This window comes from Momordica charantia, assembly GCF_013281855.1.
Source record: "Momordica charantia cultivar OHB3-1 chromosome 4 unlocalized genomic scaffold, Mcharantia_2.0 BLBB01000004.1, whole genome shotgun sequence".
Classification (NCBI taxonomy): domain Eukaryota; kingdom Viridiplantae; phylum Streptophyta; class Magnoliopsida; order Cucurbitales; family Cucurbitaceae; genus Momordica; species Momordica charantia.
In genome coordinates, this window is record NW_028275162.1 from 10,979,900 (window position 1) to 11,040,847 (window position 60,948).

At 37.9% G+C, this 60,948-nt stretch overlaps 1 protein-coding gene, 2 long non-coding RNA genes and 1 pseudogene across 4 annotated transcripts; 3 read left to right on the plus strand and 1 right to left on the minus strand.

Annotated features, from left to right (window-relative positions):
* Positions 1 to 9,797: 9,797 nt before the first annotated feature.
* Positions 9,798 to 17,166, plus strand: LOC148211788 (uncharacterized). Its single transcript, XR_015790151.1, has 3 exons — positions 9,798 to 13,396; positions 13,741 to 16,066; positions 16,347 to 17,166. It is a non-coding gene; the product is annotated as an uncharacterized LOC148211788 (long non-coding RNA).
* A 3,813-nt stretch (positions 17,167 to 20,979) lies between these two features.
* On the plus strand, positions 20,980 to 52,934 carry TRM11 (tRNA modification 11 protein). Its single transcript, XM_022293341.2, has 6 exons — positions 20,980 to 21,386; positions 21,490 to 21,701; positions 35,131 to 35,448; positions 35,819 to 35,893; positions 36,196 to 36,270; positions 51,984 to 52,934. Exons 1-6 carry the CDS (start codon positions 21,173 to 21,175, stop codon positions 52,536 to 52,538), a joined length of 1,449 nt encoding a protein of 482 aa, XP_022149033.2. The 5' UTR covers positions 20,980 to 21,172; the 3' UTR covers positions 52,539 to 52,934.
* Positions 45,901 to 49,960, minus strand: LOC148211789 (uncharacterized; annotated as a pseudogene).
* Positions 52,935 to 56,247: 3,313 nt separating the features above from the next.
* LOC148211790 (uncharacterized) lies at positions 56,248 to 58,162 on the plus strand. Of its 2 annotated transcripts, XR_015790459.1 has the most exons (6): positions 56,252 to 56,423; positions 56,840 to 56,882; positions 57,089 to 57,170; positions 57,249 to 57,382; positions 57,468 to 57,682; positions 57,766 to 58,162. It is a non-coding gene; the product is annotated as an uncharacterized LOC148211790 (long non-coding RNA). The 2 variants fall into 2 exon arrangements; XR_015790458.1 differs by having other exon boundaries at positions 56,248 to 56,423; positions 57,468 to 58,162.
* Positions 58,163 to 60,948: the final 2,786 nt, after the last annotated feature.

Here is a 60,948-nt window from a genome sequence, read left to right on the forward strand (position 1 = left end):
TAATTATTAGCATAATTAAACAAGTGAAAATTTTTAAAGCCATTTTCTATCAAATAAAAATATATTAAAAGAACAAGAATAATTTCAAATATATTTTAGAGCAAATTTCATTATTTAAACTCTAAAAAAAACTTAAAAAAAAACAATCTTAAAACAAACTCTAAGTAAACAAATGACTCTAAAATAACTTAACACAACTATCTTAAACCTAATTCCAAGCAAATTATAAGTAAAATTAAAAGTGAATATCAAGTATATTTTAAACAAATTGTATTATTGAACACTACACAAAAATATAATAATATTGTAAACTAATTATAAGCAACAAAAATAATTCCAAACAAATTCTAAAGCAAATTTCATTATTTAAACTCTAAAAAAAAAACTTAAACAGAACAATATTAAAACAAACTCTAAGCAAACCAATTCCATTAATAATTGAACTCTAAAATAATTTAAGAAGAACAATCTTAAACCTAATTCCGAGCAAATTACAAGCAAAATTTAAAGTGAATATCAAGCATATTTTAAACAAATTTTATTATTGAATACTACACAAAAGATACTAATATTTTTAACCAATTCAAACCATTGACCTACTTCAAATAAAATAAAAAAGATAAAAAAATTGTACCAAATAGGAATCCTTCAATGCACAAGAACAATCAAATAAATAACTCCGACGAAAGAAAACCCCAAAATCATGAATAAATCTACCCAAAAAATAGATCATATAAATATAAATCAGGTAAATTAAAGTTTAAAAATCAAATAAACTTACCTAGAAATTAAACTCGACCAACACCCGACATATAGCAAAGAGAAAGGTGGTAATTTCGGTTGGAGGGGGGGTAGCGAAAGAAAACTAAAACTACAAAAAAAAGGATGCATATAAGCATAAATGAAGTAAACTAACTTTTTAAAAGCAAATAAACTTACTTGGAACTCAAATCCGACCAACTTCCGGCGAAATGGCGAAGAAAACGACGACAATAGAGTGGCAGCGGCGAAGAAATTTGAGAGGCGAAGGAATGATGAAGGAATCAAAATGGGAGAGACATAATGGGAGAGGGGATTCTCGGGGGGTTTAAAGGGGCTCGACAAACCATGAGAAATTGGGATTTATGACCCTTAAATAATTCAAATTGGAGTTAGGACCCTTTTTGCAAAAAACTTAGTTTGTGACCCTACCCACCCTTATTTATGACCCCTTCAAAAAAATTTAAAGTGAAATTAATGTATTACCCTCAAGTTTCAAATTCCACATCCTTCCCTCCCTATTCGGCCTCTCATCTCCCTCCATTCCCAAACGTAAAACCCTAAACCCATATTCTCATACCTTTCGTCCCCCTCCATTCTCAACCTATTATCAGACGTTCGCATCCACAGTCCACGTTGTTTTTTACTTATTTATTATTTTAAATATAAAAAAAATTCTTAAACAGAATCTAAACCAAACCAATTTTATTTTCTTATTAATAAAATCAAAACATTTAAATAAATCTAACCTTTTTTAGTTTAAATTAATTTAAACTTTATCTTAAAACTAATAATAAAGTAAAATGATCTTATTTTTAACCAAAACCATTAAAATCAAACTTAATTAAATAATAATAATAACAAAAAATTATAAAATATAAAATAAAATAAGCCGGACTAAATACGGTGTCTACAGACTCTTTACAGATGTCTCTAGAACAACGACTAATCTATGGGATGACGTCAAGACAGCTGCCTCTTCTTGGTCCACAAAATCATCTTTCTTTTGTAATTACGATATTTCCACCATCTCTTTGAACTGGAGCGAGTTTATTTAGTCTCCTCCTCTGATATGTTTCTCACATACTTTTTTATTGAATGGTGTGTCATTTTTTCAAAAAAAAAAAAGAAAAAAAAAACTCAACTTCCGAAAAACTTATCCAAAAGTCAGAAACGTACCATTCAAATTTCTCAAGTTTTGGAGCACAAATAGTAGCGAGCTCAACATCATTGTCAACAAAGACCAAAGATTTCCAAATTTGGACAGCCCGAGAACATCTTCATTCCTTCCCCATATTTAGCATTAGTCAGTTGCAATCTCATGCACATTCAATCTCTACAATTTTCAACGACTGCAACATCAAGGATCCCCAGTGGTCTTCACTTAACTGGAGTTCTTTTATCTAAGCCTCCTCCTTTTGTGTATATTCCTCACATACGTAATGAAGTGATATTTTTCAAAAACAAAAAAAAATCTCGAGTCGTCCACAAACAAACCACATGACATTTTCAGCACCACGAGCGATGAATATGCCAATAAACAATGTTTCGAGAATTGAAGGGGTTTTGCCATTTAAATATTGCTGATATTGCCATTTAAGTTTTAGAATTGTAAGTTTATAATTTTTTTAAAGGTTTAATTTTTACTGTTTGGAGTTCAGAGGTCTAACTTTTTTCATTTACAAAAATTTGAAAATTTTTTTAAAGGTTTAATTGAAAATTTAAAGGTGAAATTGTAACAACTACGATACTCAAGGAGTGGTTTGTGCAATTTACCCAAAAAGTAATTCGTCCTCAAGTTTGAGTGCATGGTCAAAACTATGTTAACATCTCAACACCCAAGTTTCAAATGTCAATCTCGATTGAAATATCGAGGTCTCAATTGAAAATATCATGATTAAAATATTTATAAAATGTCGATATCAATAGATTTCTTTAAAAAAATTATATAAATATTTAAAATAATAAATAAGTTAAAATTTATTATGTATAATAGTGGGTGGCAAGAAACCAATTTTGGCACCAGGGGCACCCATGATGGCTTGCGGAATCAAAGCGGCGCGCACATGGGGGCGAGCTTGCAACATTGTGGGTGCGCACTGGGCAGACGCTGGTAGGGGCAGGTGGCGTAAAGGCAGACGATGTGCGCATTGGCAGGGGCACTAGCCTCTTGCGAGTTAGCATAGCAGGGGCGTGCGGGCGCTAGCGAGGTAAAGGTGCGCGTGGGTGCTAGCGGTGGGGGGCGGGGATGGTGTGCGCTGGGTGACGGGTCTACTGGCAGGGGCATGTGGGAGTGCATGGATGCGAGCAAGGTAGGGGCGCGCGCGGGCACTAGCACGATGGGGGCACGCGTTATGGCGCTAGATGAAGCAGCGAGCGAGAGCACTGGCAATGTAGGCGCTTAGCGAGGTGAGGCTTGCAAGCGGGCACGCAGGCGTGTGTGGATGTGCGACACGAGGCACGCATGTGTGCAAGTGGATGAGGCGCACGGTTGAGGTAGCATGCGTGTATGGGGCATTGGCGTACGCAAAGATAAACAATGGAACGAAGGCGTGCACGCGGAGGGCGAGCTTTTGTGCGATCAACGCGGTGGTGAGGCCATATGCATGCGTGCTTGGGACCTTGACCATGCGATGGTGTTATCCTCATGTCATGACTTGGTTCAAAGAATTTGTTGACAAATATGATTGTATCATTGCACCAGGCACAATCTAGGCAATTCTCTAGCATGTTTGAAATCAAATCATTTTGGCTAACGAATTCCAGATAGAGGTTGATAATAAATTAGTGCATAATTAAAGGAAAGAAAATGTATGAAAACATAAAAGAAGTAATTTCCATTGAATTTAAACAAATCATAATGACGTACAAGGAGTTCTAGCTTCAGCTTCTTCTCCTTCAAGCGTAAAGGGAGTGTAAACTCGCTTAAGAACTTTAAAAGAATATAGTAGATGAAGAATGAAAGTAAGAACTTGAATTAAAAGAGAAACAACAAGTAGAACTTTGAAAATACAAAGAAAACATAACTCCTGCGAACTCCAAAGCTGGAACATGAAAACTAAAGCTATATGGGACTAAATTTGAGATGGAAAAGAGATGATGAAGTGCTTAGGGAGAAGCTCCCTTGTATAGGCGTTCAAAGAGGTTGAACTTCCCACCATTTTAGAAGGAAATGTGTTAAGATTCTCCTAACAACCTCTCCTTGACTTGGACTCACGATTTTGCTTCATTTAAACACATTTGAAATGATTCCCTTGTCCTTCATTAAGTGAAACGCACGTTTTAAAAGATTGACCATGCCAAGTTGTGCTAGGCGCAATCCCTGCAAAACAGAAAACTGTGATTTTCTTCCAAATTTCACCACATGTTTCTAAAGTACCATATATTGCAAATTATCCAGAAATGTTCTATGCATGTTCTAGTTTAAGAATATGTAAGCCTTTTCAGCTAATAATGATGGAAAAGAGTTCGTTTTATGGTCAAACAGGCCTATCGAGTCATATTTCTACAGTAAAAAGTCAACCTTAACAAACATTCTATTCCATCTCTTCTAACCTTTCGCATCCACCATTGCCAACATCATCGTCGTCTCGGATCTCAGAGGAAGCGAGGTTAGTGGGCCATCATCGTCATCTTGAATTTCGTCTTGGATTTTGTTACTTGTTGTTAGGTTTTCATTTTCGACACTATCTGAAGCAGCCATTTAGTTTTACCTTAGATTTCAGGTTTCCAAATATTGAAAATCGAATCATTATCCGGATTCAATCCCAATATATATTGTATCCAAGATAGTTGCTTTGTTCCGAGATCACTATATTCTTCTGCCTTTCATCTCTGGCCTTGTCCTGGTCTGTGTCGAACCATTATGAAAGGCAGAAGAACAAATTTCCTCCTATCTTTCATCCTAGCCCCTATCCCGGTCGGCTCAGACCGAGATGAAGGGCAGAAGGTTAGCATACCCTTCTGCCAATCATCTCAGTCTGTATTTCGGTCTGTCTCGGATCAAGATGCTTGGCAAAAGGTCATTAGGACACCCACAAAACCTTTTTTTATTTTATTTGCTTAATTGGTAGTTTTTATTTAATTTTCTTATTTTAACTTTGTCTAGGAGATACGATAGATTTGAGACTTAAGCTATACTGCAATGACTGGTTTCTAGCCACATTAACAAACTTTGCCCATATAGATAAAACCACTTCTAGGCTTAAAGCTAGGTTAACCCCAACCCAATTAGACATGTTTAAGCAAACATGTTTTGGTCCTATTTTGGGCATGGATGTTGTATTTAACAGTCCATTGATCAGTCACCTGTTGTTGAGAGAGGTTGAGTAGCCTAGGAAGGATGTCATTCGAAAATAGTACTTGGGTTCATGATTTTTAATGTTTCACCATAAGTTGGTAGTAAACCGTATGATGATGTCGGATCTCTTCTAATAAGTCGTAGTGCTTCTTCACTAGACCACCATGCTTTATCATAATTTAAATTGACACCATACTCCTTCCTCATGTCTTGTATAATGTCATTCGGTCTATACATGTAGGAGACGTCTCTGAACATCGCTTGGACAAGATGTCCGACCACCCAACTCTTGGCTTGCCTATGATCCTATTTCAAAACTCCACCATTGCACCTATGGATGGCACAATATTTTTTAATCTAGAACAGATTGCATTCTCTCAGCTTTGTAGCTCGAAGTCTCAACGTGCAACTAGTATCAATGCACCGCATTATTTATAGTTCCGGCATCAACTTTTTTACTTTAAACTGAAAATTCCTCCACATTGCAACTAAATGCATTTTCAAAATCAACTCTTTCTTCGTATCAAATACTTCACCTTCCTTAACATCATTTGTCCTAGAAGACTGTACCATAAGTTGCAATTTCTCATTGTTAGGCTGTCTGGTAAGACCATTACGTATCATTTTTCGGACCACTTCTATTTACTTGTTTTACATCGGGATCTTCATCATTGTCATCATTCCCATACTCTACTTCAGAGTCTCCTTCTTTTGACTCTCCCAACGGGTCATATGATTCATCACTTCCATCCTCGTTATCATTCCACACTCCCGACGCATCCCAATCACATACCCTGTCATCTCCCATATTACATGGAACAGCATCTGAATCCAATAGTGTCAAACCCACTATATCATGACCTATATGCATGTAGGAAGGATGTGGCTATTGAAAAGAAGAGGGGTTCGATGATGAAGAAGGAAATGGGGGTATAGGATATGTGGATCTCTGGAATGGAAGAATACAAGTTGTGGGCAAAGTAATGGAGGACACGTGTTGGCCTAATAATATGGGAAATAAGGCATGCTTGTTTCATTCTTATGTACCTGTTTTGGCACGGTAGATATGTATACAGACAATTCAGATACATTGTCACCACTAAAAAAAACTCAGGTCATTGTCATTAGTTATCTCCATTATACAAACTTCAGTTTTAAAATGATATACACATCTAATTATAATGTCAAACTGTAGGGGGTTTATATTACTCAATCTATACACATGACCTAGAAATTCATCGTACGTGGTTGTAGTATCCACTTTCAATCCTCTCGTACGACCACCGACATAATCTTTTTCACTATCGTTCCATTCTTCATAAAATAGTATGAAAACACGAGGCATCCTACAAATAAAATAAAACTAGGTGAGATAAGAAAATCGATCGTTAAAAAAAAGCATTTACAAAATAATTAAAAAGGGAAAAAAATTGTCATCCCGGATTGTCTCAGACCAATATGTTCTAGACTAATCTTGGTACGGGATTACTTCAGGACATGTCTCAGACCAATCCTGGTTCGAGAATAGTCCGGGATGTTTCCCGGTTCATGTCCTGAACCTTGATGCACTAGGATTGAATGTTTATTCAATTCTGGTGTAATTTAACTTCAACCCCAGACCAGGTATTGGTTTGGGACAACGATCTAAACTACATTTTTTTTTATTCAAGAAGCTCATTCCAGCAAAATATATGAATGAGGAAATATTTCAAATAATTTTGTATGTGTAACATACCTAACTTTTCAAACGTGAAAATGTGGGGACAATGATTTTGGATAGTGTGGGAACAATGATCAAACATGTGGACAACAATGTTTCTTTGAGAGGATTTTAAAAACGTAAACTATGTTTCTTTGTTTTCAAATCCAAAGTATATATAAAACATGAGTTTAGAGTTTGGTGGAATAGTAGTATGTATTGTAGTACCAAATGTTGTAGGGTCAGGTAGTTGCCCTGTGATATTAGTTGAAGATCCGTGTAAGCTGGTCTAGACACTCACGGATATTAAAAAAAATGCTCGACGACGAAAACCATTTTCGTCGCTTGGTGGCAAAACGACATCGTTTTTTATTCCAAAACAATTTGGAATGGGTGCAATGCGACAAAAATATGTTTCGTTGCTAGGCACCAAAACGCTATTGTTTTGTTTACACAATAAGGGCGCGGGCAACCATGCAAAGCAATGAAAAGCATCTTGTCACTTTCTAAGTGAGACATTATTTTTCCGTCGCAAAGTGAATGACGAAATCCCATTGTCGTTGCTCGAGAAGGGCGATGCATCACTTTTTCGTCGCAAGTGTTTTTTGTCGCTTTTGTAGCAACGTTTTTTGTTTTCGTCTCTAAAATTCATCGTTGAACAACAATTTTCTTGTAGTGATAGTTTATCTACATCTAAGAATGATTTAACATCTTCAAAGAGTCAAATGAGTAGATCTACTTTTGCTATTACAAGTGATAATGTTGCAAATTCTTTTTACTATCAAAGTACTGATCTGAAAGATGAAGAAGATGATATGAATGTGGAAACAGAAGTGGATATTTAATTATTGGAGCGTCGTACGAAACTGAATGATGATTTTGACACCTTAGATTGGTGGAAAGTTAACTGTTCTAGGTACAAGGTTCGTAGCAATGTTGCACAAGATGTTTTAGCAATTCCTCTACTATCGCTGCTGAGTCTGCATTTCAGTACTAGTGGGAGAGTAATTGATCATTTCTACTCTACACTAGGTATTTATTTATGTACAAAATTGACTACGCTCAAATGCTATTAGTATTAACCTTAGATCACATTTGGAGGAAGTTTCTCGAGTTGAAAAAGGAGAAACTTCATTAAAGAATTACATATATCCTTATATTTTATAATGTTAATAAGCTAACTATAACTTTATTTTATTTTTACAGATTTTAAAAATTGTATAGGCATAGAGGAAGCAACAAATAATAACATAAATATGATTAAATGAGGGGAGGGGAATGTTTCACGAATTCTGAATTTTAATTATTAAATATTTAAGTTTTTTTTTTCAATTAACTTTTGTTGTTTAGGTCTGTAATTTGACTATTTAATTTTTACTTTTTGTGAGATTGAACAATTGTTATTTAATGTTTTGGTTTACAATTTAAAATTGTATGGTGTCTTTTATGTTGGGTTTTATGTCCTAAAACTCATAGTTTGAAAATGACAGATATACTTTTATCATTCAATAAAGTTGTTATTGAAGGTTTTAATCAATAAGTAGTTATTCATCCAATAAAATGTTCTTACTATATCTAAATCCAATAAAATAAAGGATCCTAGACTGTTACCTGAGACTCAAACTCTATGTAAGAGACATAAATATGGATCAAGTTTGAGTTAACAGTCTAAATGGTCTATAGTATAGGAATAAGGTTGGGCGCCTTATTCTGGGGACACTATGGATGCGGCCCACTTTGTAGCTAGTACAAACGATGTGATCCTAATTCGTTCATGTGAAGACATGCGAGTGGGGGTGTCCGGTGCAAAGAGTTTGCATAAGACCGGACCATGAGATAGTCAGTTTTACTTTATAACACCGTTTACTGTTTGAAACTGACTATCTCAACTTTGATGGCCTAGGTAACTCGATCTTAATCCTGAGCTAACTATGAACTTCTGTTTACTCGGGATTATCCTTAGATCTGCATGGGTGAGAGCAGCTCAACAGCGCTGGCTCAATAAGCCTCCCATTTCAGGGGTAAGACCCGGTAGATAGCTAGGGACATAGGGTGCAAGAAGGAATTCACTTCTACCCAATTTTGGGATAGTAGAGAGGTTGTTCTCTTAAGGGCTGAATCCAGGTCTTGAACAATTGGCGCCACCCTCATCAAAAGGTTTGAGAGGATTTTTTTATTTGATAGTTGGACTACAAATCATTGTTCATCAGAGGATTAGTGGGACTTAAGGAACAAGAGGTAATTACAGGGGTAAAGCGGTATTTTGACCCAGCTGTAATTACGAACAACCTGTGAAGGGTCGACTTACCGATCATGGTTATATCAAATGGACATAATATATCTACAGTGAGGAGAGTGCAGCTACGGGCTTTAGTGGAGTGACCGCGTAGTTAACGATTGTTGGTTAACTAGGTTAAAGAGTTTAACCGGTTAATCTCGGATCGTTGGAGCTCATGATCTGTAGGTCCATAAGGTCCCCTGGCTAGCTCGTATAGGAATAAACTTGGAATAATTTGAAGGAATAATTCAAATCGTACGAATTAGGTTAATCATATGAGATATGATTAAGTAATTGATATATGATATCAATTTGAGAAATTTGGACAAAATATTTAAATAGGATTTAAATATTAAAATTATGAATGCGGATTCATAATCGGAGGCATGGATTTCATCAAACATCGGATTTTGGAAAAAGTCAAATAGTTGACTTTGACCAGAGAAAGTCAAAGGTTGACTAAAGTAGATTAAAATAATGTTTTTAACCAAGTTGGTGGAAAATTCCACTAACTTGTTGAGTGGAACATTTAAATAATCTCAAAAATTCACTTTTTGACACTTAGCCATGCCATGCATGAGTGGAATGTGTGTTGTAAGCTCTTAGTGAACTTAGACATGCATTTTGACACTTAGTCATGTCATGCATGAGTGGAATATGTGTTGTAAGCTGTTGGTGAACTTTGACATGCAAGAGTTGCATGTAATTTGCCTATTTAAGAAGGCTTTTGTTCAAACATCAAGATCTCTTGGAACCTTTGGCCATTTGATGTGTTTTCAAAAAGCTTACGTAACTCCTTTTAGCTCCACTTTTCTCTAATTTTTTCCTTCTCTAAAAAGAGTCTCACCACTCTATTCCAAGCCTTGAGAATAGCTAGGAAGATCTCTTGGTGGTCCTTCATTGGAGCTATTTGAAGATTTTTGAAAAGCTACAAAGGTTTGTATTTTTCTCTACTTATCTTTAAGCATCATAATGTATGATCATGCATGTTTAATCCTAGGTTGTATTATGCATCTAGATTGTTATTTCGATTCTTGCTCACTTCCGCTGCGCATGTATGTATTTTCTCCATCATTTTAGATTTTTGTTGTGGAGATTTATTGACTTATGATTTTGTTCTAAATGTATTATAGTATTATTATTGGATTATTATTCGTCTAAATAAATAGTTAATGATCTCATTCTTTGCACCCATATTTAGAATTCTTTTTATCTATTTTGTTTTTGTTTCATGGAAGTTAGCTTGTTCCCATTTCTTAATCAAGAGGATTCAGTACCCATTTGTGATTTGTTATTTGAGATGGATAATTTCACTTGATTGGATTGGATGATTCCAATTTTATGATTAAATATTTTATTTTAAACAAGTCAACATTGATAGTTGAAATTTGAAAAACGCAAAAGATAAGTAAGGAATGAGGGTAGGGTGAAATAGAAAAAAAAAGTTTCATCATCATAATATAATTATAAAAATAAGGAGACAAAAAAGATGAGAAAAATATAATAACACACCCAAACCAATAAAAAAACCGCTAGAACCGAAGTTATACCGCCAAGAACCGAAACCGAAAATAAGTGAATCGACAAAAATCATTATAAACCGCCCTATTCGGTCAATCCGCCAAATCGAACTAACAATTCGACGGTTTATTGGTTCGGCACGGTTCTCCAGCACTTCGATTTGGTTCCATATAAATTTGCATTCTTTAATCGGTATGGCTTCGGTTTTGCTCCAAAACCTATCCGAACCGACCCAATTACACCCCTACTTTATCATATGAGACTGGCTCTGCTGACCCAATTACACCCAAGTTATTTTATGAAAGTCTAATTTACTATTTATTATTTTTTAAGAGGGTTTGGAACGTTGAACTCATGCATGTAGTAATGCCGCCTTAAACAGTTTAAGTTACGAAAAAGTTGGGTCGTTGCAGTCATCCACTTGACGTGATCACTTGCTTCCAAGAACTTGGTGTCAAATATGATCATATCATATCCTCATTATATAAATTGATTTGTCATCAAATAAAAAATATCACCTACCAATAAAAATAACCTAATTAGTAACAAGAATAAACATATCATACAATACTCACCATAAAGGTAGAATTTTGTAGTCAGTATCATGCATGGTTGCTAACATAGAAATGAATTCTTCTCTTTGGACCAAAGGTAGAATTCTTGAGCATATGTTAGAGATCTCATTTTCTTTGAATTCGGTCTAAAATTTCCATACTTGGAAAACTTTGACTTTTGCTCCACAGCTTCCACCATTTGGCTCCATCTAAAATCAACACAAAAAGATATCAGGTTAGTAACAACTTTAAGATTTAATTCATACTTGTAAGGCGATCTCAAAGTCACTAGATGACAGTATGATGGGTCTCTTAAGCTCCATTTTACCAAAAAAAAATAGTGTTCACTAAAACAACGATAACTTTCAGATCACTGCTGAAATTTTGCGATTCTAGTCTTGTTGGACAGCTAACTCAAATATATTTAATACAACACTGGTTTAGCTGGATTTTGAGCTATGAGTAAAATGATATGGATTATTAAGTTTAGGCTTTGGTTTTGCAAATTTGCTGGATTCTCTCAAATTTTATGGTTAAAAAAATGTAACTTTGGCTAGCAAGCTCGGTATAAAGTGACATTTTACTTGTTGGAAGACTTTTTAAATGTTGAACAAAATAAGCAAAGTTTGAACACTTCAAATAAATTTTCGAAATCCTCACAGTCATGCAAAAATGATAGATGAAAAAGCACGTGGAAGACAAGGAACAATATAATAGAATTTTATAGTTTTTTGAACAAGAAAAGTAAAGACAAAGCCGGGAAAGTAAAGATAATCCAATATAGAGCCTAGGATCTAATTCCAAATTATATGTGACAACCCAAGAGTATGGACTAAACAAGCCTCCAGAAACTTGAATCCAATCATATAGATGCTTCAACTCGAAAGGGAAGAGTTTGACAAATTACCTCACGAGTAGACATCTTACTCACTATACTTGAGGCCGAAACACTTCACAAGTTTGGTGATCAACCAAGCTTGAATGTTTCTCAACAATGCATCATAAGTTCTATCACACAAAGGAATACACTAAGAGGTTTGCCTAAAAACAATAAGGTGAAGAGAAACCTCTCACTCTATTTAAAATTCAATGTCTAAGACTTGTCTCAAAGACTACAAAGAACGCCTACTTACAGGCCAAGACCAATGACCTTTACAATGAATTTCCAAAATAAAAATAATCCTAAAATCTAAGGAAAGTAAAAATGAAAAAGATCCTTCTCTAATTTTGAAAATATAATCCTTACCTAAAATAATAAAGAAAATAATTCTCTTAGCAAAAATATAAGAATACAAATTAAAACAAATAATTTAAGGCAAAATAAAATGTCTTCAATCAAATAAGAAAACAACATTCCTTAAATAATATTTTTATGGATGAGAAAATACCTATTTTATACAATTCAAATTCTCTTCAAAAGGGGAAGATATATTGATGACCTTAAGATTCAGGAGAAGATATCATATATTCAAAAGGAGAAGATATCCTGATAGTATCAGGATTCTCCCTAGATTCAGATAAGATATCCTAATGATACTAGGCTTTTCCCTCTATAAATAGAAGGAAAATACTCATAGTTGAGGTAGGTTTCAAGTCCCTATTATTTGTTACGCTGAAATACTCTATTTTTCATACTCGACTACTCCAATTCTAACTTAAGCATCAGAGCTTGTGTGGCAAGAGCCACATCGATCTTTAGTGCTATTCTGTTTTGCAGGTCTCGCCGATCCCTTTTATTCTAGAAGATTGGTGCGAATTTGGCGTGGTCCACGGAAGCCAAATTTCTGCATCAATAACTGGCGCCGTCTGTGGGGAACAATTGAAGCAACGTTCAACCTGATCTACATGCCGACCATTATTCAAGAATATAGATGATCCTCATCAAGTTCGTCAAGAATAGGTTGGCTAGGTGAGATGGTGAAGTGGCTGAGCACGACTTCGACATTCTTAACATGAAGAATTGGACCCCACAATAAAAACTCTACAATACATGACGCTGCATTTTTTATAACCTGAATTGATAGGGCGGAGCCCTCCTGAGAAGCACCATGATATGCGACAACTCAAGCATATTGGATAACTCGAGCCACAAGTCAACTAGAAAGGCTAAGAGTTAAAGGGATTACCTTTGTGGTCGTTACCTTGAGCAGACAGAATACTCACTATGCTCGAGGTCGGAAACACTCCACGAGTTTGGTGACCAATCAAACAAGCATGCTTTGAGGGATAAAATATGAACTCCTAAGTTCAACCACACAAAGGAAAATGATATTTCATGTTAAGGGGTGAGAAAACTCTCAATTTTCTATTCAATGATAATTCCAAGATGTCTAAAACATGAGAGGTACACCCCTATTTATAGGTTAAGGCCCATGACCTTGACAAGGAAAATAACAATATTAAAAATGATATATTCCTAAAGTTTTAAAATCTTGCCTAAAATGTGCCAACTTACTAAGCAATCAAAATAAAATCTAAGGAAAAATAAACTCTATCAAAATACTTGCCTAAAAGAAAAAAGATATTTGCTAGAAAATAAAATAAAAGCAAATAAAAATCTAAAGCAAAAATATTTCCCACAAAGTGCTTGACAAAATAAGAAAATAAAATATTTTCCTAATTTGTCAAGGAGTGGGCGGCAAGGCACTCTAATTTTGGCGCCAAAAGGGGTGCGCCCATGGGGCTGGCAGTGGGTGTGCGCGTGCAGGCATAGTCGGGTGCTTGAGATGCCAAGCGACACGCTAGAAGGCTGGCATGGTAGTTGGCGCGCGGGCGTGCGGGTGGCACGACATGGGCTAGCGGCAGGGGGCGCAAGTCTTCGCGGTAGAGGCGTGTGGGCGCGCGGTTGAGGGCGCTGCCAGGTTGGCGAGGTAAGGGCGCGCTTGCAGCGGGAGGGGCGCGCGAGTGTAGACGCGCGGGAGTCGGACAATGGGCAACCATCCGGTGGGTGCACATGCTGGCGGGGGCTCTGGCCTCTTGTGAGGTTAGCATGGTGGGAGAGTATGGGCGTTGGCAAGATTGGGGCGCGAGTGGGTGCTGGAAGCAAGTAGGGCGCGGGCCTCGATCAGACTTATTTTAAAAGGCAATATATGTCTTGAATTTAAAATTTTCTAATCTAAATTTGTTTTCAATTTTTAAAATAGGTTAGTCAAATATTCTTTAATAACTTAATTATGTAGGTCATTATTAAATAATTATTTTACATGATTGGTGTTCTGGTAAAATATTATGTTCATCTGAGGAGGGGATGATCACAAACGGTTGGAATGCAGAAGCGACAATCCATCTTGAGTATAAGCAACAAAAGGATAGGTCCCAGCCAACCACAAGTGGAGCAGGACCTAACACCATTGATTCACAATGATGTAAAAGGTAAACGTTTCAACTAATGAAGATGTAGCTAAATTGACTAAATAAACCCCAAATTGGAGATAGAAAAAAGCGACATAAAAGAGAACGACAAAGCTTGAAGGTGGTGAATCGTTAAATAAAAAGCTAAGCATGTTGTTTATTTGTTTCTTTATTTTCAATTTTATTTAAGCATGATGTGTGGATTTTCCCATAATGTTTTATTCTACTGTGTGATGTTTTAGTTTAAATATTTAATTATTTCATATGTTTTATACTTGAGAAATTTTTTGTTTATACCTTAAACAAAACCTTCTTAAGTCGGTGTCAGGTGATCGAGTAACAATGGTTAAAGAACTTGAACTGGCACGGACCTAAGAAGCAGGCTGATAAGCTAGAGCCAATCAGTGAAATCGAGGAAGACCAATGACAGATTAAGCCTAAATGATCAAAAGAATCCCAAATTACTCAAAAAGGCATGTGTACAGGCTCAGCAAGGTTAAAACAGAAAGCAAGCAAGCCAAATCAATCAACGAAACCCAAAGTATAAAATTATTTGACAAAAGTCAAAATAGGTTGAAACCCAAGGGTGTTGATTAAACTTTGGGTATAAAACCATAGGCAGAAGCCAATTAGATTAGAAACTCAAGGGTGTCGACTAAACTCAGGGCATAAACCCATTGGCAAAAGCCAAATTGGTTAGAAACCCGAGGGTAAACCAAGGGTATAAAATCATGGGCAAAAGCCAAATAGGTTAGAAACCGAATGATGGTGCAGAGCTAAAACTTAGATCTCAAGGCTAACAAAAAAAACCTAAACAGTTAAAACTAACTGTATGGCAGAGCTAAGTGACTTGACTACAGCCAACTCGACAAAATGATATGGGGGCTGTTCTATAAAAATAGTCAACCCATGAACGACAAAATACTCTCAAAGCAGAAGTCTGACATTTTGAATAACTCATTATCTTCAAAAACTTTTAGAGTGGAGGCTATTGCTATGGATAAGAAAATCCCTATTTTCTACAATTCAAATTCTCTTTATTTAAGGAATTCAAAATGGGAAGATATCCTGATGGTCTTAGGAGAAGATATCATATATTCAAAAGGACAAGATATCCTGATGGCCTCAGGATTCTCGATAAGATATCCTAGTGATACTAGCTTTTCCATGTATAAATAGAAGTAAAATACTCATAGTTGAGTATGCTACGAGTCCTTACTATTTGCTACACTGAAATATCCTACTCTCTATAGTCGACTACTCTGATTCTGACTTTACCACACCAGTCTTTAGTGCTAGTTTTGCAGGTCTTGTCGATTACTTTTCTTCTCAAAGATTGATTCGAATTTGGCGAGATCCACGAAGGCCAAATTTCTGCATTAACAGATATGAAACAGGCGGCAAACAAGGCGATGGCTACAAGGGGAAGCATGTGAGGGCTAATAGGACACGTTGTGGGCGCTGAGGGGGTCATGCGTGCAAACATGGCAAGGTGCGCAAGTGCGTGAGAGAGAAGCGTTGGGATGCTGTGGGTGCGTGGCAAGGAAAACAGCAAGCAGGCATGGAAGCACGTAGCGGTTGCAATACTTAGGATGATTTGTAAGGTTGAGATTTTAAAATTATTAGGGCCAAATTGAAACTAGCCTAAAAAACCATAGGGGAAATTGACAAAATAAGCCTCCTGTAGGGGCCTATTAAGTTTTTTAATCGCCCTTCTCAAAACACAAGTTTTCAAGTCACTTGCTGACATCACCTACTTTGCCAAATGACTTTCAATGTCCCTCCTTACTTGGGTACCAAAAGTTTTTAGTTTTCCTTCCCTTATTTGAAAACACTCCATTTCTCTCTCATTACTTTTCGTTGTTTTGCTTCTCTCATCTACAGGCAACTCTCGATGCTTGAACTCCAGCATCTATCGGTCTTCCATTTCTCTCTCACTATTAGGGTTGTTTTGCTTCTGTCATCTACAGGCGACTGACTCTCGATGCTCGAACTCCATTATCCATCGGTCTTTGTTTTCAAATGTTTCGTTGGGCTTGTTCTCATATAAGTTATTTATTTGTTTGTTTACTGGGTTGTTGATTTTTAGACGTGGAGGGAGAGAAGCTGACAGACAGGGCGTGAAGGCAAGAAGGAGATCATTAGCGCGTTAAATGGATATGGATAGCTACTTCGAGGATGATCTAGATCGAGAGCGTTCATGAGCGAGAGCGTGCATGAGCTTCATCGAGAGCGTACAGCGAGAGCGTGCATGAGCTTGATCGAGAGCATACAACGAGAGCGTGCATGAGCTTCATCGAGAGCGTACAGCAAGAGCGTGTATGAGCTTCATCGAGAGCGTACAGCAAGAACGTGCATGAACTTGATCGAGAGCGTACAGCGAGAGCATGCATGAGCTTCATCGAGAAAGCGAGCATGAACGAGAGCGAGATAGATGAAAAGACGTGAAATTTAATTCTTTCAATTGTTGGTTGATGTTCTTTAAAGGCTACATTTATTTATTTTTATACTTATTTGATTTTAGTTTATTGAGAATAAACGGGTGCAGTGGAAAACAGCAACGAGAATGCAAAACAGATAACGAAAAAGATCGTGAATAAGCTTGAACGAGAAGGAGCGGTTTTTTGTTCGGTTTTCTTCGGCTTAGTGGGTTCGTTAACAACGGAACCGCTGACAACAAGTGGGGCTTCTCGCAGTGCCGTAACCGGATTGTGGTGGCTTTTTTGCCATGGGGGGGTTCTTCTCCTTAGTTGGCTGGTGCACGATGGCCAGCGGTTCAGGAATTTTCTCTAACTCGAGGTTAGTAGAACCCATGGGATCACTCGGTTGAGGGTGGGGGGGGGGGGTTTTCAGCTGGTGTAGGGGTGGGAATAGGTTGAGGGGTGGGGGTCGTATATGCTGGTGTAGGGGTGGGAATAGGTTGAGTAGTGGGGGTCGTATCCGTTGGTGTAAGGGCCAGATCAATATGATCGGATTGACGAGGCGCATGGATCGTGCCAGACGGGCCAGAAATGTTGCTTGAGGCAGGAGGCTCGAAGGTTGGATCGGACGTCGTCTCTGCTTGTGGATCCTGTACTATTGGAGGTGCCATTTGGAGTTCCACCAACTCCGTCGAAAGAATTATAGATGTGACGTCTGCCTCTCCTAGAGTCGTCTTAATATTGGAATGGATAGAATGGGCATCCAGTTTGGGTGACCCCACTGCAACGTCCAACTCCACCAAATCGACAATACGCGGGGGCTTGGCTAGTTCAGTATCTTCAGGATCGGATGAGTGTACGGTTATCTCTACGACATTCGTTGCCTTTTCATGCAACGACGCTTCTGCATCAACCACATCATCATCCTTTCTAGTATCGGAACCTCCAGGTTGATGGTCATCAACATCCTCATCATGCTCGGGGATAACATCAGATACAATGGATGTGACAGGTGGACTGTATCTGACGGAGAGACACCAATATTCACCTCGCGCCTATCGATCTGCAAACGAATTAACGTATTAGCACTTCGATTGAATGAATACATATAGTATACGAACTATACCAAGTCATAGGAAAAGGCTACCTGGCACAATCGTTGAAGCATGACTTTCATTTCACTCAAGTCCGACTTGACCTCCGCCAAATCCGTCTTCACCTCCGCCATGTTCGAAGCTAAAAGATCCAGCCTTCTCTCCATAGCCCCAAATCTATCATTCGATCCACGAGTGCCGTCCCGTTGTGTAGGGCAAGCATCGCGTGATGTCGCTCGCGGTGATTGCCGCGTGCTTTGCCCCAATTCAACCGAATAGAAGTACTTGGTCGAAGTACTTCGACTGGTGTCTGTTGCCCACCTTCGAACGCGGCCTCTGTACGTGGCATATCCGAAGACTCATCCGGCACTGCCTGTACATTTGTTTCCAACAATTGCGCATCGTCGAGCGGGAGATCGTCTTCAGTGCCAAAATTGTCGGTGATGGGGGAAGGATTTTGTCCATCATCACTGTCGGAAGTGGAACACCCAGGCGCGTTTAAATCAACCACCTCTCTTTCGTCCAATAGACATCTTTAGTAGTCCCTATCCAGCTCCGTCTCCACGAGTGGATAAGATATGACCAACTGAACGTACATCACAAGAACATAAGGAAGTGTAAATACCATTACCACTACACAACAATAAATATATTCTAGATTACTTACCACCGCTGAACCAAGGACCTCCTCCCTCAGATCTTTTGTACCGACGACTCTACTGCACGAATACCGAATTATACGGGGAATCGCGATCTCGCTCAAACGATTGACACCGGGAGTGATGAGAGATGAGACAACCTCATATATCCACACCTGAATATAAAATTTCAGTTTAGTCTCACACCTAAAAAAGTTTTCACAAACAACAAACTCGTATGCATACGTATTGATTACTTGAAACACAAGCAAAAATCCCGATAGGCTATACTTTACTAGATATTTTTTGTTTGTTCTTACTTTATTCTTTTATAGCGCAACTTTTCCATTCATCGCACGCTTCAGGCTGTTAACTGTCCTACTCCAAACATCAGAACCCCAGTTCAAATGGTTGAAGTAGTCCAAGTCATTGACTTGGTTGTACAAGTCGATGTCAACCTTCGACTTGCCCTTGCTCTTTCCCATCATCACAAGCTTCGTGTACAAAATTAATGTAACTTTAACGGCGTCCTCATCGTCCTCGAAATCAGTCTACTTGTAAACCTCCACAAACTCTTTGAGCAGCATGGAGGCTTCATCGTTGAAGTACTTCGTCCGCAACCTATTCTTTCCAATCTTTTTCTGGACCACCTTACCGGGCAGCCACCACAATCTCGTTATAAGCATGAATGATCCTTCGAGAATGTCAACACGTTGCCACCAATTAAGAATCTCATGCTGTCGTCACTGCTCCCAACAACCTCCCTTGACAGAAAGTGATGAACTACACCACTGCAGAACATCATCTCCAAGTCGACAAATCGACTAAATATTGTTCTTCTACGAAACATATCAAGTTGGTCCGCTGTGAGCTTATCCTTGATAAGCCTGTTGACATTGCTCAAGTGAGACATGCTGATAGCTTGAGCCGGAAAGCGGTCATTCTCCTTAATCCTCAACAAATGGTCCATTGTGCACCTGCAACAAATTGAAAAAGATATATGATGACAAATTAAGCAGATAGAGAAACGGAAACATGCAAGTAGTTCAAAAATTTAATAATTGAACATGTTACATAATCACGGATTAAGAAGATAGGGAAAGGGAAACACGCAACTAGTTGAAATACAAAATGTAAAACACTGTAATGTTTCTCGATCTCGATGTTTCTCGATCTCAATGTTTCTCGATCTTGATGATGCTCGATCTCGATGATTCTCGATTTTGCTTTACCTATTTCACACTCACTATAATTGCAAATCAATGGAGCTTCTCTCGTTCTCAATATCTCTCGCTCTCGATCTTTCTAGCTCTCGATGTTCTAGCTCTCGATATTTCTAGCTCTAGATTTTTCAAGTTCACTGTATCGATCACGATGATTCTCGATTTTGCTCTTCCTATTGCACACTCACGGTAATTGTAAATCACTGAAGATTCTCTCGTTCTCGATATTTATCGCTCTTGATCTTTCTAGCTCTCGATGTTCTAGCTCTCGATATTTCTAGCTCTCGATTTTTCATGTTCACTGTATTTCTCGATCACGTTTTTCACTCTGGCTATTTCAACATCAGCCCCCCTCAATATTATTGGTTTTCAATAACACAATTTTCTCCTTCATCGATTCATTTCCATGGCGCTGATTATGTATTATTTTCCTCTTCTCCGAAAGCCTTAGATGTGCAGTGTATTAAATCCACAAAAATCGCAAAAGAGACAGACGACCAACAACGGGGTTGTACAGAACTTACGAACAATAGCTAAAATAGTGGAAATTAAAACGAAAATCTTAAGCAATTGAGAGATAAATGCACTAACCCAAAGTTAACGATGAAATCTCCTTCGTTGTAATCTGCTACCAAAATCACTTCGTCTCGCCGCTTGAAGACGACATGGTCAGAGTTACCTTAAAGAGTCGCAATCGAAATACGAAGGAGAACGAGAACGAGATTTTGAGAAATGTAATTTCAATCGCAGGTGAAGACAAGTCAAATTTGAGCGAGCGAATAATGCTACAGTGTGAGTGCGATAAAGATAGAACGGACGTGGGAAAATTGAAAGTTCGGACTATTTGTATTACCCAAGTAAGGGAGGGAAAACTAAAAACTTTTGGTACCCAAGTAAGGAGGGCTATTGAAAGTCATTTGGCAAAGTAAGTGATGTCAGCAAGTGACTAGAAAACTTGTGTTTTGAGGAGGGCGATTAAAAAACTTAATAGGCCATTCCAGGAAGCTTATTTTGTCAATTTCCTCAAAGCCATATGTGTTAAATTGAAACTTAAATCATATGTGTTAAATTGAAACTTTTAAAAGTCCTGAGAACAAATTGATCTCAAACTAAATTATTTTTCTATGTTTCATAATAAACCCCATTGCAGTAGAGTGAGAAGAAAGTTCCAATACCAAAGGAAAGAAAGGAAAAAAAGAAGAGGGTTTAAAGGGTTTGGGCGCAGTACCCAACCGTTTGAGTCGAGCTTTGCATATCTCCGTATTCATCAATTCGTGTGGTTGAATGGTTCCAGCTCCAAAAAGAAGTAACTGGAAAAGCATAAGATTGGAGTAAATGTGGTTCCTCTGTGTCTTCTATCACAGGTTATTGGATTACAGGAAGGCCGAGGTTGAATCTCTGGCCGAGTTGTTTGGTGGACCCTTCGGTGAAAATGGCGACGCCAAAGCGAAGTTGGAATGGAGGCTCCCTCTGCATCATCACCCCGATTCTCCTTTCCATTTCGTCAACCTCCCCTCCGACGACCTTGCTCGGAGAATCGCCACTAGAAGTCAGCCATTTCCTTCCTCTTTTGTTGATCTTTCATTTCTTTACAAAATCGATGAGTTGGGTCCCAGTTTCTTTCATTTAATTTTCGTTTCCTTTTTATTTAGGTATACTGGTGAAGGGGATGTATGAACTCTGGGGTGAAGGAAGCGACGACAAGGAGCTGGAGGAGTCTATTAAAAACTATCCGGATGAACGGAAGACGCCATATTTACAACCCGGAAGCTCTTTCAAGATTACTGTAGATAGCTTCGGGAAGGCTATCAGCTTCCAGGAACAAAATGAACGCATCAGGGGGCTAGCTTACATCCCTTTCAAGGTGCAGTACTTCGGTAATCCAGTTTACTGTTTTTTTTTTCACTTTTATTTTTGTGTGATTGAAATGCAATCATTCTGTAAATCACGTTTGGATACTAGAGACAACATGAGCATAGTGCGGAATGCTGCATAGGTTGGTATCGTATATATGTGCCATTGAGCCTCCATTTGGTAATCTTTCCCTTATATCTTTGCTAATAACAATATGGTTCCTACTAAATTGGCAATGGAGCAAGTCGTCATGGACATGGATTTGGATTTTGAAACATTGTTGGGGATACATAGATTGTTGATGGAAATATTGAGTATTTTGGCATCAGTGAAATAACGCCACAAACGGTTCAGAAAAGCTCTAAAAATATGCTGGACAACAGAAAGGTACCAAAATGAATGTGACTAACATTGGGTGAATTGCAAACGATGGAGGAAGAGTAAGTGAACCTTTCACTTTAGTTGATGGGCGTGGGTGGTATCAAATTAATGTGGGTGGGAGCCAATAAATGAAATATCGAAACTTGAAAACCATGAGTTTGATTGGGTCGGGGAAGAATGATTGAACCCATACATACTGTATCAAGTATTTGCAAATTGGGGTGGCAAGTGGTCAGATACGAGCAATGGGGCTAAAAGGCATTGGGGAAATGGGTGCAGCTGACCTAAAGACCATAGTGATGATTTTTTAATTTCTTTAGGTTTGTATCCTTGAACTTCAAGATCTAATAGTGCTTTGAATTTTGGTGGCAAAGGATTCTGCAAACTGAAGTTGGTGGTCTCACTCAAATTGAATTAAATGCAATTAGAAATTTCAAGATCTAGTAGAACTGAAGCAGGTGCTTGCGAATTGAGTCAAAAGGTGGGCTGAGATTCACGAACATGGTAGATTAGGGCCTAGAGTATTTAGATCTGTAACTAGGGTAGAGAATATGCAGATTCATTATAATCAAACCCTAGTTCAATTGTGCTTCTAATCACATTTGACATGGGTCTCAAGTTCAACTCTAAAAAATTTAGTACTCCATGCAAAGAACCTCTTAGAGTGCGGGTGGAATAGTATTTGAGCTTGAAAAGTTGTGTTACAGTGTGATTTATGGGAGACAATAAGGCAGGCTACAAGTTATCAATTGGGTGCCTTAAGCTTTTAGGAAGAGAATTGATAGATGAAAGAAGCTTTGCAAATGAAATTTGAGAAGTGGAACTATTGGCAAGCGATCAGCACTAAAATCAAATTGAAGTTATCAAAAAGCAACGTCGTTGTGAATGCTTGGCTGCCACAAGCCACAAATTGAAGAACTTGTGGAAATATTATATTTCTTCATTGGTGTGTGAACAAGGGGAGAGGGGAATTAATCAGGTCTTATCTTCAAGGGATCAAGAACCTTTAGGAACAGCAAAGCAAGAGTGGGCCAGGACTACCATATATAATGAACCCTATTTTGGAAGATTACATATGGGTCTGACAATGGAACTATATGGGATCATTTGGCAACTTGTCTTGCAAAAGAGTTTATTAACGCTGTTGTTAAGAACTATGATTTGGTGGCTTGTAAATGTTAAGGTTATTGTGCAACCAACTACTTATGAGCTCCTGATTTTTGCACACCTGTTGGCTATTGCCTCTTGACGGGCTAGTGGCTTATCACCTTAAAATTCACCTGGTACTTTTACTAGAATAATTTTTTCATTAATGTTTAGTGTTTAACATTTTATTTCACACTAGTGCTATTGGTTATCCAAGATAGAAAGATCGAAGCTTCTTCATTCCTAATATCTAAGCAACATATATTCTATTTTGAGTAGAGTATTAGTGTTAGACAACTGTTTAGCATGGACATGCTTTGAATACGTGTTAGACACATGATGTGGAATGTCCATTTATTCAGATCAAGATATATTGGGACATGTCAAGGACATTTATGTTTTCTCTTGAGAAGATTCTATATTTTTAAAAAACTGAGAAAACCAAACAAGCCTGTGACAAAATCCAGCTGACATTTTTTTTTCTAATTGGTATATTCTCCCTCAACAAGGCCTATAATCAAAATCATCTGTTTTTCAAGTGTTCCTACTGTTTGCTGGTGGAAAAAAATCTTTAGTTTGTTTCAAGTCAAGTGGAGCTTACCTTTGAAGAGCAGTGAGGCTATCTTGATTCTTACCATTATTGTGTGGCAAAAAACTCAAATAGTAGCGCAGAATCAACTGGTCTAATGGTAAGCAATTTTATGGGAGCTTTGGGCTGAAAGGAATTCTACAACTTTTTAAAATGTGGGTAGTTATTGGAAATGAGTTTTGGATTTGGTCAATTGGTTGGCTTCGTCTTGGTGTATGTTTTCTCTTCTCTCTATCTCTCCTCCTTTTTTTTTTTTTTTTTTTTTTTTTTTGTAACTATAGCATCTCCGTTATACATGCTAATTGGATCCTTTTCATCAATCCCTTAGTTTGTGAATTGCTTACCTCCCTAGTCCCTTCTTATTGTAATACTTTTGGGTTATCAATATTGTTAAATTATTTTTTCCTATTGTATTTAGATTAGGGTTTTCTTGTTCTAGTAGGTAAGTGTTTTCCTTATCCTAATAGGCAAGAATTTCGTTTTAGTTTCTTCTTTGTGACAACTATTTATAGTCTTGTATCAATCCTTTGAAAGAATATACAAGAGAATTATTTTTCTTATAATTGACATGGTATCAGAGCCAAGTTTCCTCTAAAATTTGTGTGGGAATTACGGTTTTGTGTCCATTAGGATTTTGTACCCATTAGGGTTTGAAGTTTTGAACACTTTTTTACAAGTGTTCATTGTACCCAACCCACAGCACCACCGCCGACGATTCAAACATTCTTCCATATGATCGAAAATCAATTTGGAATCAAACCCAAACGATTAAGGTCTGACAATGCTCGAGACTACTTCAACCAAACATTAACATCGTTCTTTCAAAAACATGGAGTCATTCACGAGTCGTCTTGTGTGGAAACTCCTCAACAAAATGGGGTTGTCGATAGAAAAATTGGTCACATCCTTTCGTGACCCGTGCCCTTTTCCAAAGAAATGTTCCTAAATCCTTCTGGGGGGAAGCTGTACTGACAGCCACTTACTTAATCAATCGGCTACCATCTGCTACTTTAGATCAAAAAACTCCCATGAATATCTTATCAAAATTTTACCCTGATTTCCGTACGACAAATAACTTGATTCCTCAAGTGTTTGGTTGTGTAGCTTTTGTTCATGTTCATAGTCATCAAAGAGGTAAACTTGATCCACGAGCACTCAAATGTATTTTTGTTGGATACTCGAACACTCAAAAAGGATATAAATGCTACCATCCTTCTTCTAAAAAGTATTTCATCTCCGCCGATGTCACTTTTTATGAAGATACCAGCTTCTTTACATCACCTTATCTTCAGGGGGAGGATATATTGTTGGAAGATAAGAATTTACCTATTCCTAACCTCACCTTTCCTTATTTGCTATCACATGAACCAAACCCTACTAACATGGACCCTAGTCAATCCTCTTCATCTTTAGACACCTCATCAGAGACATCCAACCCCCCTACTACTATGCCATTACAGGTTTATTCGAGAAAGAACACTGAAAAAGTTAAGTAAGTCCAAGAGTCTGAACATATCTCTGGAACTGAAATTGACGAGAAAAATATCAGTAACGAGCCTGACACTATAGTATCTCCTAATGATATGGATTTGCCGGGAAAACGAACTTGTACTGAAAGATAAATGCTTATCATAGAACACCTATATGGCTATATCATGAAAGATGTCTACACCCTCTCTCTCCGTTCTCTCTCTTCCTCCCTACCATCCTTCTGAAAGATGTCTCACCTGACCTCCTCGTCGGGCTTCCGTTATCTCCATCATGGCTTCACAGAGACTAACCACTAAGATTGAAAACAAATCTTTCTCTTGCACTTTTGACCCAAGGTATAAGGGAAGAGTCGTCCAGATCGAAGAACAGCATCTACAAAGGAGGTTTACTATTACATTCGAAGAGGTGATTATAGTATGGGTGATAGATATGGTCACATACCTTCTCCTTTCCCCCCAAACTCAAAAATTCTTCCGGAAAACACCTTGTGAGAATGGTTATGTTTGGATTCTAAAAGCCACAAATAAGCGTGGGAGCTTCATTGAGTTAACCAAGGTGCAAAACTCAGGGGGGAAGAAAAACATTGTAGTTCCGGCCGGCGAGGACTACAAAGGCTGGAATTCTTTTAGGCAACTTCTTCTAGACTTCCTTAATGGTTTTGAATCATCAGGTTCTGCAAAGAACTACACCAGAACATCGGTGGAGAAATCCTATGCAGCTGCTCTAAAGAGCTCTTCGCCTACACGGAAGAAAGTAGAGGTACAAATTCAGAAAAAAGAAATCAGGCCGGTAGATTGGAACCAGACTCTTGTTATCACTAGGAGAGACTTCCACGACGACTGGGGGAATATTTTAACTACTCTAGAGAGTCAACTTCAGAAAAAGCTTATTCTCAATGCTTTCCAACCGGATAAGGCTATCCTTAAATGCCCAGACGAAGATTTAGCTCGGCTTCTTAGCATGAATAGAGGCTGGGTTACTTTCGGCGCCCTCACTTTGAAAGTGGAAAAATGGAATAAAGAAAGACATGGATTTAACTCAGTGGTTCCTTTTTATGGAGGATGGCTGAAGCTCAGAAACGTTCCGTTGCACTTATGGAGCGAGGATCTTTTCCGCAAGATAGGTGACATCTTCGGAGGTTTTATTGATTTTGCAGATGAGAACGCGGCGAGAATAGAATGTATGGATATAGCTATTAGAGTTAAAGGAAACTACTGCGGCTTCATTCCGGCGGGGATCAAGATTCAAGACGCAGACACCACTTTCATAGCCCAAGTGGCGACCTTCGAGGATGTGAAGCTGCTGATCGGTAAAGAAGCTAAAGTCCACGGAAGTTTTTCGTCGGAAGCAGCATCACGTTTCCATGGCGGATCGGAGGGAAGGACAGATCTTTGTCCGGTGGATCTTTGGAGGATAGAGGACGGCTTCTTTTACCCAGCAGTCAAAGTCTTTTCCCCTTTAGAGTTTGATATGGCAGCTCTGAGACAAACGTGCCTTAGTAAAGGACCTTATTCTTAAATCTGACCCGGATTTGATTTGCTTGCAGGAGACAAAGAAAAGCTCTATTGATCGGAGCTTCGTTAGATCTCTTTGGAGCTCTAGACATGTGGGCTGGATTTCCCTAGATGCAGATAACATAGCAGGGGGTATTCTAGTCTTGTGGAATGAACAGAAGATTAAAATCTCAAATCCGTTTATGGGCTCTTTCTCTATCCCGGTACAGTTTCATCTTTGCGATGGCAGAGAGGGTTGGTTTACAGGGGTTTATGGCCCTTCTTCTTCTTCTAGAGGTAGAACAGATTTCTGGAGGGAGCTGGACAGTCTTCAATATAGATGTCAAGGTGCTTGGTGTATAGGAGGAGATTTTAATGTGGCCAGATGGCTTTCTGAAAAACAGAGCACGAATAAGGGGCGTATAACTCGGAGTATGAAAGAGTTCAATGATCTCATTGAAGCCACGAACCTGGCTGATCCTCCTTTGGACAATGGTTCTTTTACTTGGTCTAATATGAGGGATTCACCAACTCTTTCCAGGTTAGACAGATTCCTTGTCTCTAAAGAATGGCTGATTGTTTTTGAAGATCAACGAGCGTCTAGGCTTTCCCGCACAACTTCAGACCACTTCCCTATTTAGCTTGCATCCGAGACAATTAAATGGGGTCCTATCCCTTTTCGCTTTGAAAACGCCTGGCTCGATTCTCCTCAATTGCTTCCCATGGTAGACAAATGGTGGAAGGATTGCCCTCTGAGGGATTGGCCTGGATATGGCTTCATGGAGAAACTCAAAGGCCTTAAGGGACTCCTTATCAAATGGAACAAGGAGGTCTTCGGACACATTGGAAATCAAAAGACAGAGGTGGTGAGAATTATCAATGATCTGGACAAGAAAGAAGAATTACAGATTCTTACAGCAGAGGAAATTGAAAAAAGGAATCAAATGAAGGCCCAACTTACAGATCTTGTGATAAACGAACAGCGGATATGGATGCAGAAGGGGAAATTAAGATGGCTTGAGGAAGGGGACGAAAATTCCCACTTTTTTCATCGGTGGACTTCACACAAGATGAACCGCAATTGTATTAGAGAAATAATCTCTGATCAAGGAGTCTCGCTTACCTCTGGGGAAGACATAGAGAAAGAAATCCTTAATTATTTTGAGGCCTTATACACCACTACAACAGCTAGATGCTATATGATTGAGAATCTAGATTGGTCCCTTTTACAGGAAGTTCATAGACAGCAGCTCGAGGCTCCCTTTACAGTAGAAGAAATCAAAAAGGCAGTGACAGATTTGGGTACCCTCAAGTCTCCGAGGCCAGATGGGATGAGTAACGAGTTCATGAAAAAAGCTGGGAATACTTTCAAGACAGATTTGGAGAGAGTGTTCCAGGATTTTTTTGAGAAGGGGATAGTCAACAGAAGAACAAATGAAACTTATATTTGTCTTATCCCTAAAAAGACTCATCCTACTTCAGTCAAAGACTTCCGTCCCATAAGTTTGGTAACATCTCTTTACAAAATCATAGCAAAAGTTCTAGCTAGTAGATTAAAAAATGTGCTCCCTTATAATCCATGACGCTCAGGCAGCTTTTGTTGAAGGGCGTCAGATTCTCGATGCTATTCTAGTGGCTTCAGAAGCTGTTAGCTACTGGAGGAAGGGAAAAAAGAAAGGTCTCCTTTTAAAGCTGGACTTTGAGAAGGCCTACGATAAAGTGGATTGGTCCTTCTTAGACGCCGCCCTACATGCTAAAGGTTTCGGCATAAGATGGAGACAATGGATACACGGGTGCCTGTATTCTACAAATTTTTCAGTTATCATAAATGGCTGCCCAAAAGGGAAAATTTTGGCTAAAAGAAGGCTTCGGCAAGGAGATCCCCTCTCTCCCTTCCTCTTCACCATAGTGGGTGACGCTCTTAGCCGCCTGGTTCACTTTTGTAACGAAAGGCAAATTCTTAGAGGTTTTTCTATAGGCACAAATGCCATAAAAGTAACCCACCTTCAGTATGCCGACGATGTCTTAATCTTCAGCCCTTTATCGTAGAAGAATATGGAAAAGTGGTGGGGAGTCATCCATATTTTCCTTCACATGTCGGGCCTTTCGTTAAATATAGCAAAATCGGCAGTGATTGGGGTAAATTGCAGCGAATCAGAAGTTAACCACTGGGCAAACACCCTTGGATGCAAAACAGAATCATTTCCCTTTACTTATTTGGGTTTTCCTCTTGGAGGTAATCATCGGCATTACAGATTTTGGGAATCAGTGGTGGAAAAAATGCACAAAAGATTGGAAAAATGGAACTCTTTGATCTTGTCAAAAGGGGGACGCCTTACTATTACACAAGCAGTCCTGAATAGTATCCCTACATATTTTTTTTCGATTTTGAGAGCTCCAAAATCCATGATTGAAGCAATGGAAAAACTCATGCGGGACTTTATTTGGAATGGAGGTCATTATAGACAGATTGGGAATCTTGTAAAATGGTCTTGGACAGCGTTACCTTCACAAAAGGGAGGATTGGGAGTCGGTTCCTTAGCTCTTAAGAACAAAGCCTTTTAATGAAATGGTTATGGCGGATTGCAAATGAAACAAACAGTTTTTGGAGAAAGGTTATTGTTGCTATTTACGGGGAAGAGCCTCTTGGATGGTGGTCCAAGTCTTCTAAAAACTCTTCAATAGGCCGTCCATGGATTGAGGTACAAAAATCTTTCCCAGATTTTGGCAGATTCATTTCTTTCAAAGTGAATTCGGGGGTGGCGGTAAGATTTTGGGAAGACACATGGATAGACTCTTGTCCATTGTCTGTCTCTTTCCCTGATTTATATGCTATTTCAAATAAGAAAGAGTTCACTATAGCAAACTGCTGGAATACAGCGTCCTTGACTTGGGATTTAGGGATGAGAAGGAATCTTTTTGAAAGAGAGCTTGACAGATGGGCGGTTTTCATCGGAAAATTTGAAGGTATGGAGGTAGGCCATGGTAATGATTCTTTATTCTGGACTGCAGACAGAAAAGGGGAATTCACGGTGAAGTCGGCTTTCGAGGCCCTTACCACCCCCTCACCGAAACTAAAGGCAGCCACAACTTCTTTTATTTGGAATTTCAAGATCCCTAAAAAAGTGAAGGTGTTCCTTTGGACTCTTTTTTATAGAGGAACGAACACAGCATAAAAAATCCAAAGGAAACTTCCTCATTGGAATCTCTCACCTTCAGTTTGCGGCTTGTGCTTTAGAAGTGCAGAAACGGTGGATCATCTTTTCATACATTGTACTTTTGCAACATCGGCTTGGAATTTTTTGACTTCACACCTAAATTTGGCTCCTTGTCTCCCTAAGAAGATAGATGACTTCATTGAGGAAGGTTTTGGTGGTTTGCTGCTCAAAGGAAAATCTTATATTCTATGGAATTGTGGCGCTAGAGCTCTCCTTTGGCTACTTTGGAAGGAACAGAACTACAGACTTTTTGAAGAGAAAGAGGCTTCTCTAGAGGCTTTTTGTGAGAATATTAAACTCACTGCTTCTTGGTGGGCTTCGATCCACAAGAAGGTTTTTCGTAACTACGGTTTTCTTTCGACTCTCAAGAGTTGGAATACTTTGATTGTATAGGTTCTTTGGAGGGGGTCTCCTCGACCCTCTGCCTCTAGGTTGTATGCCTTTTTTTTTGGGCTCCACGTCTTCATGAATGAATTCTCATTGTTTATTATAAAAAAAAAAAAAAAAACGAACTTGTACTCAATATCCATTGTCTCACTTTGTATCATATGACAAGCTCTCAAGTCAGCATAGAAGCTTTATGGTGAACCTTACTCAGGTAAATATTCCGAAAACATATATGGAAGCAATACAACATGAAGAATGGAGACAAGCAATGAATCTTGAAATGCAGGCCTTAGAGAAAAATGGAACATGGGAGTTGGTTAATATGCCTAAAGATAAGAAAGTAGTAGGTTGTCGATGGATATACACTGTGAAGTATAAAGCTGATGGAACACTTGAGAGGTACAAAGCACGGTTAGTTGCTAAAGGATATACTCAAACATATGGAGTTGATTATCTTGAAACCTTTGCACCTGTTGCCAAGATGAACACAGTACGAATACTTCTATCCCTTGCTGTCAACCATGGATGGGACACGTTACAATATGATGTAAAAAATGCTTTTTTACATGGTGATCTGGAAGAAGAAATTTATATGGAGATTCCACCAGAGTATGAGCAAGTAGGAAATAAAGTTTGTAAATTGAGAAAGGTATTGTATGGATTAAAGCAATCTCCTAGGGCATGGTTTGGTAGATTTTCTCAGGTTATGAGGAAAATAGGCTATAAACAGAGGCAAGGAGATCATACGTTGTTTATAAAACATTATGCTGTAGGGAGAGTAACAGCATTGATTGTTTATGTGGATGATATTATTGTTACTGGCAATGATAATAATGAGCAAGATAAACTAAGAAATTGTTTAATCCAGGAGTTTGAAGTTAAAGAACTGGGAAGACTGAAATATTTTCTTGGGATAGAAGTAGCCTATTCTAAACCGGGCATATTCTTATCACAACAGAAATATGTGATTGACTTGCTGTCTGAAACGGGAAAGCTTGGTAGCAAACCAATGACAACGCCGATTGATCAAAATCATAGATTATGTGCAGCTGAAGAGAGTCCTCCAGATAAGGTTAGTTGGAAAATTAATATATCTTTATCATACAAGACCAGATATTGCGTATGCTGTAGGAGTGGTGAGTCAATTTATGCATAGTCCAAAAGAAGTCCACCTTCAAGCAGTGTATCATATACTTCACTATTTAAAGAACACTATTGGGAGAGGATTACTATTTAAGAAAAGCGATAAACTCAATCTAGAAGTTTATACAAATGCAGATTATGCAGGATCGATAGACGATAGGAAATCAACTTCTGGCTATTGTACTTTCTTAGGTGGAAACTTAGTAACATGGAGAAGTAAAAAGCAGAATGTTGTTGCAAGATCAAGTTCAGAAGTAGAATTTAGAGCAATGACATTGCGCATTTGTGAATTACTCTGGATAAAGATATTATTTTAGAAGATTTGAAGGTTCCATGGGAAGGGCCTATGAAACTTTATTGTGATAATAAGTCTGCCATCAGTATTGCACATAATCCAATTCAACATGCTAGAACCAAACATGTTGAAGTCGATAGACACTTCATAAAAGAGAAATTGAAATTAGACAGCGGCCTCGTATGCACCTCATTTGTACCAACAAATAATCAAATAGTAGATATTCTTACAAAAAAATTGAAACAACAACTTTGAGCATTTGGTTAACAAGCTGGAATGAAGAATATTCATTCACCAGCTTGAGGGGGAGTGTTAAATTATTTTTTCCTATTGTATTTAGATTAGGGTTTTCTTGTTCTAGTAGGTAAGTGTTTTCCTTATCCTAATAGGCAAGTATTTCGTTTTAGTTTCTTCTTTGTGACAACTATTTATAGTCTTGTATCAATCCTTTGAAAGAATATACAAGAGAATTATTTTTCTTATAATTGACAAATATAATAGCTTTTTATTGTCCACCTAAACCCGCTCAGCAGGTTAAGATATATATCCTCGACCTTAAATCCTCGACCATAAGGTTGGAGGTTTGAATCTCCATTCCCACCGGTTGAACTATATATAAATAATTATTTTTTATTTTATAAAAGGCCCGCAACACACATGATGCAGGAACTTAATCTAATATATCTTTCATAAAATAACTAGGTCCTTTATCTGGAGAAATTAGTTTATGAAGAAAACAAATTGGATATTTAGGATTTGGATGATATTTGGGAGACCAACACCGTGGAATTAATATATTCTATAAGGCAATGTTTTAAAAATCGTTCAAGGCTTACGCCTTGAGGTGAGCCAGGTATATCATGCCTCAAGGCTTACGCCTGTAACAAATAAAAAGAGGCTTGTGCTTAAGCCTTTGAGGCTTAAAAGGTGCATCAAATGAAAATGGTCTTTGGCGGTGGTTTGGCGGTGATGGGGTGAAATAATAAGGTGGTGTAATTAACAAGGTGGTTTAGTGCTCTGAAAAGACAGAAAAATAATTGCCTTGACATTTGTTTGATATATTATTTTAAACTTAAAATCTTATTATTCTATTATTAAATAGCAACCTAGACTAAATTAAAAGACAAACCTAGTTTGTCTTCATCTGTACAACGAATAAAAATGTAAAACAGTAGATTGATGGCAAGAAACAGTGCGTAAAAATTTTCTTTTCCTTCTCTCTCTCTCTCCTATCTACTCTTGCTTTGTTTTTTCTTTTTTCTTTTGATTACTGCACACTGTATTAAGGGTAGCAAGTTTTATTCTTTTTTTTTTTAGTTTTGTTTCTCCTTTTTTGTGTTTTTTTTTAACCTCAACTTGTTTTCCAAATTTTTTCTTGCTTTATTTTTTATATTTTAGTGATAATGATACTGAAAGGTTAGATGTGTACCTTGATGGACTGTTGAGATGTTTCTTTTTGTTGTTAGAATTTTTAAGTATGTTTTGTAGTTTCGTAATACAAAATTCATATCTTGTTAAAAAAAAAAAACACACACACACACACACAAAGTTTTAAATTTTTATGATTCCTTATGTAAAATGAGGCTTATGCCTCATACCGCCTCGAGGCTTACGCCTCGCCTCTCACTAAGAAAAAGCCTCGAGGCTGCCTTAAGCCTTTTAAAACATTGTTACAAGGTAGACCAATATCATGTCTAAGTCTTTATTTCGAGAAAATTTGAAAGAATAATTTTAACATATTTAGGATGCATATTGTCCACAGAGAGTGCCTAGGGTTCCCAGTCTATGAGAAACAATTCATAGAAGAGCTAAAGCTGCATACATTATGAAAGAGAATCACTTAGGTGGCTGTGAAAATTAATGTAGTGGGTGCAACCCTTTAAAATGATCTGTAATCTCCTGTCTTGCGGCCATTTACGACACATTTGAATTGAGCTTTGCAAGAAGAATAGAGTCTGTTCAAGATTTCATATATAATATTTCTACTTTTTTATGATATGTGAAGTTGAACTACTTGAAGGTATATCTGTATATAAACAAATCCCTGAGGTATGTATTTCTTATGGGAAGGAGAGGCAGGGGATAAAAAAAGTCATCTTATCAATTGGAAGGTGGCTACTCAGCCATGCACAAAGGAGGCTTGGGAATTGGCAACTTAAAAGGAGAAAAATTTAGCCCTTTTTTGTAAATATGGTTGCATAGAAGAAATTGCCCTCGAAGAAAACAGTCTTTCGCACAAGGTTATTGACAGCGAGTATAGGAGGGAAGTTGGAGGATGGTTCATAGCAACTAGAAATGCAATAAACTCAAGATGACCCTGGAATTTCATCTCTTAACATCAATGCTGGTAAAAAACAGCTACAAGCTCGTTTCGGGCAGTGAGTGTAAACATTTCTAGACCTTGTGTGGATCTCCCTCCAAAGGAAAGAAACAAATCCCTATGGAAAAATTTTATTAAGTCTCTTCTGTGAGGGTTGTTAGACAAAAATAGTAAATTATATATTTTTGGAGAGAGTAATTAATCTAACCTCCAAATGGTTTCTCTTTGTAAATCTTTTTGTAATAATGCTCTTTTAGATATTGGCGCTGGTTAGAGTGCTTTTATGGGAGCTGCTAGGCATTCTCGAGAATTTCTCCTCATCCCCTTTAGTATTTTTCATAAAAAATGAAACGTGTTTCTTTTCAGAAAAAAAAAAAAGAAATAAAGAAAGAAAGAAAGAATGAATGAAAGAAAACTCAAAGGTATATAATTTGATTGCTTCACCTCCTGTGCGCATTTGGAGTTAGTTTTAAAAATATAATTTGGTTGCTGCATGCAAGTTTGATTGAGCAAATATTATCCATCTACTTAATTTTTTTTCTTGTTTCCTGCATGCAAATTTGATTGAGAAAATATAATCAGTTTACTTAATTTTGTACTTCGTTTATTTTCGTCATTCTTCACTATCTAACCCGGGAATCTTACTATTTTTGAAGAAACTCAGAGGCATGTTGATCAATTAGGGCAGTTATGCTACCTCATGCTTCATTTATGTCACAATGGCATCTTCTTTTACATTTACTTCATAACTTAAAGACATGATCTCATGCAATTATCATGGCTTCTCATCATAAATGGTATCAAATCAAGTCCTAGAAGTCCTATCTATGTCATTTTCCTCTGTTAGCTCTTCTAGGTTCTGCAGGTTATACCTGAATTTTGACACTCTTTATAATCACACTTTTGTCACTCGAGCTAATGCATGTCAATGTGGTAAATTGTTTTTTAATAACTGGGTGCTGATGGAATATTTCAGGGTCAAGTTAATTTAAAAAATCCAGATCATAAGTTCTGTCTTATGGAAATGGCTGATTACGGATTGAATAATGGACTTCCACCAATTGCTCAAAGGAGCATTTTTTTTGGTCGGGAGGTTGGTGGTGCTGATAGGAAGCTTATACCAACATACCAGTTAAAAAGTCGTACTTATCTTGGGCCAACTGCCATGGATGCTGAAATGGCTTTCTTAATGGCCAACCAAGCATTAGCGACAGCAGGGAAACTTGTATATGACCCTTTTGTTGGCACTGGTAGCATTCTAGTCGCTGCAGCTCATTTTGGAGCAATGACAATGGTAATTACTTGTGCTTTGTATATATATATATTTTGATATTCGTGACTGTCTGCTAGATCGCATGTATCTCAATTAATGTCACGGGATAGCGGCTTGACTCTACAAATATCCGAAATATTCGATGTAGTTAACCACTATTGGATTTTAACCCATTTGCCCCTTCTTAAATCTTTTTTCAGCCACACAAATGCTATTAGGCCAACTTATGGTGTTTACTTTTGTTTTGTATTAGATTCTGAATTTTGACTTGCTAACTGACAGTCTCTTTCTCAATTTAGTTTAATCTTAATTCAAGGTTTCCAATTCCCACAGTATACGTGTGTACGTATGAGGAAGACCATTTCAATTCAAACTGACCAAAATATCTCAGGGTGCCGACATTGACATTAGGGTGGTACGTGATGGGCGTGGTCCTGATTGTAATGTTTGGAGCAATTTCAAGCAGGTTAGTGTTTTACGATAGGAGTATGTTTAGAAGTTTTGTTATGGTACAAGTATTAGTTTATATTGTACACTGACCACGTAACTTTGTTAAAAGTTTGAAACTTTATGCTTGCCTGAAGTGATTTAAAATACATGTGAGGGTGACTATCATGATAAAAAAGAAAAAAACTTTACCGTTACCATTTTCTTGAGATTCAATTGATTGCTATGGTATCAAGTTTTGATGTTCCATGTTACTATGCGTGTAATTGTGCTCTTTTGATGTTTCATGCAGTAATGGTACTCATCTGTTACTTCTTGCAGTATGGATTGCCATCGCCAATTGCATTGTTAAGAGCAGATAATAATCTTCCTCCATGGCGTCCAGGATTGAAGGAGGTACTGCAGTAATATTTAGCACCTATACTTTTTACTTATCTTTTTCCCTTCTGTTTCTATCTGGTTTGAAGTTCTATTGCCATTGTTATTGTTAAATTATAGTTTATTTTATTTTAAAGGTTTCCTATTGTATTTAGGTTAGGGTTTTATTGTTCTAATAGGTAAGTATTTCTTTATCCTAATAGGCAAGAATTTCTTTTTAGTTTCTTTTTTGTGACTGCTATTTATATAGCCTTGTATCAATCATTTGGAGTAATCAAGGAAGAATTATTTTCTTTTCTTATTATTAACATGGTATCAGAGCTCTAGGTTTCTTCTAAATTTTTTTTTAACTTAGTTTTTTGTGCCCATTAGGGTTTTGATGCCCATTAGGGTTTTTGTCCATTAAGATTTTGTTCATTACTGCCGCCGCTCAACTCACGGCCACTGCCGACCGCCGCCGACCACCACCGGCCACCGCTGCCGGCGCCGTTTGCTGATTCGCCAGCGCTGCTGTTTTTCAAGTGCTGTTCGTGGGTTTCGCCGTCCTTCGTCACCGACAACGGTCATCGTCACTGCTGTTGTTCGTCGCAGCCACCGTTGCCGCCGTCGTCTTTTGCTGTTACGTCCGGTCCAGTCACCTGGTTTGTCCAGTTCGGTTCAGATAGTCTGGTTCAACTGGTTCAGTTCACTTGATTCGGTCCAGCCAGTTCGGCTCCTTTAGGCTAGGTTAAAATCGTTGTTTGACTGGTTCAGCGTTTTTCAGTCCAGTTCAGTTCATTGTCGGATCGTTTCGACCGGTTTCAGTTCGTTTCAGTCAGATTTGGTTCAGTTTGGAATATTTTGGTTCGATTCAACTGTTTTTGATTCGGTTCAGCCCTCTTTCGGTTCGGTACAGTACTGATTTTTCAGTTTTGGATCTCTATTTTTGAGTTGTAGTTTAGTCTTGGTATCAATGTCACAGTAGTCCAAAATTACAAAAAACTTGGACATAAATGAGATCAAACAATTAAGGAGCTTCTTAAAAACTTTGGATAATGCTCCTAGTCAAGGTACAGGTTCGGTAACTTTGACGAGTACAACTTCCCAGCCTGAACTTTGTACCTGGATTATGGATTATTGATTCTGGTGCAACAGACCATATGACGAATAGTAGCTGTCATTTTATCTCTTATAGTATTTGTCGAGCAATAAGAAAATTTCTACAGCAGATGGTACCTTGGTAACAGTAGCCGGTCAAGGAGACATCAAGATAAATTCAAACATTACTTTAAAGAATGTGCTTCATATACCACGTTTAACTGTTAATTTGATATCGGTAAAGAATTTGATCAAAGATTTATGTTGCAGAGTAACTTTTTCTGATTCTTGTATTTTACTGGACCAGGGCAATGGGAAGATTATTGGACTTGATAATGAAAAAGATGGACTTTATTATCTTAATGAACTTGTCGGTCAGACTAGTTTTTCAGTCTCCTTCACCTCACAAACTCATCATCCTTCAAGTAATTTTTTGTTGAATCATTATAGACTAGGACATCCTTCATTTGAATTCTTAAAATATTGTTTCCCGATTTATTCCAAAATCTTAATCCTGAGTCAATTCACTGTGAAGTTTGTGAATTCGCTAAACACAAGCGTGTACCCTTCCCTAGTAATAATAAACGAATATCAGTTCCCTTCTCTCTTATTCATACTGATGTGTGGGGTCCCTCCAACGTTCCAAATGTTTCCAAATTTCGTTGGTTTATTGTGTTCATTGATGACTGTACTCGAGTCTCATGAGTTTATCTTTTAAAACAAAAATCTGATGTTGGTTCTACCATTCAAACATTCTTTCATATGATAGAAAACCAATTCGGATTCAAACCCAAATGATTCTGTTCTGACAATGCTCGAGATTACTTCAATCAAAACTTAACATCCTTCTTTCAAAAACATGGAGTCATCCATGAGTCGTCTTGTGTGGACACTCCTCAACAGAATGGAGTGGCCGAAAGAAAAATTGGTCACATCCTTTCTGTGACACATGCCATTCTTTTTCAAAGAAATGTTCCTAAAATCCTTCTGGGGGAAGCTGTGTTAACATCCACTTATTTAATCAATCGGTTACCATCTGCTACTCTAGACCATAGAACTCCTATGAATATCCTATCAAAATATTATCCTGATTTTCGAACAACAAATAACTTGACTCTTCGAGTATTTGGTTGTGTAGCCTTTGTTCATGTTCTTAGTCATCAGCGAGGTAAACTTGATCCACGAGCACTCAAGTGTATTTTTGTCGGATACTCGAACACTCAAAAGGGATATAAATGCTATCATCCTCGTTCAAAAAGGTTCTTCATCTTTGTTGATGTTACCTTTTATGAAGACACCAGCTTCTTTACCTCACCTTATCTTCAGGGGGAGGAACTATTATTGGAAGATAAGGATTTGCCCATTCCCAACCTCACATTTCCTATATCAAATCCTTTACCACCACCCTTAGACACCTTACCAGGACCATCTAACCCTTCTACTACTACACCATTACAGGTTTATTCAAGAAGGAACACTGAAAAAGATAAGCACGTCCAAGAGTCTGAACATATCCCTATAATTGAAATTGATGAGAAAATAATCAATGATGAATCAGACATTATAGTATCTACTAATGATGAGCCAGACATTACAATATCTGCTAATGATGAGTCAGACCTGGATTTGTCGATCCCTTTAAGAAAGGGAAAACAGACTTGTACTCAGTATCCATTGTCTCACTTTGTATCATATGACAAACTCTCAAGTCAGTACAGCAGTTTTATGGTTAACTTTACTCAACTAAATATTCCAAAAACGTATATGGATGCAATACAACATGAAGAATGGAGGCAAGCAATGAATCTTGAAATGCAAGCTTTAGAAAAAAAATAAAACATGGGAGTTGGTTACTATGCCTAAAGATAAGAAAGTTGTAGGATGTCGATGGATATGTACTGTAAAGTATAAAGCAGATGGAACACTCGAGAGGTACTGTTAGATTTATCAATATTTGTGTAAATATTAGGTGTCAATATTAGTTGTCAATATTTAGTCTTTATTGTTGATATTCAGTCTTTATGGTGTTTATTACTTTCCTTGTTTGTTGTAGGTCATTCTCCTATATAAAAAGACCTAAGTTACATGTTTGAATTATGGAGTATATTTTTTACTCTCTTAAATTAACATGGTATCGGAGCTTAGGAAGTAAACCCTAACTCTCAAAACCCTAGCCATCATAAAAAATACCAAACCCTAATTTCAAAACCCTAGCCGTCAATCAAAACCCTAGCTGTCAATCAAAATCCTAGCCGGCATCCATTCCTCCTTCCGGTAAGTCTACCTCCGACGAACTCCCCACGGCAACGCAGCTGTTGCCGTCGATCCGCCGTCCTCACCGTCGATCTGCACCGGTGACATCCGCACAGATCCGCCGCTACTCCCATCTGCGACGCAACCTGTCGTTCGCCGGTCTCCGTCATCCGCACAGATCCACCGCGCTGTGACCCCTCATCAGTCGACCTCCGCGTCCCTTCGTCTGGTATTCGCGATCGCCCATCTCTGCCTGGCGCACATCCTCGCCGTCTTCGATCTGCCAGCACTCTTGTCGGTCGCCATCTTCTGCTCACAGTCGATCTCTTCTGCTCGCAGATCTCACCGCCGCCTCTGTAATCACCGTCAATCCTGTCCGTCGGAGACTTTCTAAGTATTGCATTGTTCAGGGCTTTGGTTCAAATTGGCTCGGGTTGGTTCATCTGCCATAAATTATTCTGACTTGGTTCGACTCTCCTGGTTATGGTTTTCTCCTTTCTAATATCAATTTGTGGCCTGATTTGATTTGGTTAATTACTATCTGGTGGTGTGATTCTGTTGTCAGTTTTTGTTCAGGACAAGTTTATTTAAAATGGTCCAAATCTCAACTGACAATGGTAGAGAAATGTTTGGTGGTAGTCGTGGTGACTCAAGTATAGAGCAAATTCATCAAATCCTAAAATTGCTATCCTCCAATTTACCTTTTAATAACTCGTGTGTATCCTTGACACAAACAGGTATTTATTCTAAGGCTTTCTCGTGTAGTAACTCATCTCCATGAATTATAGATTCTGGAGCTTCTGATCATATGACAAGTTCTTCTAATCTCTTTGAATCATACCTTCATATTCCAATGAAAAAGTTAGAATTGCAGATGGTAGTTTTTCTTCTGTTGCAGGCAAAGGAACCATTAAATTGACTGAGACAATTTCGTTACAGTCTGTCCTTCATGTTCCACAATTAGCATGTAATCTTTTATCTATCAACCAACTTTCTAAAGATTCTAACTGTCGTGTTACTTTCTTTGAATCCCATTGTATTTTTCAGGATCAGAACTCGGAGATGATAATTGGCCGTGGTAGGATGATTGATGGTCTCTACTACTTTGATGAAGGTACCTTTAGTAATAAAATAACTCAGGGTCTTAGTAGTATTAGTTCTCTTTCTGTTAGGGAACAAATTATGCTTTGGCATCGTAGACTAGGACATCCCAGTTTTTTCTATTTAAAATATCTGTTTCCAAAGTTATTTAAGGGAATTGATTGTTCATCTTTTAATTGTGAAAGTTGTTTTTTAGCAAAAAATCATCGCTCCACATATTTTCCAAAACCTTATAAAGCTTCCAAACCATTTTACTTAATTCACAGTGATGTTTGGGGTCCTTCTAAAATCAATACTCATAGTGGAAGAAGATGGTTTATTACTTTCATTGACGATCATACTCGCCTGTCTTGGGTTTATTTAATGTCAAAAAAATCTGAGGTGAAAGACATTTTCAAAAACTTTTATGAGATGATTGAAACTCAATTTCAAACAAAAATTTGTATTTTACATTCTGATAATGGAACTGAGTATTTTAATGAGTTTTTGGGAAATTTTTTGAAAGAAAAAGGTATGGTTCATCAGTCTACTTGTCGGGATACTCCTCAACAAAATGGGATTGTTGAAAGAAAAAATAGGCATTTACTTGAAGTAGCACGTGCTATAATGTTTTCTATGCATGTTCCAAAATATTTATGGGGGGAAGGATTCTCACAGCGACCTACCTAATAAATAGGATGCCTACTAAAGTTTTAAATTTCAAAACTCCCATTGAGTCATTTAAAAATATTTTTCCAACATCCCGCATACATTCTGATCTACCTCTCAAAGTTTTTGGGTGTACTACTTACATTCACACACCTAGTCATTTCAGGTCGAAACTTGACCCTTGCGCTATTAAATGTGTTTTCTTAGGCTATGCTTCAGGTCAAAAAGGTTACAAATGTTTTGATCTTCAGACAAAATTTTTTTTTGTGAGTATGGATGTGTCTTTCTTAGAAAATCAACCATATTGTACCCAAAATTCTCTTCAGGGGGAGAAAATGGATTTGGAAGATAATTTTTGGGATATTTCTGTTCCCCTTCCTAGTCCTACCTGTTTGGATTTTACTAGTCCTTCGATGCCAAGCATAGAAACTGTCCAATCAGGGGGAGAAATACTACAAAACGATTTTGCGAATCCTAGTTCTGAGTTAAAGTTTTATACTAGAAGGAAATTCAATCAGAGGAACCAAGATCAAATAGTTACTCCTTCACAAAGCCAATCTGAAACTCCGAGAAATGAAACTGAACTGTCTGGTAATCCTCCCTCTTCAACATTGTCTGGTAATCCCTCTTCTTCAAATTTTCAAAATAATTCATCTGTTGTCTCTGACCTTGATGTTCCCATAGCCATTAGAAAAGGTGTTCGAAGTTGTACCAAATATCCTATTTCGAACTACATTTCATATGAAAAACTATCAAATAGTCATAAGGCCTTCACATCTAGGATAACTAATTTGTTTGTTCCAAGGAATATACATGAAGCTTTAGAAGATCCAAATTGGAAACTAGCTGTCATGGAGGAGATGATTGCTCTAAAGCAAAACAGTACTTGGGAGATAGTAGAATTGCCAGAGGATAAGAAACCAGTGGGATGTAAATGGGTGTTTACCGTAAAATGTAATGCAGATGGTAGCATCGAGAGATACAAGGCTAGATTGGTAGCTAAAGGCTTCACACAAACCTACGGGATAGATTATCAGGAAACGTTTGCTCCTGTTGCAAAAATTAACTCTATTAGAATTCTTTTGTCTCTTGCAGTTAATTCAAATTGGCCTCTCCACCAGCTTGATGTGAAAAATGCTTTTCTCAATGGCAACCTTGAGGAAGAAGTTTTTATGGATTTGCCACCAGGTTTTGAAAAAGAACTCGGTTGGAATAAAATCTGCAGATTAAAGAAATCTCTCTATGGCCTCAAACAGTCTCCTAGAGCTTGGTTCAAACGATTTGGAAAAGTCATATCGAGTTATGGATTTCTCCAGAGTCAAGCTGACCATACTATATTTTATAAACATTCTAAGAATAATAAAATCTCAATTCTGATTGTCTATGTAGATAATATTATTCTCACGGGTGATGATGAAGCAGGACTAGCTGGTCTCAAGAAAAATCTGGCAAGTGAGTTTCAAATCAAGGACCTGGGAACATTAAAATATTTTCTAGGAATGGAATTCGCAAGATCGAAGAAAGGTATATTCGTTAATCAAAGAAAATATGTTCTTGACTTACTTGGAGAAACAGGATTAGATCGAAGAAAGGTATATTCGTTAATCAAAGAAAATATGTTCTTGACTTACTTGGAGAAACAGGATTAGATCGAAGAAAGGTATATTCGTTAATCAAAGAAAATATGTTCTTGACTTACTTGGAGAAACAGGATTGCTTGGTTGCAGGATCGCAGAAACTCCTATTGAACCTAACTTGAAACTACAAGCAGCAAACGCAGAAGAAATGAAGGATAGAGAGCAATACCAGAGACTCGTGGGAAGATTAATTTATCTGTCACATACACGACCAGATATTGCATTTGCTGTAAGTATGGTAAGTCAATTCATGCATGCACCTGGACCAACTCATTTTGAAGCTGTCTATAGAATCTTGAGATATTTGAAGGGAACTCCTGGAAAAGGTATTTTATTCGAAAAGAATAACCACTTCCAAGTAGAAGTTTATACTGATGCAGATTGAAGTTTATACTGATGCAGATTGGGCTGGAAGTACTACCGACAGAAGGTCTACTTCTGGTTACTGTTCCTTTGTTGGAGGAAACCTAGTTACATGGAGGAGCAAAAAACAAAATGTAGTGGCCAGGAGTAGTGCTGAAGCAGAGTTTAGAGCATTGGCTCATGGAATTTGTGAAGGTATATGGATCAAAAGGATACTTGAAGAATTGAAGATTCCTCAGCCGACACCTATACGAATTTATTGTGACAATAAGTCTGCCATATCTATAGCTCATAACCCAGTGCTACATGACCGAACCAAACATATCGAGGTTGAAAAACATTTTATTAAAGAGAAGATTGATGCAGGTACAATATGTATCCCTTATCTTCCGACAACAGAGCAAATTGCCGATGTTTTAACCAAGGGACTTCCAAAAAAACAATTCGACAATTTAATCAGCAAGCTGGCTATGGACGACATCTTCAAACCAGCTTGAGGGGGAGTGTTGGATTTATCAATATTTGTGTAAATATTAGGTGTCAATATTAGTTGTCAATATTTAGTCTTTATTGTTGATATTCAGTCTTTATGGTGTTTATTACTTTCCTTGTTTGTAGTAGGTCATTCTCCTATATAAGAAGACCTAAGTTACATGTTTGAATTATGGAGTATATTTTTTACTCTCTCAAATTAACAGGTACAAAGCACGGTTGGTTGCTAAGGGATATACTCAAACATATGGAATTGATTACCTTGAAACCTTTGTGGCACAGTACGAATACTTCTATCTCTTGCTGTAAATCCTGGATGGGACATGTTACAATATGATGTAAAAAATGCTTTTTTACATGGTGATCTTGAAGAAGAAATTTATATAGAGATTCCACCTGGATATCAGCAAGCAGGAAATAAAGTTTGTAAATTCAAAAAGGCGTTGTGTGGATTAAAGCAATCTCCTAGGGCATGGTTTGGTAGATTTTCTCAAGTCACGAGGAAGATGGACTATAAACAAAGTCAAGGAGATCATACATTGTTTATAAAACATTCTGCTACAGGGGGAGTAACAACATTGATTGTTTATGTGGACGATATTATCGTCACTGGCAATGATAATAATGAGCAAGAGAAACTGAGAAATTGTTTAATCAAAGAGTTTGAAGTTAAAGAATTGGGAAGACTTAAATATTTTCTTGGGATAGAAGTAGCCTATTCTAAATAAGGCATATTCTTATCACAACAGAAATATGTGATTGACTTACTTTCTGAAATAGGAAAGCTTGGCAGCAGACCAATAGGAACGCCGATTGATCAAAACCATAGATTATGTGCATCTGAAGAGAGTCCTTCAGTAAATAAGGAAACTTACCAGAGGTTAGTTGGAAAATTAATAGATTTTTCTCATACGAGACCAGATATTGCGTATGCTGTAGGAGTGGTGAGCCAATTTATGCATAGTCCAAAAGAAATTCATCTTCAAGATGTGTACCGAATACTCCACTATTTAAAGAACTCCATTGGGAGAGGATTGTTGTTTAAGAAAGGTGAGAAACTCAATCTAGAAGTTTATACAGATGCAGATTATGCAGGATCGATAGATGATAGAAAATCCACTTCTGGCTATTGTACTTTCTTTGGTGGGAACTTAGTGACATGGAGAAGTAAAAAACAAAATATAGTTGTAAGATCAAGTTCAGAAGCGGAATTTAGAGCAATGGCATTGGGCATCTGCGAATTACTGTGGATAAAAAAATTATTTTAGAAGATTTGAAGATTCCATGGGAACGGCCTATGAAACTTTATTGTGATAACAAGTCTACCATCAGTATTGCAAATAATCCAGTTCAACATGACAGAACCAAGCATGTTGAAGTTGATAGACACTTCATAGAAGAGAAGTTAGATAGCGGTCTGATATGTACTCCATTTGTACCAACAAACAATCAAATAGTAGATATTCTTACAAAAGGATTGAACAACAACAACTTTGAGCATTTGGTTAACAAACTGGGAATGAAAATATTCATTCACCAGCTTGAGGGGGAGTGTTAAATTATAGTTTATTTTATTTTAAAGGTTTCCTATTTTATTTAGGTTAGGGTTTTATTGTTCTAATAGGTAAGTATTTCCTTATCCTAATAGGCAAGAATTTCTTTTTAGTTTCTTCTTTGTGACTGCTATTTATATAGCCTTGTATCAATCATTTGGAGTAATCAAGGAAGAATTATTTTCTTTTCTTATTATTAAGAGTTATATTCTTGTGCTTACTGATTGGTGTGGTTGTTCACAGCTTAACATCTACTTACAGATTTACAATCATTTATGTAATCAAGGATGTTTTGTTCATTCCCTATAAGTAACCTCTGGTAATACACGTGAAGCCTTACTCTTGGGTTCAATCCCTATAAGTAACTGCTGGTATTTATTAGTTAACATTTAACCAGGTAAAAATAAAAGTACTTATATATATATATATATATTTTTTTTTTTTTTAACCATAAACAAACTCCCAACAGAGTGAAATAAAAAAGGAACAAAAAAGGAACGAAACAAACAAAAGCGAAGCTTAACAAGGAGCATTACAACCAAAGATAAGAAAAAATAACCATATAGGCAAAGGACCACAATGGGATCAAAAAGAAACGCAGGGACCCCTATCTTCAAAATCTCCCATCTCGAACAAAGATCTAATATGAAAACCTTGGCACTCAAAAAATGACTTGAATGCTTTCTTCAGGCTGTGGCAAGATCAGAAATGACTCTTTCAGAATGAAGTCTTTGCATTTCGCTGAACCTTTGACAATTCCTTCGGCTAGTTCCTTCTCGAACTTGGCTTGAATCTCCAATTATCTTTTAGAAAATTATTTTTTACAATTTGCTCTTTCTACTTTGATCCTTTCCAGCTGCAAGTTAAGGTGGGCTAGCCAAGCATTAAGATCCATAAATAAATCTCCAGAAAGTTTCTATGAAGACATGAGGTGGAAAGAAGATGCCTCATCGAATAATACTGCAGAAGAGGATTGAGAGTCCATGAGCACAAAGATTTGAAGGTGCACAACCCTTCGGAGGAAAAACCAAGAAGAACCTGTTTAAAAAACCTTACTGCCCTTAAAAATTCCAAGGATATGAGAAAAACTTATGGTAAACCCACTGCCACTTTATAGTAACTATTTACATCAAATAATCCCACATTTGTTTTCTCCCCACCTTAAATAGGATCTCTATTATTGTCAATTACCACAATATACTCATGGCACTCTCTCCCCTGCTTTTCACACCCCCCTCCATTTCTTTCTTCCTTGCTCCCATGGCTTCCTCCCAACATGTTCACCACCCTTCTCTAACGAGCCTGTCTCGATGAAGTGGAACTACACCAAGTGCTGAAGTCTTTTTCTATAAAAGTTGATGGTTTGCACTAGCTAGCTAGATATTCGTGGATATGGATATATATAAAAAGCATTTCCACCACTACCCCGGTTACTCATGGATATATGAAAATGAAAAAAAAAAAAACATTTCTATCACTCTTCGAGGAGCTTTCTTTCCTAGCTTGTGGATTGCTTTATATATGTTTTGTTAAGCTGTATATATATATGTACATATGTATATATATATATATATGAAGCATTTCCATCACTACCTAGGATACTCATGGATATATAAAAATAAAAAATAAAAAAAACATTTCCATCACTCTTCGAGCAGCTTTCTTTCCTAGCTTGTGGATTGCTTTGAGATGTTGTGTTACTCTTCCATAAACCCAAGCTCTTCAAGTAATACGGGAAGGATGCCTACTCTCTTTGAGTTGAAAAGATTACGAACAAAGTGCCTCATTTAAATCATGAAGCTTTGATACAAATGGAGGCAAAGGCAGAACCATAATACGGGATGGATGCCTACTCTCTTTTAGTTGAAAAGATTACGAACAAAATGGTTACCTCATTAAAATCACGAAGCTTTGATACAAATGGAGGCAAAGGCAGAACCATAATACGGGATGGATGGCTACTCTCTTTGAGTTGAAAAGATTACGAACAAAGTGGTTACCTCATTAAAATCACGAAGCTTTAAAGGCAGAACCATTACACCCTTTGGTGACAGTATTCATTTCCATGATCCAAAAGTTCCCCTCAGAAGACTGACTACCAATCACCACTAACTCCCTTCTAATGATCCCATTTATGCCCCCCTCCCCTGTTTTTAGTTGGGAAAATTCAATCATCGTCTACAGAAAGTTCTTTCACAATGATTGATATAAAATTATGAAGACTACAAAAACATGTGAAGCAAGGCAAGTATTTTTCTTGAATCTTTTTCAACCATACAAAGCTATTTTGAAAAGTAAGGATGGAGGATCAGGTTACAGTTCTACTAACATGGATGGCATTGTGGGGCCTTTTAACCTCAAATTTGAGAAATGGAGTTAGCAAACTTTCTTCAATGGGAGAGCGGTTACCTCCAGTGGAGGTTGGATCAAAGTAAGAAATCTTCCTCCATCCAGATGGAATTCGTGGACTTTCATCCTTATTGAGGATGGCATCATCAATGTGCTATAAAGTCGAAAAAGTCAATTAGTCAATTAGGGTGCTCGATTTGATTGAGATTTGTCTGAAAATTTGGGCAAGTTACTTGGTTTCATCCCTACTAAAGTTATGTTTCCATCATTCTCTTACGCCCGAATTTTTGTGCTGGTTGACCCTTTCTTTCTTTATATTCTCTTAATCCATAGCTTTAAAACTGGAGGAAGGTAATTCTAGCATTGGACCAACAGTCCTTGCCAACCAAAGGCCAGTATTTAGTTTTAACACGCTGACAATAGTCTCTTACCCGCTGTCACATCGATGTTCACCTTGCTACAAAGCCCTGTTAGCCTTCTGTAGGGATGGGGCCCATGCTATGCTACTAGCGATTTAGACCCTTTATTTCAACGTAAAGCCCAATGCTCGAGTTAGACACCAGTGGACTTTGTGAACCCCTCAAATGATGACATTCACAAGGCCATGACTTTGGAACCAACCCACCGCTAGTGTACGGACACATACCAACCCACCCCTACGTAAAGCTTTATGTAAGCCTAAGGGCATCACTAGTTGTAGTGTCCCTCGTAAGTTCGAAATGCGGTCTTGGCCACGTCCCCTTCTGCCACTCTAATATGATGGTATCCTGATCGGAGATCTATCTTCGAATATACCGAAGATCCATGCAACTCGTCTAGCAATTCCTCAATCACCGGAATAGGAAACTTATCAGGTACCGTGGCCTTATTCAGAGCCCTATAGTCGACGCAGAACCGCCAAGTCACATCCTTCTTTTTCACTAGAATGACAGGGCTTGAATAGGGGCTGACGCTGGGTCGGATAATGCCATCGTCTAACATTTCTTGCACCATCCTCTCGATTTCTTCCTTCTATACTTGGGGGTAGCGATACGATCGAACACTTATGGGATTCTGCCCTTCCTTCAGCTGGATGCGGTGGTCAGTCCACCGTTTGGTTGGTAGGCCCGTTGGTTTCTGGAACACCGACGCGTATTTGATTAGTAGGGCTGCAATCCCCTGCGATAGAGGAGGCGGTTGTACCTGGAGTGGCATGGGTTGTTCTTCCTCTGTCGTTAAAAGGGCCCGTAGCTCAATCAGAAACCCTTGATCATTCTCATCCCAAGCTTTGGCCAGTTTCTTGAAGCTCACCTCCATACGCGTAAGCGTTGGATCACCTTGTATCTTCACCTTCCGCCCCTCTTTTTCGAAGGTCATCGTGAGCGGGCCAGTCTACTTGCATCTTCTCCACCTGCTTCAACCATTGCATTCCGAGTACTACGTCGATGCTGCCCAATTCCAGAGGTAAGAAATCCTCCCTTACCGTCATTTTAGGGAGAGTCAAGACGACCCCCTTACATATTCCTCCGCCTCTAACGGCCGTGCCCGTCCCCATGATGACCCCATAGCTGGGTGTCTTCGTTCTGGTGAGCCCAAGCTCGCTGGCTAACTTGAGAGATGAAGTTGTGCATGGCTCCACAATCTACTAGCACCACGACATCCTTATGTTGGATCTGGCCCTTGAGCTTCATGGTTCTCGGAGTGGTCAGGCCGACAATGGAGTTTAGAGCGACATACTCCACGGCTCGACCCTTCTCTTCTTCTTTGCCTCCCTCTTCAAACTCTGTCTCCATTTCCGTGTCTTCCTCCGTCTGTTCGTTGTTGTGCACCACAAAGACACGTAGCTCTCTCTTCTTACACTTGTGCCCCATATGTACTTCTCGTCACACTTGAAGCATAAATCCTTTTCCTTCCTCGTTTGGTACTCTGCTTCGGTTAATCTTTTTTGTTGGGGCTCCGATTTTGGTGTGGGGGCATTTGTCTGTCCCTTCGTAGACAGAGTTACTATGCGGGTAGGTGAGGCGTCTGTTCCCTTCATTGCGCCTTTTCTGACTCCTAGGGTGGAGTTATTGCTACCCCCCTTCCCTCCTAACAACCCTGCATCTTCACGGGCTACTAGATCAATTTCCTCGACTAACTGGGCCTTTCGTATGATTTGCTCAAGCCCATCGGGCTCCATTCCAAGAACTTCAGCCCTAACCATCGATTTGAGCCCATTTAGGAAAACCCCTTCTAAGACCTCATCGGAGAGCTGTGGTAACGGCGTTGCAATGGCCTCAAAACGTTCGATGTAGTCTTCAACGGTGGTTTCTTGTCTGATCGCAAATAGTCGTGCACACTGTCTTCCCCTCTTTGAAGGTAAGAATCATTGGAACATTCTCTTCTTCAGGTCGTCCCAGTCCACAAACTGCCGACGATGGTCGTTCCACTGGTACCAGGCTAAGGTTATTCCGTCGAAACTAATCACAGCCACAATTAGTTTTTCAGAGTCAGTCAGTTTATGGATTTCGAAATACCTCTCAGCTCGAAAGAGCCATGACTCTGGATCTGGTCCCAAACTTACTCCGATCGTTCCCAGCCTCAGTGGTTTCCAGGACCCGAGTACTTTCATCTGTTGCCTTCCTTTTCAGCGACGAGCCTTCTCTCGTTGTCTCCTCTGTCATCGATGACTTTCCTCCAGTGACTTCAGCCATAAACTTCTCCATCTTGTCCTGTCGTGCATCCATTTTCGCCATGAACTTTTCTAGTATCTTTTGGTTCACCTAAACCTGCTCTTTCATGCTTTCGACTGCCTCTTTCAAGCCAGCCACCTCTTGCTCAGTGGCGTCGCAACACTCCTCAAACCTCGTCTGCACCATTCTTCGCTTCTTTCCCAGGATGACCGCTCTGATACCAAATTGTGAGGTATCTTCCTCACTATACTTTGATACTCAAAAGAAAAGTCGCCCTTAGGCTTACAAGACTAGCCAATTCAAGAGGGCTAGGTCTCTCCCAATAGCACAGAGCTATTCTTACACCAAAATGCCAAAAACGGCCTCTACCCTAATCCCGAGGCTCCCTTACAAACATTCCTTCACTCCCACTAACCGTACGACTAACTAACTTTAATGTAAACTTCCCAAAACACCCCCCCTCCTAGAGACCACCCTTCAATTACCCATTCTACCCCTCCTAGCATATGTATGAATAATCGGTAGCCTAACATCATGCTCCTCCGGCAGCCACAGGAGAAGGGCAGGCAGGAGACAATAGTTTGCCATGAAAATTTTGGAAGGCTGGTTCAACACAGAGCCATTCATAATAACTTTAGCCATCCATTTGGTTTAACTGTTGAGATCTTAAACATGTACCTTCTATCTGACCTTCAGTAACCCTATTTGGTTGTTGCACTAGATTTTCAGGTTGTGGTAACAAAGGTATATTAGTAATAGCTTCTTTTTCTTCAAAATTCACATGGCTGCTACCCTGTAAAGTTTCCTCCAGTCTCATGTATATACTTCATAAGAAAAATAAAATTGAAAAGTTCAATTTACAACCCTAAACTTAGGTGGGTGAGTCAATTTTAACCTTGAACTTTCAATTTCATCCATTTAAACCTTGAAATTGAACAAGTTTTGCCACTTAAACCCTATTTAGTGCAATGAGTCCTCCTTTGTGAGCATAATCCTCATCTCTTTTTTTTCATCTTATTTCAAATGCAATATGATTTATTGAACCGTTGAGTGAACCTTCAATGAACGTTTAGGCTTCAACATAGTGCTAAATAAGGAGGATGTATGGCCTTATGAGAGTCTTGATGCCATATAGAAGTAAAATTTTCCGATTGGACTATCCTTTTTGGGGTTGCCAATACATTGGGGAGAGATTACAAGCTAAGCTAGGTTCCCAAATATTTAACTTGTCAGGAAGTGGAGACTCAAATTTATATTTTCTTCCCTTGATTTCAGTCTCAAAGTGTGTGATCTTTTATGTTTTCATTATTCAATGTTTCTTGGATGTTAACAGGCACCACAAAAGAAAATAGTGTAAAAAGGAACATGATGCATTTTAAAGATAATTGCACAAGTTGGGGAGAGATTATAGATTTGTAGCTAAATTTTAAGCCTCTTGTTTGTGTGCACCTTCAAATTCCTCTAACTATACTCTCCTTTTAAATACTTGATGTGATGATAACATTATATTGGCTGTCCTGAGAGTCTTTAGATCTGAGGCTCGGTTATTTGGCTGCTGATATTTTAAGGTCAATTCTGATGCATTTCGTAACTTGTTCTCTGCCCAGATATTTGATGCAATCATTTGCGACCCTCCTTATGGAGTGCGTGCTGGGGGGCGTAAATCTGGTGGTCGAAAATTGCTAAAAGGAATTGTTGCCCCTTACACCATTCCAGACGACAAGAGGACAGACCATATTCCGTCAACTGCAGCTTACAGTCTTGTTGAGTGTGTACATGATTTACTTGACCTTGCTGCCAGGATGCTTGTAATGGGTGGCAGGCTGGTATTCTTCTACCCTGTGTTGAGGGAAGAAGATTGTGCGTTCAACCAATTCCCAGAGCATCCTTGTTTTACTTTAATCAGCTCGTCCGAGCAGATATTGAGTTCTCGGTATAGCCGGGTGTTGCTAACTATGGTCAAAAGAAATTCGTACACCGAAGAATTGGCAGAGGCATCAAGATTAAAACATGAAGAATTCAGGGAGAACCATTTAAAGTGGTTAGAAGATGGTAATCTCCATTCTGCAGTTTTCAGTCCTGCCGATCCCGAGCTTGCGGTTGCTGGTAATGGTAGTGTGGGTAGAGACCCGAAACCCAAATACAGAGGGAAGTATGTATAAATTGAAGTCAGTGTAGGTGTGTTGGTTTGCTGGTTCTCTGAATTGTCAAAGCCCCATGGATCTTGGTTCATGTGCATGCAGTTTTTTCTGGGAGTAGAGACTAACAACCTATGATTAGCTTCTCGAAAAATTTCTCCAATGTTTGAATTTAAATTGAGATACTAATACGAGTTCTCAGACTCTTAGAAACTCGAGTTTAGATCACGGAGAGAAGTTTTACCTTGAAATGATTTCAGCAGGCATGGTTTAGTTGCAATGTTGATCACCAGTGTTTCTCTGAACCTTGCTGAAAGAGTAGTAGGTGAGATTTTTATATGAATGTAACAATTTTCGACAAGGGACGAACTTAGTAATACATTATGAGAGAACTTTACTATAAATGTTTTTTCTTGTGTATATGAATTTGTTTGAAGTTTTTTTTTTTCAATTTAATTTTATAACTTAGTTATTATTAGACCATTTTCAGATTAAAAAAATTATACTTTTCAATAATTTAAGATTTAAAAAAAAATACAAATAGGTTGGAGTGAAACATATATGTAGAAATTAAAAGCCTAGTTCAATTTTCACTTTGAACTATAGTGAGAGTTAATTTTAACTTTAAAAAATTTAGTACCTGTACTCTCATTAAAGTAATGATTTAGTCCATGAACTTTTAAAAGTAACGATTTAATTCTCTTACTTCGAAATTGGTTACAATCTAGTCCCTATGGTTAAAAATTAACAGAAAAGTGACATGTCTGCCAACTAAGATCTGTGTCGATAAATTAATTGTCCAGCTGTCCAATTCAGTTTGATTTTGAGTCGGTTCATGGTTGATTTTATTTAGGGTAAAAAAAGAAAAAAAGGAAAAAAATGAAAATATTGGATTGATTCAACGTCCCCACCCTTCCCAACTCTCTGCTTTTGAGGGGATATTGACTTATTTGACCCCCTCAAAGTTTTTTTTTCTCAAATAACTTAACCCTTCAAAAATGTTCATGATCACCCATTTATTTATTTTAAATAAACTTAAAAAATGAAATTACATTAGTACCCTTGGCTCGAAACCGTTCGCATTCCCCCCGTTCCCCCCCCCCCCCACTTCTCTTTCTTTCTCTTCCTCTCCGTTTTTGTTTTTTTTCTTCCCCATTTCTTATCTTATGCTCGAAAGAAAGCTTGCCTGAACATTGCTTGGAACCTATTTTCGCTGCGAACTCGTGTTGGTAAGTGGATTTCGTAACTCTGTCTAGTTAGGTGTTTTCCATTATCGTCGATTACCAATATTGTAGTTAAGGTTTAGTTTGATTCTGTAAATTTCGATTTGAGGGGTGATAGGGCTTGAGGTTTTGTGTGTTGTTGTGTAAAATTAGAGTTTGAATTGGTGGGAGGTTGAAGAAGGTGAAGAATCGTTTAGATTTCGGGCGAAATGTAGCAAATGTCGAAGGGTTTTCTCGTGGTTTTGAAATTTTCGGGGCTATTTTGGGCGGGAGAAGATCAAAAAATCCTGTGGACAATTTTGCCCGAAATAGACCTCGAGGAATTCTCGGGACGATTTCGCCCGAGTTTGACCCCAGGGAATTTTACAGAATTTGAATACCATTGTTTTTTTTGTCAGTTTTTTTGCTATGTCATTATTTACTTGGATTGTTTGGATGTGTGTGGATTGTAGCGGTCTTATTATTGGGGCAACTAGAGGAATAGCTAAATTAAATAGTTTGATTTGGAAAATGGCGAAAAGAATCGAATATCAGCAAAATAGCTAAAGGTAGTTAGAGTTGAACTACGAGATTTTATGTGGACAAATTTACCCTCCTATCAAAATAGGTAATTTATCCAGTCAACCACCCTTCAACTAACTTTTAGGAAAGAAGATAATGAATGAAAATTATAAAGGTAAAAAAATTTAAATAAAAAATTTCAAAATTTGTAAGATAAAATCTGTTGAATGCATACATTGAAATAGAAAAATATTAAAATTGAATCAAAATGTAAAATAGATTAAAAAAGACGTAAAATCAATTAGAAAAGTGGAACATGAATAAAAAATAATATTGAAATTCGAAAGTGCTGTTTTTAAAAATATTGAAGGATTAATTGCATTGTATAAGATGAGAATTAATATCGCGTCATAATCCATTATGAGAGAAGGGAACTGAAAGAACTTCTAGAATCAAAATCCCTTGAATATCCCAAACGGCGTTCAAGGGTTACACCTCACTATATTCATCGGAAAAATTCACCTCACTCATTCGAAAATTTCCTTCTTCTGTGAGCCCTAACTCCTTCGAAAATTAATACCCCTCAAGATACCACCGCAAAGGTCCCAAATTGCAACAAACCACATACCACTATAACCCTTCACCAAAACTCTTCCCTCACCAAATTTCAAACTCAATAATTGGTACCACTTTACCACTCCATAATTTTAATACCCCTCACATAAACTCTTCCCACGTACCACTTTACCTCACCCCATAGTTTTAATACCCCTCACCAAAATCCCTTCCAAAAACCACTCCAAACTCTTCGCCGAATCCGAAACGGCACCCCTCACCAAATCCACACTCCCAACTCCTTCCAAATGACGTACCACCATAATAACTATCCCAAATGGCACACAAGTATCTCTCACCAGTCAGCAACGGCGGCGCAATAATCAAGGGAACGACGTTCACTGATTTTCGAAGACGTTGAAGGTCGGTCCAGCGATGCAATAATCAAGGGAACGACGTTCATTGATTTTCGAAGACGTTGAAGATCGGTCCAGTGGGTCCCAGAACACGCGTAGAGCTTCGATATTTAAGGGAATGTCTATTTTGAGAGTTCCAGACAGGTTTCAAGGGTATGTACTCGACTTCCCCATATTTTTGATTTTGAATATTGTTTAAATAAATGAGGTTTAAAAAATAGATTACCAATCCTCATAATTAAGGGATTTTGTTGACACAATAGATTATACAAGACACCTGGTAGATATGATCGCTTGGGAAAGATTAGATTACAAAATATAGTTATAAATAATAAGAATATTGTTAAAATCAGATTGCCAATAATGAAATCGGAAGAGATAATTCATCAACCCAAAAGACTACATGTATGTTTCTGTAAAATTTAATTCCCAATAACGCTACAGAAACAATGTGGTAATTTTTTTTTTCAGATTATTGTCAAAAAAGACCCTTCAAAGACGGTTCCCACCAAGGATAAGAATAAAGGAAAGAAGGAGAACACTACAAGGTACTGAAGCAGTGAGACGATGATGAAAAAGAGGTATCTTCTTATTCATAGGTCGTATATAATAAAACTTACACTGTACTATCTGTAGTTTAGATTGCAAAAAAAAAAAAAAGATTTAAATAACATCTACAGGAGAGTATTTTGGGCAACAAGACCGAAAGCATCAACAATTTGGGAGATTAGATTGCGAAACACTTTGGAGTCCCAGAATATGTCCACCTTGGATTTCCATGATCACGAGGAATAAAAGAATGAATAGAGGATTACAAAAAAAACAAGAATGACAAATATAAAACGGCGAGGGGGTTCTTTGTATTTATCTACTGCCTATATTGTGTAAAGAAATTATATTTACTGAGGAATATGTTCAACGGTGAGGGGACTTTTTGTTTCCATGATCACTAGGAATATGTTCAGCTTTGTATTTATTTGAAATATGTTTTTATTGCAATGGAACCTTTTTTTATTTTATTGCGTGACAGATTAAAAATTTGTGAATCTGTGATTAATTAATAAATACAACTTTGGTTTTATGCACTACTATGCATGTTTATTGATTTTGTCTTTATTAATCCTGACGCCATTTGCATTTGCTGTGGAGGGACCACAGTTATGGGCTGTTGGATGGCAAACAGCAATATCTCAAATTGGACCTCATTTCGTTTGGTAATTAGATTCTCTTATAGCATTCACATACTTCAAGAAGTTTTGAACAAATGATCTAATTTATTTATATTCTCTCCATATTTGATATTCCACGTGATAATATACGAGTTATATTACTGAAAAACATATTAAGTAATAAACATGGATTTTTCTAAAATAAGTTTGAAAAGGAAATAAGAGTTTCTAATTATGCAACTTTAATTTAGAAAGCTTCTGTACTACATGTCTAAAATAAGTTTCTGTGCTTAATTATTCTTGCATTTCATGAACATAATTATTCCAAAATAAGGGTTTCTAAAATAAGTTTTTGTGCTTAATTATTATTCTTGCATTTCATGAACTTATAGCTATCCAATGGAAACCATTAGTTTGTATTGTGTTTTGTTTACTGAAATTTGAAATTATATGAATTATAGGTGGGTTGCAGCATAAAGTATATTCTACCATCTCTATAACCAGGTGTGTTACATGTCTTATTGTTTAGATATATACTTAGATTTAGGGCATGCGCAAACCAGTGGTAGACAGATCAATCAAGAAAATGATTGGATTTTATTTCGAAGTAGGTGGCTTGTAGTGATAAAAACTGACAAAATGGTAATCTACCATGTAGAATATTATATCTACTCCGTTGTATTGACATCTCTTGCTTCTTTCCCCTGTAGATATGGTTAAATGCAAGGCAACAAGAGGTAGATGTTCGCAGGAAAGGTTTCTAAAAAACAACCCACTCAAGACAAAACTCAGGTGGCGAAAAAGAACGTAATATGTGATGCACTTATTATATTTGGAATATGAACTCAGGATGTTTAGTATATGATGCAGGCATGTGATAGACTTGATGATATTTGATAGACTTGATGATATTGATGGATGAACAAATCAATGAGGTCATAAGATGTATTGACGAGGACAAAATTATTGAGAAGATGAAGAAGACCCAAGCAGGAGGGGCAGTGGTGAGAAAGATGTACCTTTTGTTTTATTTAGATGTACAAACTATATAAAATGAAACGTGGATTCATGTAATCCTACTGTATGTAGGACACATCCAAACTTGGACACCCTAAGCTTCCAAAGACACCAGCTAGTATAGGAGTAAATAATTTACAACAGGTGAGTAATCCTATAACTATATATACCTATTATTGCAACTTGGTTTGATATTTTAGACATTATATGCTATGGGAATAAAAATACAAGATTAAGTACTTCTCCATGAGGTTCGACTTTCAGAAGGGAGGTCAGCACTTCAAGAGGTATTGTATACATAATTGTCCTAATTCTAAATGTAGTTAGATACATGCACTATCATGATAACATGGTCTATTTGAATTCTTAGATGAACACCAATATAAAAATTCAAAAAAAAAGATGTATTGCCCCGTGATGTAACAATGAAGAAGGTGGAGGGTTCCACCGAAAATATTGCTACAGGAATCTATATAAACGCACTGAGGGGAAAATGTATTGCACAAGAGAAGACACCAACTGGATACGATCAACCGTCGTTTGAACTCCTAAGTCAATCTCAAGAACCGCGAGGGTGACACACTTATGCCTGAAACTTTCTAGAACATACTTCTGCCAGACTTTTATTATGTTTTATTTAAACAACATATGGACAAATTTTGTTTGTTGTTTTTTCTGGCTATTATCTTAGACTATGTATGAACAAACAAGTTATCACTAGTTGTAACTTCCTTTATGGTTAGATTAATCCTATATGTGATTGCATTTCATAACCATTGGCAGGATCTCTCTTATGGTAATTTTTTATGCTTTCTTCTGAAATTTCGTTTATTATTTGCTTTTTATCTTGGCGTTTATTTTTGACTTGCAAGATCATGAAGTTACCATTTCTTGTAACTTGTCTATGATTTCTTTTAAAAATGGGGTAACTACGTACTTGTGCGGGTATGGACAGTTTAATCCTATATCTGATTGCATTTCATTACCAGATGTTGGATTGTATTATACTGATTATATATGCTTCCTTTTGACCATGGAATACTTACATATATATACTGTATATATGAACTGTGTAATACTACGTTATCAAAATGCAACTTATATAAGGTGATAAGTTGAAGATTACAACTTATATGAATTGTTTTGGTCCCCAAATTGATGATGTAAATGTTGACTGGAAAACAAATAATAAAAAACTCTCACTGATTATTATCAAAAAGACATTGAAGATTACAATTAAAAAAAAATCGAAGAACAAAACAAATGTCAGAGTATGTTTTTCCAATGTCTCGAATAAGAACAAAACAAATTTCAAAGTGCGTTTTTACAGCGTCTTTGATTGTGCCCTAACCGACCACATCTACCACATTTTACTGTTGATCTCTTTTCAACAAAAGCAACAAGTTTTTTTTTTTCCGTGGCCTACCAGCAGAGTGCTTTACATTTGGAGGGAGGATGTCTCCCTCATCTTGACCAACTGTTGACGCCATGTTGTAAGTCTGACCAATTGGATGTATGTCACCTTGGTATAATAATTGCAATGTTAACACTTGATAAAAATCATGAACAAACGTATTTAAATTCAATCTTCTCCGACCAATAGTAAGACATGCATGTGGGCATGGGATCAAGTTTAAGTCTCACTGTTTACATGTGCATGTACGGCTAAGAATATCAACCTCAAAGTGGTTACTCTGTACTTGGACTTCGAATTGATGGTCATTCACCGGGTATATCTATAAAATGACATATGCAATATATCAATAAAAAACACGAAAAAACAAAATAATTCCTGGATAAAATGTTGGCCAAATAAATCTTACATCCATTGTACGACTCTCCTTCAAGGATGAACGTAGTATCTTCGCAGCCCATGGGGTGATATCTACTCGTTGAAAATTAGAAAACGATCTTCGGTGATAAAACCACTTCTGCAAAAGATCTCTTATACTTTCTAAAAGAGATATAACTGGCAACTCATAAACTTCTTTAAGTGTGGAGTTCAAACTCTCGGAAATATTTGTTGTCATCAAAGCATACCGGTTCTTTACTGAGAATGCACGAGCCCACTTATGATAGCCTATTTCTTGAAGCTCCCATCTAATAGATGATACTATCTATTGCAATTGTCTCATATAAAATTCAAAAACATCAAATGTATATGAGTTTGCACACTTATGAAATAATCGGTCAATAGGTTTACATCTATGTCGTTGTTTAAGGTTTTTTAACAAATGAAATACACAGATACCATAGTGTGCAGAACCATATACATTGTTTACTCCCTTCTCTATGTTGTTATGACGATCAAACACTATAACTAAATCTTCTGGTACTCCAAATGCTGCTTTCATATTCTAAAAAAACTATTCCCAAGATGCATCATTCTCCAAGTCAACAATAGCGAAACCCAATGGGTAAATATGAGAGTTCCCATCAAAAGTACACGCCGTCATTAGAGTGTCCTGAAATTTATTTTTTATGGATGTGTCGTCGACCGAAAATATTGAAAAACAGTGTTTCCATCCATCTATTGATGCTGCCAGGCTCATAAAGAAAACCTCCCATCACCATCAACCTCGTGAGCTGTGTATGTCCATGCCACAATACATAGAGTATGTAACGCCCTGAGTCCCTCAGGTTAGTTAGTCTCGAATCAGGAGATTTTTCATTTAATATTAAATTGATTGTTAATTAAATTTATCTATATTTATCGGGCTCTAAAAATCCAATTAAATTAATATTTACCGAACTCTGTATGTTGGGTCTTGTTTTAAGGGGAATTGACTCATTCTTCTTGGGCTTTGATGGTTGGCCTCCATTGAGAAAAAATTGGTTTTAAAACAAAACAAAAGAAAGAAAAAAAAATAAAGAAACCCTATCCTTTCTTCTTCTTTGTTCAACCCAGCCCCCCCTCGATTTCTTCTTCTTCATCTTCCCAACCCAGTCGCCCCCTTGCTCTCGTTTTCCGACAACTCGGAACGACGGCACGACATCGACGTGAGCGACCCGACGGCGACCCAGCCTCCCTCCTCCGGCGTTCTCTTTTACGTGCGACGTCGCGGCGGTTTTGCGCACGGGTTCCACGAGCAGCGGCGGTGCAACCTTCCCTCGGCGGCGTTCGAGCAGCGGCGGCCGGGCGCGATCTTCCCTTGGCGGCGTTCGAGCAGCGGCGGCCGGCGACTCCCGGCGCTCCAGCGGCTGCGCTCCGTAACAAGTACAGCGGCTGCGCGGCCTCCCTCCTCGCAGCGGCGCACGACGGACGGCGGTACAGCAGCGAAACGGCGGCAGGATTGGTACGTTACAGCAGTGTTTAGGACGTTTGGCGGTGACCCACATCCGTTCGAAGATCGATTTAGGCTACCCACACCTTGGCGAGTTAGATCTAGGTGACCCACATATATACGAAGTCGGTTTTGGTGGTAATGCATCATTCGAACCCTTTTAGAGTTAATTTTGAAGGATAAATAACGTACGTAACGTGCTGTATTTTCTGTTTTGGTGTGCTTAGGGTGAGGTCGACGCAAAACTTAAGAGCACGGTTGTGGGTAAG

Excerpts from the sequence above, each read along its gene's own strand:
- TRM11 (XM_022293341.2), top strand. The coding sequence starts at position 21,173 with ATGTGGTTCCTCTGTGTCTTCTATCACAGGTTATTGGATTACAGGAAG. Across the intron at positions 21,387-21,489 it reads TCGGAGAATCGCCACTAGAA|GTATACTGGTGAAGGGGATG; the intron begins GTCAGCCATTTC and ends CTTTTTATTTAG. Across the intron at positions 21,702-35,130 it reads TAGCTTACATCCCTTTCAAG|GGTCAAGTTAATTTAAAAAA; the intron begins GTGCAGTACTTC and ends GGAATATTTCAG.